Source organism: Manis javanica, chromosome 7 (genome assembly GCF_040802235.1).
Source record: "Manis javanica isolate MJ-LG chromosome 7, MJ_LKY, whole genome shotgun sequence".
NCBI classification, from domain to species: Eukaryota; Metazoa; Chordata; class Mammalia; order Pholidota; family Manidae; genus Manis; species Manis javanica.
In genome coordinates this window covers 75093475-75165563 of record NC_133162.1, presented here as the reverse complement: position 1 = coordinate 75165563, position 72089 = coordinate 75093475, and the positions used below count along the sequence as shown (strand labels likewise).

Below are 72089 nucleotides of genomic sequence, written 5' to 3'. Positions count from 1 at the left end.
CCGCACACAGTCCCCTCCAATTACAATGGGCATCATCACCTCCAGGAGGACAGGAAACTTGGTCTTCCTCACTGACCTACCCCAAGCGCCCAACAGAGTGCCTGGCACACAGTAGGTGTTCTCAATATGTGTCGACGAATGGCTGCTATAGAGTTACCTGACTGGCTCAGATCTGAACTGGCCCAGCTGGGGGTCCACACCACTCACTGGACCATTTCTACTGGATAATTGCTCAGCTGCAGGAATCCATGCAGCCTCCCTGCACAGATACAGACTTGGCCCTTCATCAAGGCATGGTGCTCCCTCTGCCTTTGATTGGAACCAGATGGAGGCCCGCTCCATCTGTCAGTCTCAGTCACCAGCACAACCTTAAAATGAGCACTAGTCCATCAAACCACTCTGTGTGACAAAAAGGGAGAGACGAGCAGGAGGAAACCTGCCTGCTCAGGATGAGCCAGAATTTCTAATGTGCAGAGGAGGGAACAACTCTCGAGTCTTCTCCTTACGGTATAGCAGCTCTGAGTCTAAGAGCCATACCTACGCAGGAATAAGTGACACAGCCACCTGCCCAGCCATGATTAACATGACTGAGCATTGATTTCAGCAAAGTGAGTGAATTACCAAAATGTAACCATCACAATCTATCTTCATCTTGGTGACACATTTGGCGAGCTGTTCTAAACCAGAACTTGAAAAGTAAATGAGAATTTATAGGTCTCTCAGCTCTGCCTACAGGACCCAGATCTGGCAGAATTGTTGTCTGTGTTGAGCTATTACCGCTGCATGATGAGCATTCTGACCACAGACTTTCTCTGAACACAGGTAGCCCAGCTGTAGGAGCTGCCTGACAATTCATCCTAGGACCTCAGATTGGGTGAGGCCATCTAAACAAATTCAATTGGCTTAAACCAATGGCAGTAAATCACAGCCACCACTCTTCTGCACGTGCAAATGCCCCGAGAGAGAGCTCACCCCAGTCCAACAACAGCGCCATGCGCAAGATGCATTATCTACTCCCCAAAGCTGAGTAAGCCTTAAAAAGACTGAGAGTTGAGCAACTCAGCTCAGGCAGGACAAGTAAGTGGCAGAACCAATAGCTGAACCCACATTTCCAGCTCCAAACTATTGCTCTAAGCCATCATGCTCACTGCTGCCTGAATCCTGGAGCAGATTAGCAATAGAAATGTAGACAACTGATGAGTCCAAGGCCCTGAACTCACCCCATCTCACTGATCAATCTTAACACCATAAAAAGTGACCTGGACAGACATTATTGTTATTGCTTCCCAATATGATACCATAGGAAATGCATAACATTCATATAAAGTATTCTTGCCAAAAAAACAAACAACAACAAAAAAAAAACACCAGTTTGTAGGAAGCCTGGAAAATAAAAAATGTGCTCAATGAGAGGACAATCAGCTAAATCCAGAACTATACTCTATAGGATATTGATCCATGACCCAGTTTCTTCAACACATAGATGCATGAAAAGGCAGGGGGATCTATTACAGATTAAGAGAAACCTAAGAGACAGCTCACCAAGTGCCATATGGGAACCTTGTCTGGATCCTGAATCCAGTAAAGCACTAAAAAAGGGTAGTTTGATGGACATTTTTATGTGAATACTTCTTAAAATATTAATGATTAGTGTAATAGGTTTGAAAATAATACAGTGATTGTGTTTTTTAAAAAACATTTTCTGCCAGCAATACCTGCTGAAGTATTTATTGTGAAATATGATGTTATCTAGAATTTTCTTCAAAGGAAAAAAGAGTAAGGTATAGATGAAATAAGAATGGCTGAGAATTACCAATTATTGAAGCTGGGAGATGAATAAATGGAGTTTCTTTATACTATTCTACTTCTGTGCATGTTTAACATTTTCCAAAATAACATAAAATTTGAAAAGAAGTCATGATGTTAGGGAATAGAATTTTTCACCCAAAAGCAACACCAAGCTTGATGTGGAAATGGTCAAGATTTTCCTTTGAAAAGTCTTCCCATTACTGGAGATAAAGTTACCAACAGAAATATCAAACAGTTTCCAACACAGAAAGGGCCCCCCAGGAAAATGCCACAGAAACCAAAAGGGAAATGACTAAGAGATAAAAACATACAAAATTTCAGAAAATGTGTGTCTACAATTCTTAGTAATATTAAGTACTTGTATGTGATGAACAGGGGATGTATCTGTAAATTGCTTGTCAGAAAAAGCACAGCATTACCATTAAATTAAAAATTTCTTATAAATCTATAAGAAAAAATAATACTCCATCCAAATTGGCAAGAGATGAGCAGAAAGTTTGAGGGAAAAAAGGTCTATCAATGATCATCTGTAGAAGAGCAAAACAAAGAGACCAGGTTCACTTATGATAAAATCAGTAAGTATTTAAAAGCACACCAAGGTCTACACATTACTGACAAAATTAGCATATTAAAGCACACCCCACTATCCCGCTTAGACAGTGGCACAGGGAGCTTGCCTCTCTCCTTCATTGCTTGGTGGGCCTAGAAATTGGTTCACACATCCTGTTTATATGGAGCAGAAGCTGTGTTAATGCTGCCTGCCCCCATCCCAGCAATTTCTCTTGCAGGTATTTATTCACTGAAAGTAAAAATCAGAAAGAGGTTGTGTTGTCAACAGTGTTGAGGCCCAGGCACTTTTCTCAGGCCCCTATGACAATTAGTAGTGCATGACCCAGAACTTCAAGCAATGGCCAAGGCTTGAATTCTGGTGCTGGCCCTACTCGTATGGCTTGGTTTTCTCTTTATCCTACAAGCTAAAAGCTTGCACTTCATTCCATAGCTACTGAAATACTGGAATGGATCTAGTAGACTAAGTGTTTATTTTCTACTAGCATATATGTCACCTATTATGAACCTGCATTGTCACTGGATACCCCCATTTGGTGCCTAAGACTAAGAAAATAATAAAAATAGTTTTCTTCACTTACCACACCTCTTGAGTCTCAGAATCTTAATCTGTCTGGTGAACACACTGGGAGAGTTTTAGAAAATACACCACTGGTCAATCTTCGAGTTCTAATCCGCAGTGGAAAATGTCCCCTTGTATGATGCAGGACTAAGGATAGAACCATATCTCCAAGATGTATTTTTGGCTTTTCCAGATTTTCTCAGGCCTTTAGGTTGATACAGGATTGACTGCATGGGTTAACAGCCAGAAGAGGGCAATTTACTGAGGGTTGAGAACCCATGAGCTGAGAGGTGCACTGCCAGTCTGCTTCACCTGCATGTCCCATGGGGAGAGTGAGCGTATACGGGAGGAATTGCCCCAGCCTCCCGTTCTAGAGCAACAGGGCTGTTTTGAGCTCAGCAAGGGCAGCTACAGCGGAGACCCACAGCTCCTGGCAAACCACAGTCTGAGGACCTGGAGCTCCAGGCCCCTGGAGAAGCAGATCCACAGACGGAGACACAGCCTGGGTGGCCTGTCTGATGAGCCCAAGGCCCATGCAAAATAGACAGAAGAAGAGAAGGGTAAACAGAATGGGTGAGTCTGCGAGCTGACCCCCACGATGAATTTGGAGGAAACACTTTGCCTTATCCTGATTCACATCTGAATGGAATGCTGCAGTGTCTCCAGAAACATGAGGCACTGATCTGTCACCAGGGGAGGAAGGACTGATGTTGGCTTTCACGATGAGAACAGAGCTTCCTGCCCCCGCTCCTCCCACCCCCTTAGAATGACACTTAGGAAATCTGACATTAAAAAGGCAAACAAAAGAAGAAATGGAAGGTGACAGAAAGAATACTTTGTCGATAAACTCTTCATACAGCCCTGAGCCCTAGTCCTCAGGACACCATCCCAAACTGGCACAGAGAGTAATATCAAGGATGTATTAACAGATCAATGAATATTGGGGAAGGGTGGCACTTGGTCCAAACAGCTGGTTCTCAACCTGGGCTGCTCACTGGAACCCATGAAGAGCTCTAACAAACACCTAACCTGACCCCATCCCCAGAAATTCTGATTTATTTGGCCTGGTGGGCAGCTTGGGAGTTGGGATTTTTAAATTTCCAGGTGGTTCAGATGGGCAATCTGGGCTGAGGCTCACCCGTCCAATGTGATAGACAAATGGCTGAGATCAGAGGCTGCACAGTTGGGTATTACATTACCCAGTTTCTCACTGGTGTGAGGGTATTGACAAGCAGCGGCTCAGGTAACCTTCACCAAGGTGAAAGGGATTAGCTACATGAAGGCACTCTGAAAATCCCAAAGCACTACTCAAGTGGTTATGATGTGGGAATAATTCTCAGTCCATGTCTACTGAGTAAGTTGCTTAACCAGGCAGCAGCCAGAATATAGTAAGAGGAAGAAGGCCAAAACTGAAGGTCTAAACACATGTTACTTTATGAAATTTATAATTAGGGAAAAAATCATATAAAATGTCTGCTGAAAATCACATAAAATGTCCTCGAAAGTTTGTGGAGTTTTTCCAAAAACATGGAAGTGAGGTGCATTGCCTAATAGATGTCCTGGGTCATGGATGCATCCATTGAGAAGCTGCTCAGATGGGAAGCTGTGGACAGGGTCAGAGGAGAAGAGGATGGAGGAGGGGACGGAAGGGGTGGCAAGGGACCGGAATGGGAGTCTTGGTTACCTTGTTTACCTAGATTCTCCCCCTTCAGGTTAAAAAATACTTAATACAATGTTGAAGTTTTCTTTCATTTTCAATTCAGAGACCCATTTTTTAAATATATGCTTACTATTGGCTAATGCGCACAACTGATTTTATTCATATGTCTGGATCTATGTCAAAGAGCTAAAAGTGTGCACATAAGCTCATAACTACTAAAGAACAGGCATATATATGACAGAAATTGTTTTTCAAATATTGGAATATTTCATGTTTGAAATCCTGTATGTTCACTGAGAACCATTTTGTGTAAAAAAGCTAAGAAAATAACCATCAGTTAACAGTAGAATAAAATCAAACATATCCAATGACTGGAGCAATATCAGAACCTATTTTCCAGAAACTAACAATGTTGCTGAAAAGACTCTGGGTGGTGGAGAGGTGGGGAGTATAAATAAATAAATGTGTATAATGATATTTATATATATATATATATATATATATATATATATATAATGTGTAATGTGTATATATGCATATATATAAATAGTATATGTATGTGTATATATGTATGTATATTACATATATATGCATATTAAAAAACTATACATTCTTTCCAGAGAAACTTCTCAGAAATGTGGTCCTCGTCACTTGAGCACAGTGCTGTGTGCACTGCCTAATTTGACTCCTGACTCTCCCCCATCACATTGGTGCCCTGGGGTTCTGCTCTCATTGTTCAGAGAAGTCCTTATTTATTAAATGTGTTCAAAATAAAACACAAGCAGCAAATTTTCATTCTTTTCCTCCCAACTAATGGCCATGTTTCTCACTCTATCAAAGTTGTTTTAACAAAAACCTTCAAAATCATCTGCAAAAAATGAGAATGCTGATTTCTTCAAAAAATTTTTTCCAACCTCCCTGATTTTTTCTCTGAAATTTAAAATCATTACTGTCACATTACAGATATATAGTGCCTTTCTCCAGAAAGCTCTAGTGACCAAGTAGAGCTGTTTCTCTTCAGATCCAGGAAATGGTATTTTATAATTAAATTATTTTGAGCAACATGGCTAGGTGTGTTTTATATTGCAGAGCTGTGATTTTCTAGCAGATGGCTTTGACATTCTCATACTGAGGCAAATTTTCATTTTCCACCCTCAGTTAAAATCTTTAAAATGTTTGCTTTGGAAGGAGGGAAGAACCATATGCAATACCTAATCATTTAGGGAAAATACTCCATAAAGAAACTGTATTTCCTTAAGGCCTGTTTTGTGTAACCAGGCTGCAGCTTCAGTTGCTACACACATCGTTAGGATATTGCAAGTGTCTGCTTTGTGTAACCCTCACTGCTTGGGGCCCAGCCCCCTGCATCTATGTGCATACATGCTGTGATTCATTACAATAACAGGAATTTGCTGCTGTTATGATTGAGATAAATCGGCTCTGAGGTCTGGGCAGCCGTTTTGATAACCATGGCTCCGCCTCAAATTTGCTGCCTCGTCTTAAGTCATCCACAATGCAGTCCGACTGAAGAAGAAGCCAAAACATTCTCTATTTTCTTAGAATACTTTTTACAAGTGATTATTGTGGGCCAGGAATTTAAGCATGCCTTTCCCTATATTAATTCACTTAATCCTCACAACATCCTTAGGGGATTACCTCCTCTTATCTGCCCTAAATAGATCAAGGGACCACTATCCTCAGTTCGATAACGTGCCTCCAGCCATGTCAACAGCTCTGGAGGGCAGCTAACACCACACTTGCTCCTCCTTTCCACTCCAGACCAATTTGCACTGCACGTCTGCACCACAGTTGCCCTGTGACTCCTTGCATACCTATGTTATCTCCCCAGCCAGACTGAGTGCACACAGACCAGAGACCACTTCCCATTCCCCCTAGCAGTGTGGAACCAGCATCCAGAAAACACTACCTCCATAGCAGTAGGACGTGACTGACAGGTGCTCTCACATTCAGGTGCTCCCTAGAGTCCCTCCTAGGCCAGGCTGATGAATCAGGCCATGGGGGTGGGGTCCTCAGGCAGACACCACACAGACATGTGTGCAGATGAAGCACTGGTGCTTTGTAAAGCCTTGTCACCTAAGGTAACACACAGAGTCCCAGAATTTGACATGGGACCGTAATGATCAGAGAAAAGCAATGTAGTTATTTGTGTACCATTATCTACATTGCTTTTCTCTGATTATTTATTAAAGATTATTATTATTAAAAATCAGATCCAAAAAAATTGACATTTTGAGAAGTATCAAAAATATCTGAGTGCCTACTTTGTGCTCTGCCAGTCACTAAAACTACAGGTGGATCAGACAGGACCCTGACTTTGGAGAGTCGGTGGTCCTCTCCCTCTCCCTGCTCTACTGTGATGTTCTTGACAGGGACAAAGATTCACCACCTTGGATGCCTGGAGCCTCGGAGATAGCCTTAGTCAGGGATGTTCTGCTTGCTTTGGGTTCCTCTAAGAAAGAACTAGAAGAAAGGGAGAAAGACTTGGAGAAAAAGAAATCACCAGAATACTGTCAGCAAGACGCTTTCAACAGCTGATACTGTGCCGGGCAAGAAAACGCTACCCAGCAACCTCTCTCCTCCGCTGGCTCGACTTCGTGCCCTTCTCTGCTCCCCTTCTGTCATCTGGCATCTATGCAGCAAGGTCCCACCACTTACAGACCACAGCCATCTGATGGAAGACTCCACAGGAGCAGAAGACAGGCTGGAACCTCTCCCTCTGGGAGATGGAGATGTGGCCCAGGCTGATCTGTGGTTGCATTCCATGCCGGTGACACACACATTTGGAAGGACATGTTCTTTTTGGCAGAGTAAAATCAAATCTCATCTCTTAGGGGGGGGAAGAAGAAGGGGGGTATTAAGATTAGCATGCATGGGGGGGAGGGAGAAAGGGGAGGGTGGGCTGCACAAACCAGAGAGGACAAGTAGTGACTCTACAACATTTTGCTAAGCTGATGGACAGTAACCGTAATGTGGTTGTTAGGGGGGACCTGATATAGGGGAGAGCATAGTAAACATAGTATTCTTCATGTAAGTGTAGATTAAAAATTAAAAAAAAAAAAAAAAGAAAGAAAGAAAGAAAGAAAAGGGGGATTACTCCTAGACAGGATAAAACTATTGGAAAATCAAAGATCAACACATGCTTTAAATATCCTTAATGTTGATCACTTAAAGGGTGTCAGATGATCAGCTATGGAGGTACTCTTTTCTGATAATATTCCTTTCTCTTAATTTAAAAAAAAAAAAAAAAGCAGTTACTGTGTGCTGACCTCCAATGAGTTCTGCACAGTGGTATAGAGGGCATGTCAAAGTGTGGGCAAAGGGTCTGTTTGTTTCTATGCAGAAGATCAAGGCCTAGCTTGGATACCCAGAAAATGAACTAAGATACGATATGAGGAGGAGCTTCGGGCATCAGCACTCTCTGGAGGACTTGTGCCAGGGGATGATCATCAAAAAGCCTCCACAAGTATCCGGACGATGCTGCGGTTGTGGCTGCATCCAGCCCACCATCTCCTGGACTTGCCATAGGAATGAGGAGGGAGATGTCTAGGCTGGCATGTGCATACAGTGAGACAACAAATTTGACCAGATCTGTACTGTTGGAACTCAACCAGGAGTTGGGAGGGGCGCAAGTTGTAGCACTCCAAAATCTCATGACTATAGACTATCTACAGTTAAAAGAACATATGGGATGTGAACAGATCCCAGAAATGGGCTGCGTTAATTTGTCTGATGGTTCAAGTACAGTTGGACAATATCCATCATATCATAGATAAATTTTCACAAATGCCTAGGGTGCCTAAATGGTTTTCTTGGCTTCACTGGAGATGGATGGTAATTATAGATTTGCTTTGTTTATGTCACCGTATTCCTATTATGTTATTATGTGTGTGCAAATTAGTTAGTAGTTTAAAACCTATACATACTTAAGGTACTCTACAAGAAGATATGTCAAAGAAATAATCAATCCTCCCATGTTTCCTTCATATGCTACATCTATAGCTTTTCTTCTTCCTTCCTAATTACAACCCTTAAATAGAATTCATGCCTCATATCGAATTTACCGAGTATCATAATTCCTCCAGGTGGTAAAGATACCTCAAGACAAGTGCTGGGCATAGAAGCCACAGGGCATAAATCTGCAAAGAAGTAAAAAGCTAACCTTTTCAAACAATATGGCTTCTCTCTCACTTACCAACTTTACATTTCCCTGTATGGCCCCGGAAGATGACTGGTTAGCCAGAGACGGGTAAGATTCCTCAAGGGAGGAACAACCTAAGACAGGCACAGTCGCAGGGGGGCCATCAGGTGAGAATTTGGGGATCAACAGAGGTGAGGCTCAGAACCTCACCCCCCCTGCTTTGAGAGAAATCTTCTGCATCCGTGGATGTCTTGCTGCCCTTGTCTAGCCTGGATTAATACTTAGTCCATAGGCACACACCTGATCATCTGATCATCTACATTTGCCCTCTTACAGCACTAAACTGTTTTCTACCTTTATCTTGCATCTACCTACCACTTCAGCATTTTATTAAAAATAAAAATAATAATAATAATAGGAGAAATGTGGGATCAACATATAAATCAAGTACAAAAATCAAACAAATATTCATATTTGACCTGATTGTTTATAGGTCATAATGCATGATCAAAACTGAAAGTTTCTGTGATGAATGCCCTTGTACTGTTCACCATGTAAGAATTTATTCACTATGTAAGAATTCGTTCACCATGTAAGAACTTGTTCGTTATGCTTCAGAAGATTGGAGACTGACGAGAATTAGGCTTGAGATGGATTAATGATTGTACATTGAGCGTTGACCCCCCTATACTGAATTTTATTGTTGTTAACAACCATTTGATCAATAAATATGAGAGATGCCCTCTCAAAAAAAAAAAAAAAATCTCATCTCTGCATCTGGAGCTAAGTAAGCAATTACCTTAATTAAACATGGTAGAATCCAGAGTTATTGCTCACCACATGGGTCTCATAGGACCAAATCTGATATTCCAGAAAAGCCATTTTCCACTGACACTTATACACTTGTCTACATGGAACCAAGCAGGAGAAATGTGTTCCTCATTTTTCAATAGGGTAAAGAGACCTACAGTGTAATAGTAAAAACACAAAGCCAGTACAACAGGTGGAAAGTGAACAGAGTCAGGTACCTATTTAGGCCTCACATTCCTCTAGCCAGTGGGGGGACTATTTGTCCATCTCTGTCTGCTGGAATCATAGTTTCTTGGACTTATGCTTTGGTCTCCTGTAGGTTGTTTTTAGTTCCCAGTAGTAAAAACTATTAGCTGTGGGGAAAAGAGAAGAGAAATAAAGTAGTAGATCAACGGTATGTAAAACTGAAGTCCTGCGATGGATTGTTTCCCCAAGCGAACAGGTCTGATCCGGGAGGCGGGGAAGCACAGACGCACAGAGCAGAGTGAATGGCCCAGTTGTACCACAAACCATTCAGAAAGGCAGGCTACCAGGCTTGCCCAGTTAGCAGCTCTCATGCTGGTCAGAATCCCCTCTGAGTCATTTATTTGAAATACTACTACTAATAAAATGCTGGAATTCTCATTGCACATGAAATAAAATACCCGTTATAGAAATACTTCTGAGAAAAACTTCAGGACTGCAGTGGATCCTCCCTGCACTGGCCTTGACCATGATTTTCCTGGGCTTGCTTCCTCTGTTTTGGCCTCAGCAATCTCACCAGTCCCCACTGCCACCAGAGCCATCTCAAGACAATAAGCCAGCTCCTGCCTCCCCTGCCAGGCCATGAAGCCCCACTTCCAGTGCTTACCTGGGCACTCCCACTTGCCCACTGAACACCCTCAGTGGGTCCCACAGGCACCTCAAATCCCAGGTGCCCCAACCCAGGTCAGTACCTTTTCCTAAGTGCACCCGGCCCCTTCTCGTCCTAGAGAGAACAGAGAACTGGGCGGTGGCCCTCATGCTGAGCTAAATTCTCCCCCTTCCCCACTGTGCTGCACTAGCCCCTCCCCAGCCTGGCTCCCCATGGATCCTGAAGCCCCTTAGCCAGCACCTGCCCCAGGCACTCCAACTGCTGACCAGCCCAACCCCCTCTGGCCCTCAGTCCTCCCCTAGCCTAAACCCCACTCTGAGATCGGGGTCCCATTGTTCTGCTGTTGTGCTAAGACCCCTGACAATTCCAGGGACATTAAATAAGTACTCTTAAAATTAATACCAATACATAACAAATACCACAATTCTTTAGGTGCCCAAAAGCTTCCAGAATACCTTACTAAAATATATTTTAAGTAAAGACAAATTGAACAAAACTACATGATCCAAACAGAAGAGTTCAGGACAACTTTGAAAATGTTGCATCATAGAGAAATAAAACTAAGGATATAAGAATTTTTTAAATTCCTTCAACAAATACTTACTTAATTCCTGTATGTCAGGTCCTGCTAGACACTTGGGGCAGAGCTGAGAATGAAGAGCTCAGTGTGCCTCTCTACCAACTTGCATTGGAAAGACTCCAGGATGTGGCTCATAAAGATATGCACATGACAACATGTATGCATGTATGTAAGTGTGTGGGTTACTACAGCCCAACAGATCACGTATATTCCATTGTCTATACTGGAACACACGAACAAGAACTGATCATATTCTAAGCCAAAAAAAAAAGTCTCACTACATTTTTTTTTAATTGAAATTTTTCAACTACGTTGCTGAGCCACAATGCAATAAAGCCAGAAATTAACAGTAAAAAAAGAGCTCAGAACTCTATCCTCCTGGATATTCCAATACATCTGGAGCTACACATGGAATCAAAATGAAAATGGAACTGCAGTCAGGATACCCCATACACAAACCCACAGAGTTTGGACAAGGTAGTACTTATAAGAAAACTTACAGAAATAACTGCTTTTTAGAAGTAAAAAATAATGAAATAAATAAAGCCTTTGATAAAAGGATGTAGCAAAGTCATAATAAACCAAAGTAAGTGGGGAAAAAAATGGTAAACCCAGAAATTAAAGAAATAAAAAGGAAAATAATGAAGAAGTAAAGTGAAAGGCTAGTTATTTTTTAAAATAAAGACGAAACAGACAGACCTCTTTAAGTCAGGTCAAGAAAAAGAGACAGAACACAAACAACATTAGACATAAGAAAGGGAAATGACCGCACCTGAGTATTGATTCTTATTGCTCCAGTGGAAAGAATTTTACAGTAATAACTTTAAATATATGTGTACATATTTATGTATGTAAATATTGTACTACAATGAAGGGCCACAAAATTATTTTATGACTTTGAAGGAAAAAAGAACATTTTTTTTCACAAATAATCAATTAAATATCAATATCACCGATAAATTTGGAAAATGTTTAATTAATGTATATTCACAGCAAATGCACAGGCTTTATGAGACATTTAGCTAACACTTCTTAGGTTGTAGAAAATAAATGGCATTTTTCTACAAAGTGGTAGGGAACCTGTAGTCCTAAAAATCTTTTTCATTGGAGAAATTATTAAAGATGCATAATGGTGGGTATCTGATAATTATATTTATATAAAATATTTTTCTAAATATAACTTTCAGAATAAATTTAGGTTCTTTTCATTACTATGTGATCACAGTTTGCTTTTCAAATAACCCCTAGTTTTTCCCTGAGTAGAAAGGAAATACGGGCTCACCACACAAAACTTAAATTATCTAGGAATGTATTTGAAGACATGTTTAAAGAACAGTAATTTAACCACCCAAGGGGGAGAAAAGTACATATATGTCGCAATTTTTTATATCTAGATTTTTATAAAATTTGTATATCCTTGCATCCTTGATTTTTATTAAATTTGGTAAGTATCATTCAGTAAAATATATCCCTTTATAAATATAGGAAAAAAGAGAGATACAAAAGAGTACATAAATACAGACACTTTGGAGACTAAATAATTCTAAGAGCACTGTGCTCAATGCTACACAATAAATGTGATTATGTATATGAACTGGACAATTTTTTTAAAAAGCACTTAAGCCAAAACGAGGGAGCTTGAATATAGACCAGAGGGACACTGGGGCTCCGATGTGCCCCCAGTCAGTCTGCCCCACCGGGAACTGCTGTCCCTGCAGCCTCAGGCCACCATGCAGCCCTCCACTGGCGCCTCCCTCTGGACGCTGGGCAGCTCAGCCTCAGACAAGTGCATCTGGCTCTGGAAGCCAAGCCCTGTGGCCGCTCACTAGCTCAAAGGAGCCCTGGTTCTTCTTTGTGGGAGGTGCACTCCACTCCTAAAGGCACAGAGCCATGCTGTGTCTAGCCCCAGAACTGGGGTTCAGGGACCCCATGGGCAGGAAGGAGGCCCTGAGAAGTCCTGCTGGAAAGTAAAGTGGATTTTAATTAGCATTTCAGTAACCCCACATGAATGCCCATAAAGTTGCAAAATACTCCTCTACTCTCTCAAGTTCAGTACTACCCAGGGAGGGTCTCCTTCCAAATTTAAATCTCACCCTTATTTCATTCAACACTTATTTACTGGTTCCTGACATGAGCAGGGTGTGGTTCCAGTGGCTTATTTATACACCTCCACCCAAATGCCTCTCCGCAGCACCTCAAAGTCAGCATGCCGCAAACCTGACCATTAACCTCATTTACTCTTCTATAGAATAAGGATGATCAAAGGACCCACCTAATAAAGAGATCATAAGGTTTGAATGGAGCAAGGGCAGCAACACTGTGCCTGGAACATATTTAGGGATAAATAAACTTCAGTAACCTTTGTTACTATCCTTCCTTGCCTCCAGCCTGAGCCTCCGAGGACTGCCTCATCATGATAAACCCACCTCACTGAAGTGCAATTTTTGTCCCACAAGACCCAACTCACGTGCAGCCTGCCCTCCGAGGAGCCCCTCGGAGGCTGGCCCTCCCCGCCTCTCCTCTCATGCTTCCTGATCCCCGTCACAGAGCTCCGGCCATGCAGCCCTTGCTCTTGTTCCCTGAACACTCAAGGCCACTCACACCTCAGGGCCCTTGTTATTAAGTCTTCTCTGCCTAGAATCCTTACCTGGCTGGACCCTTGCCATCCTACAGGTATCAGCACATCTCTCCTGTGCTCTGAGAGAATTTCTCTAATCACTCCACCTGAAATGCAGCTCCCCTCCTGCCCCACCCCGCACTCCATTTCCCCATCATATTTTCTTTGTATCATGGCCGCAGTGATTCTTCTCTGTTAATCTGACTATGGCCTATCTCTCCCATATAAGAATGTAAACTCAGTGATCTAAGCGATCTTAGTCCCAGGATATCAGTAAATAATGTGTGGATGGATAGATGGGTAGATGGATGGGTGGGTATATGTGTGGATGGATGGATGGGTGGATGGATTCATGTATCAATAGGCTCTTCTGTTATGCTGTTATAACACTTAAAATCTGAATGACTACCTGCTTAATGTCTGTGTTGTTAGAACGTGAGTAGGCAGACACTGGGTATCTGTATAATTAATGCCTAAAACTATGCCACAAGCCTTCTGCTGACTTAATTTAACTCATTTCTATGCTGTCCTATTCTCTCACTGGAATGACTCTCATATTCCATTATTCAGTATAATCACCGCTCCCCCCACTCTCTCCCCTTTCCCTGTGGTGCATCAAAGATGGCTACAATACCTTTAACCTGCTTCCATTAAGAAGTGGTCTCTGATTACCCTCCCCTCAAATCTGGCCTGGTCTTGGTGATTTGCCGGATCGGCAGGGTGGGACAGGGATCCCAAGGCTGGGTCACAGAGCCCTAGAGCTTCTGTGCGGGTCTCTTGGAGCGCTCTTCATGGGAAGCCAGCCGCCATGACGTGAGGCACGGAAGCCTCTGGAGGAGTCTGCCTTTAAGGGCTCCAGCCAGCAATCCCAGCGCCAGCGTTCAGCCAGGCCAGTGAGCCGTCCTGGACACACAGCCCCACTGAGCCTTCAGATGAATACAGCCCCAGCCAACAGGGGACTGAATCACCCAACCACAGGACCCTGAGATAATCAGTTATTGTCTTAAATCACTAAGTTTTGGATAATATACTAGGCAGCAGTGGCTAACAGGAATACCAAATACCAAAGTAAATCTAATCAAAACCAAAGTAAAACAGTTAATGAAGGATAGAACAGTGTACATAGTGGATCAGAAAGAGCACTGGGAACTGTGTTCTGTAAGCTCGGCCACCAGTTAGTTCTGTGGGCTCAAGTGACTCATGGAACCACTCTGGGTCTTATTTTGGGAAATATTTAGTTTAAGTGATCACACCAGTTAATTTGCAAATCTAAGTCATCTTTCATTTTGTGTCCACATTTTTATTTGCTTTTATTGAACATTCTTTTATAACTAAATAATGTTATTTAATTTATATTGCCTTGTAGGGAGCCTGAAGGAGTAAAAGATAAGTGTCATCAATACCACTGTTTAGCCTTGGGTCAGTCCAGCCTAAGGCATGAAGCAAAAGTGGGACACGAGAGTCCCATTCTGGAAGGAATCTAATGGTTCCTTCAGGACTCAGGCTTGCTGTAGAGACAGAATCAAGAAGCTGAGCTGCCAGTAATTAAGATGATGTCTGTTAGAAATAGGATGTTGACCCCGGTCAAGCAATAGGAAGGATTTGGGAGTTATATTGTTTTGCTTTGTTTGGTTTGGTTTTTGCTTTTAAATAAAGAGTTTGATGATGTTGGCACAGTGCTCATGACACAAGGAAAGGGCAAGGATTCAGGGAAGGCTGATACCCCTTCCAACTCTGATACCCTAATTCCAGGATTGGGACCCCTCCCTCTGTCTCTAAAACAGAAATCTGATCATGTGACTCCCCCACTGGAAATCTGTCAGGCTCCTATTACCTACAGCAAAAGGAACAATTCAAACTCCTTATGCAGTAAGCCAAGCTCTCCAGGGGGCCCTGCTCCTGCCTCAACCACCACCACCTCTCACCATCTAAGCCCCCTCTGGTGCTGTGTTTCTTTTCCCCCAAGGGTGTTGGTCTCCTAAATGGCAGGGTCTGAGCAAAGATGTGCTGTGCAGGCTGCATTTGCTGGCTTCTCTACTGTTCCTGCTATTGAACTTGCTTGAACTGTACTGCCCCTGATTTTGGAAATGCTTTGAAACCAGCTTGCTTTAAGATTGCCTTCTCTCAGGGTGACAACCTGGCTTTGCCTGGACCGTTCGCCATGCGTGTTAGTTTGGGACTTACTGATTCTCGGTGTACCTTCCTCAGACTTAGCGACCCCCTCATACCTCAGCTGACAGTAAGAAATTCTTCACAGCTTTCCTCCTCCTCTGCATCCCGGCTGGGTGCTCCGCATTCACGCCCGCAGACAGAACAACCGCCACCACACCACCCTGTAATGCCCTGCCGCCTGCCCAGATGCCCCACTCCTCCTCCGCCGCTGGCCTCCCAGACGCTTCTGCCCCTTCTCAGGTCTCCCTTCAAATGCTTCTTGTCCTGGAAATGAGCACTGAGCACGAGGCCAGCCTTCAATAAGCCGTAGCTGGATTTTACATCGTTTCCTTGTCCGCTTTTAAAATTACATAAATAATCTTTGGATAAACAGTATATACATGACACAAAATCAAAAAGGTATTTTTGGTCAGGAGGCACAACATTTAAAGATTCTGACCTTACGTATTTATTTTATCAGCTTCCAAGTGTTTGATGTGCACAGCACTCAGTCCCAGGTGGTTTAAAAAATACCCCCGAAAACTTTAGTTTCTCTCTAGTTTGCTCAATAAATTCAGCAGGCCTCTTTTTGGCACTGCACATGCATCCTTCCCAACATGTATAGGAATATAAAACAGTCATAGTGTCTAAATGCTGGGGAAGCTCATTACGTTTTTATAACAAAATAAATGTATAAAAAATTTTCTATTGAAAGGTCCTATCCTGTGTCTTCCCCTGACCACACAACCACCTACCTAATTTTTTGGATATTAAATTATCCTCCTGAAGAGTAGCTCATTCTCTCCTTTTGTCACTCTAGTGCCAAATACCTATTTAATTTGGGGGTGCTAATTAAGATACTGCAATTACTGTCTTCCACATCAGTCGCCCCCACTTGACTACCAGCATCCTGAAAGTGGGGTGTGGGTCTCCTTTATCCTCAGCTCATTAGCATGTACTGGGTGGGCAGCACTAACGTCTCAGGAACTGTATCTGGGACTGAGCTGATGAGGCAGCTCCTGCACAGAACTTATAAGTAAGGAAATAAATAAACTGCATCCTTGCAACTATGTGGAGAGGCAGGGAATCAGAATCCACCATATCTACTTCTCTTTTCTTCCCATTTCCAGAGCAGCAACCAAAACCCATAGGGCACCGTCTCTTCAGCTCCAGACACATCACACATCCTTCCCTGCGGAGGCGTGTCTCCCAGTCAGAGGCCGTTTCTTGTCTGGGCAGGAAGTGCCTGATGGAGAAGCACAGAGGTCAGAACACTGTGGCCTGAGGGTCAGGTTCACAAGCCAGGTTGCTGGGATCCCAGGGTCCCTCTCAGTGCCCTGAGATGTGGCCTTTCCAACAGCACAGAGTTCCCTTATCTGACCTCCACCCTTCCCTGTGATTCTCTGACTTCTCAGGTCACACCTGCCTCTGCCCACGTGGTAACCGGCCTGATTTGTCCATCCCTCTGCTGGTTGTTTTACACCATAATCCTTTCTAGTGTTTGGTCTCCTCACTGTCACTTGTCCTGATTTCCAAAGTAATAATGATAGCCAATATTTAAGATGAGGAAAACCGAGCGAAAGAAAGTATAAGTGACCTGCCCTGGGTGACAAGCCAGAAGGCAGAGTTAGGCTTCGGAGCAGACCTCCCAGCAGAGCCTTGCACTCTGCAGCTCTGGGGACTGAGCACGCCGTGTCCTGCCCTACTCCGTGAAGGACCACGCACACTGGCCAGGTGGAGAGTGGAGAGCAGACCCAGGTGTGCAGAAATGGTGGTGTGAGTTAGGTTCTAATGGACGCCCCCTGCTTCCAGTCACTGCCCCCCCCGCCCGGCCCCTGCCGTAGCTCAGAGGTGCGTATGCTCGGTGGGGAACCAGCAATACTAACTTGGTGGCTGTGTTTTACGTCCCGCACCCTGATGCAGACCTCCGGCTGGTGCTTGACAGGAAGGCACACATGGAAATCTGGGGGCCTCCCTGCACCCTTGCCGCCCCAGCCCAGTCCCAGGACAACCAAACCTCCCCCAGCACAGAGGAAGAAGAAAGACTTTGGGCAGTCAGGCCTGATCCAAGGCTATTGGCCCTGGTTCTGGGGATCACATCTGTTATGGGAGCAGAGGATTTGAGAGACCGAGATGGAGAGAATGCAGGGCACTGCCTGGCCCTCCTGTCCCACCTCAGGAGGCAGGAAGCAGGAGGGTTTCAGCACATGAACAGGCAAGTGAGCAGCAGGACATGCTGTCCACGCCCGAAGACATGGTCCACTGGCAGGTCTGGCTCCAGTGCGGCCCCAAGGTGAACTTTGAGACTATTTCTTCCTTCTCTGGGAAGTGTTGGTGAGGAGATGGGGCACCAGGGAAAGAATCTGTCAAGAGAAGCTTCTGGAAAGTTTGATGATTGGCATTTTTAACTTGCCTTTCTGTTCTCTCAGAACATTAGGAACGATGCACATAAAATAAATCAGGACCTGTAAACTGAAACCTCAGTTCAGCATATGCCTGCTTTTTTGCTCCAGAGTGTCAGCCTCCCTCAGGGGAATAACGCAGCCTTTCTAGGATACCTTTTAACCTCTCTCACTCCCACCTCCTCCCAGATGGTCTGTGAGTGTCTGTGGGGTGGAGCCATACGATCTTAGGGCAGGGAGGGAAGGAAATGAGCTCCAAAAGCTGTACCCAGATGCCAAGCAACAGCTCTAGTGTGTGAGACAGTTGTTGGCCCAGAACAGGAACCAGTTGCCTGTGCAGCAGTTTGAGAGGAAGGCAATCTTTTCTGAGCCTAGCATCCCCTCTATTGAGCCAGCAGACCACAGGACACCCCACCCTCTGACTCCCCTGAGCCAGGAGATGGAGCCCCAGCCTCCGATGTGCAGTATCTGCTTTCTCACCATGATGAGCCCAATGGCAGGCCCGCTGGCTCTCAGCCCAGTGTCCCCCCGAAGCAGGAGCCCAAGGATGGACGAGGAATCCAGAGCGAGCCTTCTCTGGTGACACGGCCCTGCATGGCAGTTGCCTCCCAGAGCCCCAGGCAGGGAGCAGGGCAAAAGCAGGCCTGTAAGCCCTCTCACATACCCGGGGGACCCCTCTGCATGTGCACGTCTGCCCGTCCACTCTCTCCCTGCCCCTCTGTCTACAGTCTCCTGCCAACAGGAGATGCACATCTCCCCGGTTGGCTGTCTTCCCTGGTGCCCACCCAGGCACACGGCCAATCCGTGGTGATGGCAGATTTCTTCTCAGCACTCTGACAGGATCTCTGCCCAGCAGATGCCTGCCTGAGGGAGAAAGTTGTGTGGAACACTTAGAGAATGGCACATTTTCCTTTTAAAAAAGGACCCTCCCTGATGCCATCTAGGGACTGCAGAAGGAGCACCTTGTCCAGGCAGAAGACAGCTCCCCGCTCCCCAGGAGCTGCTGGAGCCAGAGTCCCACCCAGCGCAGCCCCTCCAGGGTGGGTGCCAGTGGAGAGCACTGGCTTCCAGGTGGAAAGCAAGGCTGAGTGCATCTGAGACCATCGGGACACTGGAAGCCCTGTGGACAGGCACACAGCTGTGCCATTCTCCCCTTGGGTGGCGCCTGGCCTGGAGGAAGCAAACTAAACTGTTAATTTTAAGTACCACAGTGACGAGTCACACGCTGCTCAAACAGGGTGAAGTGCAGGCCTGAACACCCCACCTGCCCTGCCCAGGGCTTGGGGTATCCGTGCTCAGCCCACCTGTGGATCGCCAGCAGCCTTGGGCCCTCAAGCTGACCCGCCACTGCTGTAGAAACACAAAGCCCTGGGAGCTTCTGCTTCCAAAATAAAATAACAAGAGTATCTCCTGGGCTGCAGGTTCTCTACCAGGAAATAACCACAGTGCCTTGCCTGCCGATCCCCTTTAAAGATGAATGGAAAAAACAACCCCAAACCTAAAACAAAGACTCAACCACTAAAAAAAAAAAAAAGAATTATTTCAAGGAGGGCTGTGGAGAGGTCAAGGAAGGTAAGAATTAAGGGCAGCCATGTTATAAATCAGCACCCCTTTTATGATCCTGCCTACATTCCAGGTGATTACAGGAGAGGTCATGGGGGTGGGAGGCACAGTCATCATGGGTAAAAATGCCCAGCCCTGAACTGGCACTGTGGCAGGAGAAAATGCCTGTAGATTCTCTCAAACAACCTGGGCCCACAGCCTTGTTAAGATTTAGCTAAAATATTCAGAGACCCTTGGGCTCCAAGGAGAAGAGCTGGTAGGTGGATGGTCAGCATGAGGAAGCCACATTCGGTATTGAGTTGGGGTGACTGCAGCTCAGATATACCCTCATTCCTCTCTCCAGGAAGGCGATAACCCAACAGAGGTGTTACCAAGCCAAACAAAGCAGGGCCCACTCACCCAACATGCAGTGAAGCAGACCCTGCCACCACGACATAGTGAAACAAGGTGGGCGTTTATTGCAGGTGCCAAGCAAGGGTGCCTAATGCTCAAAGTCCGAATTTGCCATTGGCTCACAAGCAAGGATTTTTAAGGGCAAAATTATGGGAAAAGGTTCCTAGGTGTGTCATCAGCTTGTGCGCACTCTCCTGATTGGTCAGTGGTGAGGTGACAGGGTTATTTTAGGAATCTTAGTCATCAGTCTTCTGGCTCCATCCAGTCTGGAGTCTACATGCTTGTGGTCAGCAGGTGGCTCATCTGGTGGGAATCTAAGTTCCTGTGAAACATCTTAAGGATGCATGAGTCAAGACTTTATCAACAGCCATGCAGGGAACTCAGAGTCTGGGGCCCATTGGGTTTGCTGTCCGTGGTCTGCAAACAACCCTTGTCTATCATCTCTAACCTCTCAGTCTAATCCCCACACTCTGGGCAATGACTGGAGGACTGGGGTTCCCTTTGTTTTGCTAATGGGAAGTCTGAGGGGCTTCTCCAAAAGGGGGCTCCCTGTGCTGTTAAAATAGTTGTGATACTTTATTGACTCATCCCAGCCCTTCTTTTTTCTGTGGGTAGATCAGGCAGGCAGGTGGGTGAACTCAGGGTGGATCTGAGGAAGGATGTTCTGCCCGCCAAGAGTACGTCTTGGGTTGGCGGCCACGTTCAGGGCCCACAACAGTTGTGTTTACTCAACTCCAAGGAGAGAGCCCCACTTCCTGGCCAAGAACACCCCAAAGTCCTTGTCTGGACAGTTCTCACTCACAATGCCCACTGTTTTCTTTTACTTCCATGCGGTGACTTTGGGTAGCCATTCCTGAGTGTGGATATGCATGCAGTATAATTATAACTTGTGACTATTCGCTTCCCTCCAGCAATCTGGTAATCTCTCATGCAGACTTTGCCATCTTGAACCATCTCGCTCTATGTGTGCGAGGCTTCTGTGTGTGTGGGTGTGGGTGTGCTGTATGTGGGGAGGGTGTGTGTTGGGGAGGCTGGGGTTATGTGGTGTGGGGTGGGGGTGACCCCTCCACCAGTTCTTTATTGGTAGAAATCTTGTATTTATCCCCCAAGCTCAGCATGGTAGATGCTCCATAACATTGACCTGTTGAATTATATTGAGCCTAGTAATTTATCATCTCCAATTCTGGAAATGGAAGTGTGGGCACCAGAACACTAAAATAAGTATGTTGAGAGAGACCCAACTTGGTCAAGTCTTGAGTGATGTTCTGGTTTCTCCATGAGGGTCCACAGTGTGTGCAAAGGTGGCTACAAATACAACAGTGGGCATTCCTGTCCTTCCTCTCACCTGGGAACTGCCCTGTCATTTTCCAACCACCTCCACAAATGCTGGGCCTTCAGGGGTGCAACACAGGGGCTGCAGCAGTGTCTGCTCAGGTCTGGGGGTGAGGCCATTTGGACAGCTGCAGGGGTCAGCTTTGGGGATACCTACTGCTCCTGTTGGGGGCTATGCTGAAGGTCAGGGCACAGTAGGAAGATTCATGCCCTTCAGGACCCAAGAATTTTAGGGACCCAGGGAGACTACTAGCAGTTCAGCATTTCTCTTTTTGTAGCTATTCAATATTTATTTGTGGGGTACAGTTCTAGGATCGCTGGGTCTCTCCCACCTTATAACCACATATAACCACCCAGGCTACTTAAGAGACATCCATCTATTTTATCTTTGAAAATAGTTAACATAAAGCCATGAGCTTCTTTGATAATTTTTATATCTATGTAGCTGTTGGGAGTTCTGAAAATTTGAAACAAATTATTAACTATCAAATAAAAGAGCCAACAGGATTGTTTCTGGCATCTCGTGGCCATCACGATTGTTAGCACCACAGATTCTGTGTATGTCATCTCACTGTATTCTCTCAACAGCACCCGGGGTAGTTATTATTATTCATTTCTCTGTATGTAGAAACTGAAGACCAGTGTCCACAGGATCAGAAATCTTCTGGCTGCTGATTGCATCCTTTCCCGCTGTGTGAACAATTAGCTTAGTGTCACTAAATATAAACTCCTTGCTACACAGCAGGCAACGAGTTCCATGGCAGTTCATGTGCCCAAGAAACAGGGCTGGAAGTGGGGAAAGGCTGATTATTACATGGGCTCAGGAATAATCTCTAAATGAAGGCAATTTGATGGCTTAAAAGGACATTGGATGTCCCCAACCTCATCTACCAACCAATGCTTCTGCCTCACCCTGAACACCGCCCATGAATGCATGACTTTACAGAGAAAATTTATGTCTGTTCTAATAAACGGGTGTTTCTTCCTTCTCCCTGCTGGTCTCTGTTTGGGGAAGATGCAGTTAATCTCTTCCATGTGCCACAGACATTCCTTTCCAAACCTGGCTGGGACCCAACATATTTCCCATTTCTGTCAGTTTTGTATCAACCCCACATGAAGAGAGAAGCCATCAACTGTCTCATTAAAACACCTATGAGCAATTTCCCTCCCATGTGATATCAAGCTTCAGATAATTTCATTTATGCAGGTGTACAGAAACCTCTCTTCATGCTTTCATTCAGCAAGTGGTAGCATAAAACACATGCTCGGTGTTGGTCACCATGAAGGTGAATGACACAGTTAGCTAAAGCAGTGAACAGAAACAACAAGGGTCCTTGTTGATGTCTTGAAACCATAACAACCAAACAAATGACAAACTCCTTTATTTAAGACATAACCCAGTCATATGGTCATATGAAACCACAGAAGCAACTGATGATTATAGCTTCATCTTGTTGTGGCTTACCAACTATCATTTCTAAACATTCGTTATGAAACATTTCCTGAGATAATTGTCACTCACTGCTCTGCTGTTTGAAGAAGACATATTATTAGGTTTTGTTTTGCTGTGTTTGGGTTAGTTTGGGACTTCTTATCTGTCTCGTTTATGCCAAAACATATCACTTTCTTAAGCCACTGTGGTAACTCCTGATGCTAATGAAAAGTGACCATCTCAGAAAAGTTGGGGACTATTTCTTAGCAAAATAAGTGTTGAGCGCATGAGCCACAGGACAGTAAGGGCTTATGGGCAGGTGTGGTAATGTGGAGGGGAATTTATAGACAAAAAGAACAGCAAATGCAAAATAGAGTAAGAGACTGTGGTATAATGCAAGAGTAACTCCCCCAAATCCAAGAGTGTTTTTAGGCAAACATAGGTCCAATCAGAGAAAAGCTGTTATAAGTAAGACCAACACTCAAAAAAATAAATATTCACAATGGACAACCAACTAGAAAACACATTTTAAGAAAGAGAACTGCATTTATAATAACAAAGACTGTATGAAATCTGTTGAAAAATCCAGTAGAAGATATACAAAATCTTTATGGAGAGATCGTTTAAGCCCTTTGGGAAGACATATAAGAAGACCTAAGAAACTGGATTGGACACTGTTGTCATGGTTGTAAAAGTTACTATCCTATAAATATTATATTCCCTTGAATAACTCACATGTGCAAACAACGTTTCACAAAACTTGTTGGAGTGATCTCAAAGGTTATTTTGAAAGAGCAAAGATACAAAATACCCAAGATAACTTTGAAGTCAAAGAATAAAATGAATAAGATCCCCAAAAATGACATACCATACCAAATATCAAGACTTAAGGAAAAGCTCTGGTGATTAAAGCAGTGTGGTATTGACCAAGGGACTAATTTAACAAAAATGAGAGCCCAGAAATAGACCTTCACATTTATGGCAATTTGAAATATGGGAGAAGTGGCATTATAAATCAGTTGAGAAAGGGTGAGCTACTTAATAAATGCTGCCATGAAAAGTGACTATCCACATGGAGAAAGACAAAACTATCCCACACTCTATCAATTAGTTTCACAAAGACTAAAGAGTCCATCACGTACTGGAATTGGGATCTTTAGCAAGTTGTTTAATCTCCCCATTTCCCAGCTTTCTTATCTATAGAATGGGAATAATAATAGTGTGTACCTCCTAGGGTTGTCATGGAGATTAAATGAGGTAATTTTTTTAAAGCAGTTAAAATAGCATCTGACACGTTGACGAGTTTGCTAAATAAATAAATCAAAGTCAAAGGGTAAAGGCAAAACTGAAAACTTCTGGAAGGAAATACATGCACGTATCTTCATGACATCAGGAAAAGTGAGAATTTTTTCAGCTAGATGCAAAAATCATGAACATACTGAAAAAGATGAAGAAATTTGACTACATTAAAGTTTACAAATCTTTAAAACTAAAGATTGCATAACTTACATTTAAAATCAACCCAAGACTGAGAGAAAACAATTGCATCAGATAAAAGTAATATACAGAGTATATAAAGGGCTCCTACAAGTAAGAAAAAGACAAACAATCCATAGAAGATATGGGCAAAGGACATGAACAGGCAGTTCAAAGGAGAGGACATCTAAAAGGTCAATAAATGTATGAACTGGCTTCAAACTCACTGATAACTAGGGAGACATGACTTGACACAACTACACAATACCCCAGTAGACCCATTAGTCTAGCAATCCTTGCAAAGGAAGTAGAGAAATGGGAATGCTCATATACTGCTGCTGGAATCATAATTTGCACAATCATATTGGAGAGAAATTTGGAACTATCCAGTCTATCTAAAGCTTAGCATACCCTAATTTCAGTATAACCCCCCTACCATCAGACCCTGCTACTCACACAGGCTCCCATTTCCATAAATGGTAACTCCATTTTTCCAGTTGCTTATATGGATAATCTTGGAGCCACCCTTGACTTTGCTTTCTCTCACTACATCTGACCCTTCAGAAAGCATATTGTCTTTATGTCAAAATATATCCAGAATCCTACCATGTCTCACCACCTCCATGAATGACTCAGGTCCAAGGCCCCACCATCTCTTTCCTGGATCAACACAGTAGCCTCTTACAGGTCTGTCTCCTTCTACTCTTACTGCCTTTTAATGTATTTCCAGCTTTTATCAGCCAGAGTGCTCCTGTTAAAACTCAAGTCAGCTCAAGTTACTCCTCAGCTCAAAATCCTTCCCTGGTTCTCCATTGCATTCAGAATAAAACCCAGTGATGTCAAATGGCCATAAGACCCTCCACGATCTCGTTCCATTTCTTCTCTAACCTCATGTCCTGCTACCTTCCCATCCCTTGCTCCCTCTGCTCTCACACATAGACCTCAGCACTGCTCTTCAAATTTGGGGTATGCTTCCACAGGTCCTTTGCACTTGCAGTTTCCTGTGGTTGGGATGCTTTTCTCTCATAAACCCATACCTCCTTGACAACCTTACACAAATGGCACTTTCCCAATGAAAACTTTCCTGAACTGCTTCACATAAATTCCAACACCACCCTACATGACCCCAGTCTCAAATAAATGTATACTCACATTATCCAAAACCTTCTTCCCCACCTTATCCTTTAATCTGTTATTTTTTCATCCTTTCCTCCTTTTGTGGGAGCGTTGGGTTGTCTTTCTCATCCCTTTCAAATGTAAGATTTTGGAGGACACAAATCTTTGTCCCTTCAGTTCATTATGATATCCCTCAGAACCGTGCCCAGTACATAGTAGATACTCAATAAATATTGGTCAAATAAATAAATGGCTAGATGAATTGTCCAGCTACAGTCCTTCCAGGTGTCCAGGACTGAAAATAGAGGTGAGTAAAGGAAAGAAGACAAAGAGGCCTCATCCTCAGGGAATGAACAGTCTTCTGTAGAGAAAAAAAAAAGAACTAATACATAAACATATGGATAGATAATTTAAAATAATTAAGGAAGTTATTAACAAGTCTGTTGTTTCCACCCCACCAGCCTGGGGTTTTTGTTTTGTATGCTGTGTGTCATACTAACTGTGAAAGTATGTCATCCACCTCCCAAGGGCCCATCACTCCTTGGTATTCTTCCCTGTTCTTCCTTATGGGCCAAATTCCGAGAAGTCAGAAATGCATGTTACTGTCCTTTGTTCCAGCATCAAAGGGGATCTCACTCAAATTTGCCATTGATGCCATAAACCTGAGTGACACATTGGGGAACTCCTTCTCTTTTGGCAGACACAATTCAGCCTCACAGATTGGTCATGCACTCAAAAAGAGAAAGCGAACAGCTATCCACCTGGCGGAGCAGATTCTGTGGGAAGACGGACTTCATCTCTCCTTTCACTGGTGGAATTTCATAATATTTTTAGGACTAACAAGGATTCCAGAAGCCCACACTGCAATAGTGAGATGCAGAAGGCCTATAGAAGATGGAACTCCAAATCGCCAACTTCCCATCATTTTTTCCAGCCCAGCCCTAAATCCACACTCAGGTGCATTTAAAAAGTAGGTGAAAGATCTTGGGAAAGAAGCCATAGACTGCTTGAAGATTCCACTAGAGGAGATGAACTATCTTTATTGAACCCAGATATAAAGCAAGGCACTCGCTCAGAAGGAATTCCACCACAGGGCCAGAGCATGTTGTCCTGAGTGGCACCCCCTGAACACGCTGCCTGTGTAGCGTGAAGGTTGTGTCCTTTCACCTCATTTAGCAGGCATGGATCTGTTTTTCATTGTCTTTAACACATATTCTCTCCATAGTGTATGTTGCCATTGTTGACTTACAGAGCAACAAAAAGAAACAAAACAAATCTCCAACAGCCGAATTTGGCCAGAGCCAAAAGCAGCTCACAGAATTGGAGCTGACCTTACTCAAAGCTGGGCAAAAAGATAGACGCTTACAAAAATGCCTTTTATTTGAACCAAAGACTGAAGCCAAGGCATCTGTGTCCAGAAGTTCTTGTGCACGGATGAACCTGTGATCCCAGGATCCCAGCCCGCACACGCCAGCTGGACGAGGGGCTGGCTCCTGGCCGCTGTCCCCGGAGAAGTGAAGCGCGACCTGCCTTGCTTTGGCGCTGGAGCGTTTCTAGCCCCGTGGAGCGTGGAGAGTTTGAAGATTCCCTCATCCAGGGCAACAGATCTATGTCCGAGTTGAAAAGTGTGCTCCCATACCAGGCGCACTACATCCATTAACTCAGTGACACATTCTGTTCTGCTAATTTCATCAGCCTGAAACTCAATTGCCCAAGGATGCCACGTTTGTCAGTAAGACATCAATTTTAAAGAATCTAGGCCTTTCTGGGTCTCACACCCTGGTAACCAGCACCCAGCTCAAGAAACGGAATGACTGGTGCCTCAGAAGCCTCCTGCCTGCCCTCCTAGACCCTGCAGTGCCCAGAGCAGCCGCTGTGCTCACATCTAACCACATGGACGAATCCGGGTGAACAATTCTGATGATGATTACCTTGTTACTATATGTGTGGTCAGCAAGCTACTAACATTACACTTCTTCGTCTGTATCCTGCTCCCTTCATTTATCCATTTACAGGTGGCAGAGCTGAGAGACACTAATCCAGCTGCCAGGCTGGATTCCCGGCTCCACCGTGACATACCCTCATGACGCCTGTTTCTTCCTCTTCAAAGTAAGGGCAACACAGTAGGATTACCGTGAGGAGGGAAGGAGACACTATGGGTAACGTACAGACCTGACTCCTGCACACAGGAAACGACCTGAATCCCTTCCTTCCCTCGCTCTCTCCTGCCTCCCTCCATTCATTCCTTCCATTCTTTTGTCTTTCATTCACTCATCCTTTCTGTCCATTCTCTTCACCAGTGTCTCCTCGGAGCAGGGCTGGCATCTCCCGCCTTGGCAGCCTTGTGTACAGCCATTAGGCCCCAAGGCAGGTCCCTGGCACCTGGGAGCTCTTGCCCTGACCTCACACCCTATCCAGAACACAGATCAGGGGCCAGGCCCACCGTCCAGGCCTGCAGCTCCCACCTGTGCATCCCTCCCTCAGCCTGTGGTCCAGGAGGCAGCCCTCAGACTCCAGGCTCTTTCCTGGCAAACCCCTACCCCGCGCCTCCTCATGCTCCCTCCGACCCAGAGGGCCTGGGCATCACCCTGCATTTCACGGGCCCTCCCTCCCTCAGGTAGCCCCTCAGTCAGCATCCAGAGCTTTTCATTAGACTTCTTAAACCCTCCCCTTTCTCAATGCCCATTCCACTGCCGTAATTCATTCCAACATTTCTCTCCTTGGATTATGACACCTTCATAATGGATCCTGCCCCACAAGGTGTCTTCACTGTGGGGTTCCAAGGTGCAGAACAGAGTGATCAAGGCCCTCTAAGGTGCATCTCCCCGTGCCCCCAAGCCTACCCAGCCTCGCTTCCTTGGGGTCCTTGGTGCCTCGGCCCACATCTGAGATGCTTGGCCTGAAACTCTCAGTCCTCTTCACCCTCGGGGCTTGGCCCACATCTCCCCGCCCCCAGGTCTCTGCCTAAGCAGTAGGTCCTCCTGCCGCACCCCCTGTGTCCTGTAGTGGGGGTGCAGCCACGCAGTCTGTTTCACCGCCTTTGCTTCTGGAAACCCCGTGTTCTGCACATAAGAGAGCAGGTCTCCAGGAGTCTCCTGTCTCTTCCGCACATATCGAACTATATGCCAGGCAGGGGTGGGGACACAGTGACATGGGAAAGTGTGAGGAATGGTCTTGAATCTGGAGTTTGTGGCTCAGCATCCTGGTCTCACTAGACAAGGCTGGAGTGAGGGCTTCAGGGCCGCCCATGGACACTGCTTTCTCCATCATCCGAAGCATCCCTCACCAGGATGGAACCAGCCACAGAAGCATCTGTTAGAGAGCTTTTTGTGTTCTGGACATTTCAGCAGGCATCAGACAGAAACACTTTTCCTGATGGGCTAGATCACTGGGGCTTTGACTAGACTCGTCGGAAGTTTATGGTGGGCCCGTGAGGTGTGTTCCCAGCAGCCTCTGTGCAGATCACCCAGCAGCCTGCTGCCCCCTCCACTCCAACCAGCCCATGACCAGCTTCACACTGCAGCCCCTCAGTCCCAAATGTCTCCTCTCGTGCAATGGAAAAGAGATTGTGGGCCTTCCAAGTTCTCAGGAGAAGAAAGAAAAATCCAAGAAAATATAGGCCATTCAGCAAAACATAGAAAACACAAATAACTATTCAAAGAAACACAAAACAGAGAATGACAGGATGAAAGAGCAAGCGTATTGTTACAATAATATATGTAAGTGAGATACGTTCAATTAGTGTCAAAGTTACTGTATGTTTCATAAACAAGGAGATCCTCAGCCAAGCAGTTCAGAAAGGCTGTATGAGAGGGCAGAGGCGTGCCAGGCAGGTGCTGGCAAGAAGGAAAAGAAAGCAGGGTCTTCCATATTAATATCATAAAACTAACTGAATTTCAAGTTTAAAAAGTCATTAAAATTACATGAAAACCACATTAGAGTAATGAAGGCTATAATTCAGAAAAATATTTGACTGTCATAATCCTTTGTGTCAAATAATATATCATTAAATATCAGGCAAAATTTGTTATAAATGGAATAGGACTTGTCCTGATAGATACCCTCATTCTCAAAAATAGTTCCCCCTCCTGCACACAAAGGGGACGTCAATAAAATGAAAAAGCTGAATGGGAGAAAATATTTGCAAATCATTTATCTGACAAGGGGTTTATATCTAAAATATAAGAAGAACTCATAAAGTTCAATAACCAAAAAAACAAACAGTCTGATTTAAAAGTGGGCAGAGGATCTGGACAGACGTTTTTCCAAAGAAGAAATACAGATGGCCAACCAGCACATGAAAAGATGCTCTGCATCACTAATCAGCAGGGAATGTGAATGAAAACCACAATGAGATTCACCTCACACCAGTTAGAATGAACACTATCCAAAATACAAGAAGTAATAATTGTTGGTGAGGATGTGGAAAAAGGGAACCCTCGCACACTGTTGGTGGGAATGTAAATTGACACAACCACTGTGGCAAGCAGTATGGAGGTTCCTCAAAAAACTAAAAATAGAAATACCCTATGACCCAGTAATTCCACCTCTGGGTATTTATCTGAAGAAAACTAAAACACAAATTCACAAAGATATCTGCACCTCCATGCCCATTGCAGCATTACTTACAATAGCCAAGATTGGAAGCAACCTAAGTGTCCATCAGTGAACAGATAAAGAAGATGTGATAAATATACACAATGGAATATTATTCAGCCATAAAAAGAATGAAAGCTTGCCATTTGTGACAACATGGATGCACCTTGAGGTACTCTGCTAAGTTAAATAAGTCAGAAAACAATAATACTGTGGAATCTAAAAAAAATAATAGTAATAATAAATCCAGCTCAAAGATACAGAGAACAGATTAGTGGTTGCCCAAGACAGAGGAAAGGGGAATGGATGAAGGGGTGAAGGGGATGAAAAGGTACAAACTTCCAGTTTTAAAATAAATAAGTCCTGGGGATGCAATGTACAAGATGGTGACTATAGTTAATAATACTGTACTGCATAGTTGAAAGCTGCTAAGAGAATAAGCCTTCAAAGTTCTCATCACAGCAAAAAAATTTCTTGTAACCATGTATGGTGACAGATGTTAACTGACTTACAATGATCATTTTGCAATATACACAAATACCAAATCACTATGCTGTCCATCTGTAACTAATATAATGTTATATGTCAGTTATATCTCAATTTAAGAAAATAGCTTCTCCATATCATTCTCTATGCTCTTACCCTGTTTAGGTTTTTTAATGCTTATCAGGACATGAAATTTTATTGTTTATATTTACCTGGTAATTGTCTATCTCCCTGCACTAGACAAAAAGTTCCACATGATTCCAAGCATCTACAATAATACCTTAATGCTAAGCATTGAATACATATTAAGTGAATGAATAAATTAATCAATAATGAAATGAGAATATTCCCCAAATTGGAAATGAGAAAAGAGATTTTTTTTTCAAACACAAAGGACACTAAAGCAATTGCAAGAGGACACTTTTTCAACTTCCTGGTAGTAAATGAGAGAACTTAGATAAAATCAAAAAGTTTTCCTAGGAAAAATTAAGTCACCAGTATTAACAGAAATAAAGATTTTTTTAAAAAAGATGATTTGACTAGCCAGATAGATAGATAGATAGATAGACAGACATATAGCCAACCAAATATATACACACACATGTACAGAAGTCTTTAAATATTTCATATTACTAATTTTTAAAATATGATTAGAAAATTAACAACAAGTAATTCTATGAGGTGTATACCCAAGAGACTAATTACCAGATGATTTGGTAATTACATCTTCGGCTTTAATAGATTATGCCAAATTTTTTTCAAAATGATCATATCATACCCTCACCAGCAATGCCTAAGAGTTCCTATTGTACCGACAGCTGGTATGGTTTGCCAAGTTAGGGGACTTAAATTTTCATGTTGTGGTTTTAATTTGCATTTCCCTGATAACTAATGAGGTACAGCATTTTCCACATGCCCTGTGGGTTTTGATATTTCTTTTTATAAAATATATCTTTAGTTTTCCTATTGGGTTCTTTGTCTTCTTGGTTTATAGGTTTGTTTATGAGTACTAAACACTAATCCTCTGTGATTGTATCTATTGGGAATATGTTTTCTCTGCTTGTGGCTTGTCTATTGACTTTCTACATGGGACTTTTTGATGAATATAAGTTCTTAATTTGTGGTTAAATTTATTAATCTATTTCTGGCATTTGCATTTTATGTCTTGTTTGAGAAATTTTTCCAAATACTGCAAGTCATAAAGATAGTCCCCTGTGTTTTCTTCTAAAAGCTTTTAAATCTTGCCTTTCACATTAATATTGCATACCAATTCCTATGATCCAAGTACTATTCTAAGCACTTTGTGTATATTAACTTGTTTACTCCTCTAACAAGAGATCAGGTAAGTATAATTATTATCCTATTATCCCATTTCATAGATAAAGAGACTGGGACCCTGAGAGGTTAAATAACTTGATGAAGGTTACATAACTAGAAATGATGAAAAGTTCATGCTATTAACCACTCTGCTGGTAAATTTCAAATTTATTATTTTAATAATAACTTCTAATGCCATTTTTGGTGTACAGAAATACAAATAACTTTTGTGTATGAATTTTATGTCCAGTTATCTTGCTAGGCCCTCATAATTCTCATAATTTCACTGTATATTCTGTGATATTTAACATACATACAACAGTATACCTACAAAAAATCGTGTTTATAATTCTTCCATTCCAGTTGCTATACCTCTGAATTAGTTTTCTACTTTTATTGTGAGCCTCCCAAAATTTGTACGGAGGATAAGAATTTTCAATTCCTTCAGCATGTGGTCAAGCTGCTTATAAAATGAACTGGGCCTGGTTATTTCCTTAAGGACAGACTTTTTTAAACTAAGAATTCATGTCTTTCATGAACATAGATTGATTCAGCTTTCCTATTTCTTCTTGAGTCAGTTTTGATCACTTAAATTTTCTGTAAGTATTTCCACTTCACCTGATTTCAGACACATTATTGTACCATTGTTCATTAGATTCTATTTGAGTATCTTTTAAATCTGAATTTTATTGTGATTGTGTTTTTTTTCATTCCTGGTATTGACTATTTTTTTTAATGCCTTCCCTCTTTTATTATTCTATCTTAGCAAAGCTTTGGCAGTTTCTGAGACTTTCCAAAAGAACAAATAACATTATTTTATCTATTATATCTTCATTTTTCACCTCATTAATTTCTACTCTTATCCTTAGCATTTATTTTATTCTATTTGGCTAAGAAGTCTCTATATTTACCCTTTTGTTTTCATTTTAACATCAACATTTAAAGCTACAAATTTCCCCTTAAATACTAGTTTAACTGTAACATGCAAGTTTTGATATGTAGTATCTTATTTATTTTTCATTCCTGAAGAATTTCCATTGTATTTTCTTTGTCCCATAAGTTACTTAGAAGTATGTTTTTAAACTACCAAACAGGTGATGATTTTATTAAATGTCTTTTGGGTTTTAATTTTTTATTTAATCACACTGTGGACTCAGAATATGGTATGTGTAATAGTAATTTATTAGTGAAGCCAGGTTTAAAACATGTCTCCCTGGAAGTGCAGTATTTTATCAATAGCCATCCTCTTTTTCTCTAGTAATGCACTTTTCCTTAAATTCTTTCTTCTGATACTTCTGTTACTATATGAGCTCTCTTTTAGTCAATAAAGCCTTCATGTATTTTTCTATCCTCGTTTTTCAAACTTTCAGTGTCCTTATGTTTCAGATAAATCTGTTAGAAACATTTTATGGCTACATGTTGTTTTATCCAGTTTTACATGCCTTTGTTTTAAGAAAAAACACCATTTACATTTATTGTGATTGTAGATATATTAACTTATTTTTACCATAGTATTTTTGTACTTCTTATTAGTCTTTCTTTTACTGTTTTTTTTTTTTAATTTTCCTTCTTTTGGATTAGTGGTGATTTTCCATGTATCTATGAGCTGGATCTATTATTTTTTTTCTTTTTTAGATTCCACAGTGTAAGGTTGAAGGCACTGGGGGGAGGGGAGAGCATGTCGGACACTGATGATGTGCCAAAGTCCCCAGCTGCTGCCCCTCTCAACCTGAAAAATGTGCCTTAGGCTAGCCAATCCTCACGCTGCTATAAATCTAAGCTCCGCCTCCCTCTACCTTCTTTAAAAACTCGCTGCCTGCCCTGCTGAGTGTGACTTCCCCAGCCTGTGATAGCCAGACGGGGGAATGTCACCCAGAAATGGTGCTCAAATAAACTGCCTGGCCCTTTGTTGCCTCTCGTTGACTGCTCATTTCGGCTAGAATTTATCCTACACACAGTATTATCCATCTTCATCTGATATTTCACTTAGCATAATGTCCTCAAGCTCCAACCATGCCATTGTCACAAATGGCAATATTTCATTCTTTTTTATGGCTGAATAATATCCCATTGTGTATACATACCACATTTTCTCTATCTGTTCACTTATGGACACTTAGGTTGCTTCCAATCTTGGTATTGTAAGTAATGCTGCAATGGGCATGGAGGTGCAGATATCTTTGTGAGTTTGTGTTTTAGTTTTCTTTGGATAAATACCCAGAAATGTAATTACTGGGTCATACAGTATTTCTGTTTTTAGGTTTTTGAGGAATTTCCATACTGCTTTCCACAGTGGTTGTACCAATTTACATTCCCACCAACAGTGTAGGAGGGTTCCCATTTCTCTACATTCTTGCCAAGATTTGTTATCTCTTGTCTTTTGGTTAGTGGCCATTCTGACTGGTGTGAGACAGATCAGTGGCTGCCAAAGACAGGAAGGAAGGGGGTGGCTGGAATGATTGAAGGGGGACAAAAGGTACAAACTTCCAGTTTTAAAATAAATAATTCCTGGGGGTGTAATGTACAGCATGGTGACTAAAGTTAATAATACTGTATTGCTTATTTGAAAGTTTTTAGAAGACTAAATCTTAAAATTTCTCATCACAACAAAAATATTTCTCATAACCATGTGTGGTGACAGATGTTAACAGATTTGCAATGATCATTTTGCAATATATACAAACACTGGGTGAAGTTTGCCCACCTTTCCAGCTTTGAACCTCATCATCATTTCTGGTTTCTAAGGATGCTCCTTTTTTCACATGTGTTTAACCATGCATTTTTAAAGATTTTTAACATTTTATCCACAATTTCAGATATTTGGTGCTGATACAGGTTTTCCCAGATGTCTAATCACACTGCCAAAAATGGAAATCTCATCTCTGGGTTTTGCCACAGAGCTTCTTTCTTCCTTCTTTTCTTTTCCTTCACTTGTTTCCCTCTCTTTCCTTCCTTCCTCCCTCCCTCCCTCCCTCCCTTCCTTTCTCTCTCTCTCTCTCTCTCTCTCTCTCTCTCTCTCTCTCTCTCTCTCTTTTATTTCCTTCCTTCTTTCCTCCCTTACTTCAGTGTTTGGAAAGTACAGAAAAACAACACTGGCTTTTCCCAGTGGGGCCAAGGTTGGGATGTGGCTAAGCTTCCAGTGACTGGACAAATAGCAAGAGTTGAGAGAAGATAATGGAGTATTGAAGTGTCTAGAAGAGAAGAGAAGAGGTCTGTGATGAGTTAATAGCTGATCTCACACCTGGGAGAGTCTTGTGGACCCAAGCAAGAAGAACCTGTTTTCCTTCTTTGATTTGGAAATGTTGTGAAGGGTGATAGTTGTATGAAGATACGTGAAAAAACCAACACTTTACTTAAACTCTAGAGTGTTAAGGTTTATTGTGGTTTGTGTTAACCAAAACTCTTTATAATTGATTTTAGTGAAGAACTACTGCTCAACAGGGTATTACAATGGTGAGGGAGGGAGAATATGCTAGATAAATTGTATGCTTTTTACAAAAGCTATTATTTTTTGAGTATCTACCCCAGCTTGGGCAAAGCATGTAACTCTTTCTGTGCCTCCATTTGCTCATCTGACATACACGGATATTAAGGCCTACTTAGCTGTCAGGAAATCAAATGAAGTGAACTGGAACCTGGAGGAGAACACCCGTGCTTGATTAGGTCAGCCAAGCCCTGGTAAGGAGGCGCGCACCAGAGGTAGCCAGAACCAGGGGTCTGTGCGTTGACCACCTCCCTTGAGCTCAGTGGGAAGAGTGAAGAAACACGGGAGCAGATTTAGGGGGAAAGTGCTCCTGTTCCCCAGACTGGTTTCCAAAGCCTTCCGCTGCATTCAGATGACCGCCTGGACTCCCTCAGAGAACAAATGCTTCTAGCACCGGGGAGTAGGGAGGGCTGATGGAGCAGGGCATTATGGTGCAGGCTCTGTGCCATTTCTCCTGAATTTCTGCTCCCTAGGCCCCAGAATTTTGTTTCCTTTTTGCTTTTTTCATGTTCTGTTCTGTTGCTTTGATTTTTGTTTTTTACCAAGATCAAGGTATTCCTTTCACTCCTCACAAAGTAGGTGAGTTCCCAACAGCAGCCTATAGCTATTCAGTGAGAAAACAACAGGGAAACTCCTTTCATGGGGCCTGCATGGATCATCCACAAATACTACCGAGAGGAAGCTTCTCCATGGGGAGAATCGCAGTGGCAGGTGGAGAGTGTTGCTGGTTCCTGGTTACCCAGGAAGCCTTCCACTAGAAACAGCCAGGCCCCTTCAAAGGGGCTGGAAAGGGCTCTGGGCAGTTGCTAATCAGCACAACATTGTTGAAGGAGAAGAAGCGAAATCTAGAAGTTCAAAGGCATCTAAAACAGCTTGGGCTCCAATTCCAGCCTTCCCTCTACCAGCTCATTCAGGATGTACCTGCCTCTACCTACTGTTTTCAGGCGCTCCCCCTCAGCCCTCTCCTCCGAGAGGTTCCTTTTACGCCAGGTTAGGGCCTTTGTGACTTTTACAACTCAGAATCTGGAATAATAAATTAACACTCAGGGGTGAAAGGGACATTTTGGAGGAGTCTGGATGGGGTGGAGTTACAGAGGGGTTGCAAACATCTACCAACAGACCCAGCTTGAGAGCAAAAGGGGATGTAAAGCAACATGTCCATCTGGTCCCTGCTCCTCCATCTCTTCTTCCTGCTCCTCCTCCTTCTTCTTTGAGAAATACAAAGAACTGGATTTTTTGGAAGGAACTGTTGGTAGCTGGACTGTGTTCATTTGACCACAACACTGCTCTGGGACTGAACCACAAGGGTCTCAGCTTTTTTATAAGTGTTAAATAATAAGGATACCATGAGATGTGAAATCAGCTTCAAAACAACTTTCTTCCCATAACCTCCTGGACAACATCCCAAGCAAGGTCCAGGCTGGCTCAGGGCCCCACCATCCCCTGGAGCTGCCTCTCTCTAAGCTGGCAGGATGAGAAGCATGTTGCCCAATAGTTTAAGACTATTCCTATTTATGTAGAAAAGCCAACCACAGGAAGAAGTACAAGGGGATTGCTTCTGGCAGGTAGAAAACCACCAAAAGAAAACCAAAGCAAATTAAAATGTTTCTTTTGAAGCAAATGAACCAGAACAGATTGATGAAAAACATATCCCATGACATTTGGAAGAAAACTTTCAGGATAGTGCTTGTTTGAGAGGAGTTGTTGTTTCTGTTGCCCTTTAGAGTTGTTAATGGGTAGGATGTGAATCAAAAGACGTGTCCACACACTTCCAAACACATGGGTCAAGAAATTTAATTCAATTGCAAAAATTATATACATAATGTCAATTGTCTAGATATCTAGATTCACATATCTATTTGAATTTTTTCATTGAAAACAGGTAAACAGACAAATTTTATAATGAAGTGGATATTCATTCAGTCTTACATGTTAACCTTAATTCTGCTATATTCAGATCAGAGTATATCCTGAGTGATATTAGAAAAAGGAATTTTAAATAAAAGCATAGAAAAATGCTCTGTGCTTGACAGTTACTCTAAGCAGTTCCAAATGTACAAGGTACTTTAATGGTGTGTTAAAACATCTTTGTCATGGAAGACAGAGTTAGCAAATAAAATTACAAAAAGAACACAACTATAATATAATGCCAATATATTTGTGATAGAATCCAACTCTGTGACTCTTTCCTTATAACATCATAAAATACAGTACATTTCTCAGAAAATGTCTCAACTTGTATATATGGCAAAAACACACCAAAAGAAGCATTCTGAGAACACCAATTACAATATTGTTAAACATTCTGAGATTATACATTTAATATTTTCTATTAAAGCCTCTTAGCTGCCCTAATTTTTCCCAAATAGCATTATGAAGTCATGTCAGGGTAATCAGATGGAAATAGAACTAGTGAAAATACCCTAAAAAAGAAGCAAAAACATGCCAAAACTCAACCAAGGACTTAATAATCATATTATTTATGATGGAAAATAATGTTTTTGCCAGAAATGGTACTCTCTTTTTACTAGTTAGGCACTTTTTTATGTTTAATTTTATATACAAGAATTTTGTCTGGATTTATTATTAAGTTATTTCCTCTCAACCTCCCCTAAGTTTTGTTCTTCTGCTTTTGGCCATATCAGATCACTGAATTCTGCAACAGCAGCAATGAAGGTAAAAGCTAACTTCTATATCACACTGACTGGGTCAGTTCTCATCATTGAAATAACCCTAGGAGCTAGATACTGCTTTGTCACTTTACAGAGGAAAGAGCTGAAGCCCAGAGAAGTTACGTAATTGCCCAATGTCACATAGTTGCTAAGCAGCAGAACTGAGATTCGAACCTCAGGTAGGCTGGTTCCAGAGCCCATGCTTTCATCACCTGTGGTCCCACTCCAGGACTACCCTCACACATTAACTCATCATGCTGTCCCTGAGGCACACGTAAAACTGCCATCAGGTAGAACACCTTCAGCTCCTCCTGTTTTACTTACAGGGGAAAGTCCAGCCTCCTCAGGCCAAAGCTGAAATCCTAAATCACCTACTATAGCCCCAGAGTCAGCTCCTACCATGTCTCCAGCACAGAAGCAGCCCCTGGCTCCTTGCTCAGGCCATCATCTCCTCTCCCCTTCCTTCTCAGCTTTTAGAGTCTTATGCATTCTCCACATCCAACCCTGTGCCACCTCCTTCATGAAGGCTCCCCCACCTCCAACTCCTTTAGTCAAAAGTAAGAGATTCCTCCTTTCTGTGCCCCTGGACCTTTGAACCTGCCTCTTTTGGGGCATTTACAGCAATTTTGTCAGCCTTCTAGAGTGCAAGAAATCCTTCCATTGTCTACATTTCCTTCTAAACTACAACCCCTGAAGGGCAAGAACCTGCTTTACGCACCTCGTCCCTCGGGATTTATCCCAGTGTTGACTGGACTGGGGGAGCCTCTGTCCTGGACAGAGTACTCTGCCAGCTCCCAGCCTGTGGGCTGCACCATGGGGGCAGTGCTGCCCCAGCTGAAGTCCAGTCTCAGGAAAGCCCCTGAATTCCACCTCTGTGCACACAGAGGGGAACCACAACACGCTGGGACACCTGTCTGCAGGGAGTGGGCCAGTGGGACCCCCTGAAGGTGAAGTCTGGGCTCTGCAGACACACTGCTCCTCCCTTCCAGAGCATGCCAGGTCAGTGTCCCCTGAAACACACCAACCCCACATGCTCATCTGGAGCTGTCCCCATATTTGTTAGTCTCTCTATGCTCACTACCTGGGAGTGAAGGAGCATGTCTCCGAAGCCCAGAGTTCAAACAAGTTTCAGAGGTGACCCAGGCAGAGACCGGGAATGAACAGATGAGGGAGCCCTAGCAAGGAAGGCTGGGCTGGGCTGGGCTGCTCCCCACCCCCTGCTGCACCTGCCCCCTATCCTTATCTAATCTCTTATTATCCATCCCTCCCAGTGAGCTCATGCTAGTGTGCACAGGACAGATCAAACACAACTCTGGTCCTTTAAAATGCTCCCCACTTAGGTAAGATGAGACATAAATTAACATGAAAATACCACATGGTGAGCAGTGTTACTACAGTTTATTACAAAGCCCCAAGGGACCTGTCCCTGCCTGGGAAATTCTAGAAAACTGCCTGCAGATGGTGGCCCTCTAATTGAAGGACAAGATCAAGATATGACCTTCTGCTCATCCCCAAACTGCTGGCTAGAACTAACTTTGCCTCATTCCGTAAGTGCACACTCATCCTGTACCCAGCCCACAGCATGGAAAGATCTCACAAAGACCAATGGGACACAGCCCAGTGCAGGCACGCATGGGTCAGTGGGAAGAGGGCAGCCCAGCATGCAACTGCAACAGAAGTGAGCCTTAGGATTCATTCCCTTAACAAATAATGTGTAGGCACCACCTGTCAGGCAGAGGGATGGATGTTAAGGGCTATGCCACCACTCCACGCTCAGGGGCGGATGACAGGGATAGCATGACCTCAGAAACGTGTCTCCTGCCCCAGTGCCTGGAAAAAAAGATCTCACAAAGACCAATGGGACATGGCCCAGCACGGGCCACGCATGGGTCAGTGGGAAGAGGGCAGCCCAGCATGCAACTGCAACAGAAGTGAGCCTAAGGATTCATTCCCTTAATAAATAGTGAGTATGCACTGCCTGCTTGGCAGGGGCCTTGATGTTAAGGCTGGCTGGTGAGCAGAGCCAAGAGCATACAGCTGCTCCATGCTCAGGGGCAGACGACAGGGATAGCATGACCTCAGATACGCGTCACCTGCCCCCAGTGCCTGGAAAAACATGCAGATACAGAAGAGTGGGGCCTGGCATGGGCTGCAAGTTGCTGGGAGGTTTCCCTGCAGAAATGACCTCTGCACAGGAAGAGGACAGGAGGTTGGAGAGCTCAGTCCCTGCAGAACCAGCCTCAGTAGGGGAGGGGAAGGGAGGGGAGAGGAAGGTCCTGAGGACTGGAAAGGAAGTCTAGGCGGCTTTCTAAGCTGTGAAGAATTGTGGCCATGCAGAAAAGAAGTGTTTCTCTTCTCTCCCCAGTTGAAGAGGGCGGGGTCAGTTACTGGGCTTGGGGACTGAAGCAGAAAAAGGTGGAGAAAAGGGGCATCAAAAAGGTAAAATGGGTAGACTCAGGGGGAGCAGGGAGGGTGAGAGGGGACTCCAGGGAGACCCTGAGCCCATCTTTCACAGACAGTTTTGTTCCCAGAGGGAGCAGCCCAAGGGCGAGCATGCCCAGAGAACCAGGTGGAAGGCTTTTATAAACTGGCCTGGAATGTGACACAGCTCCCCTCTGCCGAATGCTATTGGTGGAAAAGGTGAAACCCCACCCAGATCAAGGTCAGGGCTCAAGGACTCCACCTTTTGGTGGGAGAAATTTCACAGAATTGGGGCCATATTTGAAAACTGCCACAGGAGGGCGCTGGTCCAATGTTAGCATTGCTTCTCACAGAGACTGTGTGGTGGGCGCCATACCCCACCTCACTCCACCCTGGCGGGTCCTGCTTCCAAGCTGGTCTGAGACCAGGCCTGGCCCCTCCCCAGACCCAGGCCCCTAGAAGCTGGGGCCCTTCACTCTTTCATCAACGGGGCATGGAGGTAGGGGCAGGAGGAGGAAAGGCTGGCTACACCCCTCCAGGCCCACTCAGAGTTAGAAGAGGACATGGTGCCCCTGGCCTCTGCTCTGCACTGCAGTGACCTTTACTGATAGAAGGCTGCAAAAGGGATGCTGGCATTAACCTTATTCCTGAAAGCTTTAGAAACCCCATTCTCCTCCAGAGCTCTCTCCCTTTCTCTTCTTGCTTACAGCCCTTTACTTGACAGATCTACACACCTCAAAATGCCATCCCCCCTCCCACAGGATTCTGACCCACAATCCCCAGTGTGCTAGCTTTTCTTTGTTTTCTTAAGAAAATACCCCAGTGAAAAAAATTATCCTCCAGTATTCAGAAGTGGAAGAGGGGTTTTCTCACTCTCTGCTTTTTTCTACCACCTTTTGGTTTCAAAGAAAGCAGTCTCCTAGGATGTTTGGGTGGTTTCACTATGTAATTGTAAAACTCTAAATGATAGGATAAGGAAGTGGAAAAACCTTCGAAAGCTGAATTCTTAGCCAGCATAAGTGAGAAAAATAATTTCCCCTTGTATGCCAATAATAATCTCAAGACTTGCCACAAAGTCAGTAACTTCTTTACAGCAGAGAAATCAGGATTCATGGTGAGTTGATGCTGCAGAAAAGGGCAGAGCTGGACTTAGTGGGGTCACTTCACCCCTTGGTCCAGCTCAGTAATCTTTGAGATGGCCTGGTACAGCGGTGATGAGGGACGTTCCCAGCATTGGCATGGATGCGACCACAGGTGGTGCTGGTGTCCCCTGGGGTGGGGGGACTGGAAAGTGGGGATATAAGCGGCCCTGAGGGGTCCTCGTGACACACTGTTTTTCTCAGAAAGTGTTCCTCTTGGCCTAGCTGAAATTAACACCATCTCATGGTCTGACTCAAGTCCAGCTTTGTCCAAGCAATTGTCCCTGACCCAGACCAGGGGACCCCAGACCAGAGGAGGGGGTGGGTTGCCTGTCTCCACTCAGACTGCACTCACAGAGCATACGGGTAAGCACCTAGCTGTTGGCATTTCCACAGATGTCATTTGTCTTCTCCTCGTTTCTTCACGTAGGTGATGAGATTTGCTTTGGGTTTTTTTTGTTTTATTCCTTTGTATTCATGAAGCATCTTTTTATTCTACTTCACTCTTAGGTCAGTGAATCCCACCCACCAAGTAAAGAAAGCAAAGGAAAGCTTAAGGCATATTCTCCCTTACCTAAGGGCCCAAGGTGATTCAGTTCTGCAAACTATCGGATTCACAAGGGACATCACAGGTCATTAAAGGCTTGATGGCCTGGACTTCAGCCACAGCCCACAGTCATTCTTTAATGAAATCAGTTTCATAAACAGCAAGACTTAAACTGGATAAAACCAAGTATGGATACAATTTGTACAACTTAGGCAAGGCTTACTTACCTAAATATGGGTGTTCCAGATGGTGAGATTGTTTAAATCAAGGGCTGAGTCCAGTATCATCCAGAGCTTCCTGCTGCAAAGTGATGAAATTTTATTAAAAACTGAGGAGCAGTACCACGCTGTGCATTTGACCGTCGGAGCAGCTGGCTGAGTGAGGGCCTGTGGAGGTGACGCAGCTCCCAAGAACAAATGCTCCTTCCTTGGCTTGCCTGGGGTCCCCACTTTTTCGTGATGAATGAGATGCTTTCAGAGTGTCCCATCTATGTGACGCATGACCCTGGCCATCAAGCTTTCTTTATGTGAAGCCTCATCAAGACTGAAACAAAAATTCTTCCTTTCAGCTCATTCCAGAGTGTTTTCCAGAGTCAAGGTTTTAGGGAGGTGGAGAGCATTAGAGAGTCCACTAACCCCTTGTTATAGAATGTCACCAATGGAAAAAAACAAATGACTGCCTCTGAAAGTTCCACGATGAAGCACAGAGCCCCTCTTACATTTTACAGGCCACGGTGCTCCAAATAACTCCAGGTTCAGAGGAAAAGCTCACAGGCAGCTATGTTGACAGAAAAGGCCAGCTGTCATTTTTTAAAGAAAGAACACTAATTTCCAGAAAGCTAAACCTAAGATATTTGATAATGGAATCATTCATTTACTCTTTGATGACTTCTCCAGAGCACTTTCCCTGCCTATAAATTACCTGTAAGCTCTGTGAAATTGTTTTTAACATTGATGTGACTCTTGCAAATGGCCTTCCCTTCGAATTCCATGGACACCAGTGGAGGAAGCTGTTTCCTCAGTGACCCTCTCCACAGTGCCTCTGGCCACACCCTCCTTCTGGGTCCCTGAAACTATGGCCACCTTCAGGGTGGCCAGCTCCAGAGAGGAGAGACAAGCAGAGCTGCTGGACACACAGTTCCCACTTAGGCCTGAGTCCACAATAGCCTTGGGCACGCCGTGGCCACAGACTCTAGGCCCGGAGGTGCCCCACCCCATGGCACTTGGTGGCCTGAGCAGCAGGGCCTTCCGATCCTGCTCTTTGAGTCCAACTTTCCCCAGCTCTCCATCAGAGAGCCACCTCCATCATCACAGACCCACACCACCAGACACGTGTTTCTTATAGGAATAATGTTTGGAAGAGGGAGAACCACATGATTTTGATACTTAATAACCTGCCCAAGGGGCCACTGTCAGCTTAGGCCACAGCATCAGAGGACATTGGTTGAGGCTTGGCTGTGCCTATCACTCATTGTGACCATGCCTGTCCCTTACAGCTCAGCCTCCATTTCCATGTTGTCTCTTGGGGAGCATTTAACTCCTAACCCAGCTGCATCATGTGGAGCATGTGATAGAAGAATCTAGAAGCCCATGTAAGGAGTAACTTGCTAGAGTCAAGTAAGTCATTCCATTCTTAAAGTCATGGTGTCACATTCAGAGGTGCTGGAAGGTCACACTCGTTCAATAAGGTGAGGGCTCAAACCATGGATGACTTTGAATGCTAAGTTGAGTCACAAGACTTAGATGAAAGAAATCCATGAGAGGTAAAGGAACTTGTATTTATCAAGCACTTGCTATGTGCCAGCCACATGATTCATGAAGCTGGTGCTACATATTGACATTTCACTGACAAGAGAAAACAGAGGCTCTGCAAAGGTGTTTTAAATACTGACACACGCCTGGTGAGCAGAGACACTTCACCTGAACACCAGGTCTCTGTGCCTTCAAAGGGAGTGACTTTGCCTAAGGAAGGAGCAGGAACATCCCCATGGCTCCTGAACCAAACTCCCCTGGCAGTACAAACTTCTTACAGGTGTTTGAGCCTAACTGAGCCTGGAACCCACTGTTTTCCAGTCCCTGGCCTCCCTGCCTTCTCTATTCTGCCCTGGACCATTTTCCCCTCACTGGATTTATCCTCATCATTTGAGTCCTTCCCGGTCTCCTTCCCCTAAACTCCCACAAAAGTAGCCTGTTCCTACTACGACATTCTTCCACTGCAGGGAGATGCATCTGCTTTGTGCATTCTTTCAGGAAAAAAAATCACCCCTGGAACCAACAACTAATTATTCCACATCTGCTTTGTTTCAAAAGTGAGCATGGACAAGGCCAAGGTATTATCTCCAGACTAGTCTAAAAAGCTCTCAGCCCTCTTAAAACTCACAAAGGATATATGAGCAATCATTGAATTAATAGAGTACAACCCATTTCTGTATGACTCCCACAGAGAGCCTTTCAGCCAGGATCATGGAAAGATCTAGTGAGAAGAAATTAACTCTCAACTTGGTCAAACCAAAGGCCAAGGAAATAATTAAACTTCTTATGCCAAAGAGGGTTGAAACAAAAATAATATTTGGTTACAGAAAAGCAAAAGAAAATCACTTAAAAATACATGTCCCGAAGAGGTTGAAGCAAAAGAATGCAAAGGTTGAGCAAGTTTCTTCGGCATTATGGCAAAGTGACCCCTGGAATTGTCCCCAGCTTCCCCCTGCCACCGCCACTTCCGTCTTACCTTCTCTGGAAAGGTAAATCTCACCCATGTTAATTAACCTAAATCTCTTTTTTTTTTTTAAATCAAAAGTGATCTCTGGCATGCAGTTTCCTTGCATCTGGGTTTCAAATTGCCTGTTATCAAAATTTAAAGGCATAATGGGATCGAATTCAAATTTTCATTAAACTTAAGAACTCATAACCAGGCCAGCTTTGCAAATTGCTTTGCAAATTGATTTCTCAGAGAAATATTCCATACTATTTGTTTGCCAAACACTGATGATTCACATATCAGATTCATTGTTAGGTTTTCATCTAATCCTCTTTTATTTATTGAAAGATAAGACAAGTTTGTGTTAGAAAAAAAATCCAAATACTACATAAAGATTAAAGAATTAAAACCAGATCTCCCTTACAAACCAGAACCACCACCACCCCAAACTCCCTAAAAGATGTTACCATCATTTATATTTTCCCTGTAAGGCCAGAAGTTCCTGCGTGTTCAAGCCCCCATGTTCACCCGCATGTGCTGTTGTATCTTTTCAGTGCCAAACGAGAGCATCTGGGAACCACATTTTTACACCTGAATTTTCTTTAGTGTAACAATACATTTCAGTACATAGGGGCCAACTCATTCTTTTTCAAGACTCTGTTGTGTTTTATTTTGTGGAATTATAATAATGCATTTTACCAAATCCCTACAGATTGTCATTTAAGTGTTTTCCATCCTTTGCCTTCTCGGGTAATACCACACCCTTGTTTATGCACCACTCTGCACACCAGGAGCGTGCCTATGGGATAAATTCTTAGAGGGGAAATGGTTAAGGTCCAAGAATCTGCCCTTTGTTCACGTGGTAGAAGCTTTGAAATTGCTCTCCAGAGGCAGCGCACAAATGCACACTCCTGCCAAAGTACAAGAGGCCCTTTCCCCTCGTCTTGTCAAATGGGCTCTCCTAAGTCAAGATAGTCCTTGCCGGGCTGATGGGTGAGCAGCTGACCAGAAAAGTTCTGGTCTTTTCTCTGTGTATGGATTGCCTGTATGTGTTTTGTCCATTTTCTCATTGAAGTTTGGTAACTTGGGGATGGGTTTGTCATCCCTGGCTTTATATTAGTGACATGTTCTTTTTCTGATGTGTGTGGCAAATGCTTTTCCAGTCTGACAGTGTCTTTTAACTTAACTTCTGTCATTTTTTTCCTTGGTGAACTTTATTTTTATTTATATGTACTCACATCCATTAGCCTTTTCCTTTGTAGTTTTGGGGTCTTGTTTTGCTTTGCTTAGAAAGGCGACACTCACTCTCTTGAGAGACGTAAAAGGAGACAGAAGTAAATGGAGAGACATGTTTTTGTCTGCGAGAGGAACTCTGAGGGTATGTCATGTAGTAGTAAATAATTTAATACAATCATGATAAAAATCCAAACCCTTTCCTCTTTAGAAACTTGGTTTAAAAAATTTTTTAAATATCAATACTAAATATACAAGAAAAACCAGGAAAAAGAGAAAAATAAATAGTTGGGGGTTGGGAGGCAGGTTAGTGAGGTTGCCTGCCAGATGTTAAAAGCTAGAAAATGATTTAAATCCAGTGGCTCAGATGCAGAAACAAAGAAATAAAACAAGATAAAATCAAGAAATGCAACCAAGAATAAATGAAAGCATTAAATTTTATGGATGTGACATTTCAGTAAGAGAGGTGGAAATAAAGTTATTGAGTAAGCAGTGTCATGAAAACCAGCTAGCTTGGGAGGCAGGGGGCAGGGAGCATAGTCTCCTACCTAAATACTCATACCAATCTTCTTTGCAGTTGTGGCAAATATTTTAATATAAATGAAATTATAAATATACCAGAAGAGAATATATAATATTGGGATATATATATATATAACCTTTTGAACATGCAGAGAATTAATAATGAAAGAATAAAGATAAATTGACTATGTAAAATATAAGCAGTGCTACAAAATCATAATCAAAATGAAGAGACACTGTAGAAACCTGGGGGAAAAGATCTACAATACACATAACAAAGAGTAAGTATCCACAACACAAATAATTTTTTCAAACAATTATTTTCAAATTATCCTTTTCAAAGAATTAAGAAAGTAAGGAGATAATAATGACAGAAATTAATATATCAGAAATTATTTTGATAATTTGTATTTGATCATTGATATATATTAGAAGTTATCAATTGTTAAATTATCAGTTTGATAATTGATATATTGATAATGTATATGTCATAAAATTATACATTTATATATAAATGGTAGAAATTAATACATTAGAAAAGAAAACAGATACAAAAACTGAGAGCTCAGAATTAGCAAAGATGTGAGAAAGAATGTGGCCGCAACCAGGTACCATTAATGGGAGTATTACTGGTCAATAGGCTGAATCACATGATATTGCCAGTATTTGACCAGTTTTAAACTATAACATATTCATTTTTCAATCTAAGTTGAAAATTTACATATCCTTTAACTCAATAATACTACTTTTAAAGATTAAAGAAATTAACATGTACAGCACATGTTTATATGCATTTCATTGCTCATTGGATTGACTAAAACAAATTTTTTTAAGTCTGAAAACACCAGCAGCAGGCAGGGTGTGGAGCTCTTATACACTGCTGGTGGGGGCGGCAAGAGGTACAATCAGTTGCCATGGAGCAACGTCCAACAAAGTTGAAGATGTACATATATTATATCCCAGCAACTGCTTTCCTAGGGGTGGGATGTGTGTGCTACATACATACCTAGAAGTGCAATTAATTGCTTTGGCATAAGAAATGAACACCTTCAGCTTGTATAAATTACTCTCTGTACATATCTGCAATCTGTACACTCTGGGATATACATATACATATGAATGTATGTATATTTATATATGTACACATACGTAGGTGCATGTGCACATGTACATGTTCTGTGGGTGTTTATGTATACATGTGTGTGCATTATGCATGTGAAAATATGCATTCATGCACATATATGCATGTATGTCATATAGGCAGTCTCTTGTGCACACACTTATACACACACACACATAGTCACATGTACCTAGGAATTAATTTGTGCAATTGTTCATAACAAAAGAAAAATGTACACAATTAGCTGTCACTTAGTAGGAAAATATGTGTATTCCTTCTCCTTAAATGCTCTGAAAGAGATTGTAGACAGTGACATCATTTCTTCCTTAAATGTTTGACAGAATTCACCAGTGAACCTGGTGCTTTCTGTTAGGGAAATTAAATTTTAATTCATTTTCCTTTTTAGATATGGGCCTATTTTATTCTTGGGTTAGTTTTGGCAAGTTGTGTTTTTAAGGGATTGGTCCATTTCATTCAGGTTGTCAGATTTGTTATATATCAGAACATAACAGTTATTTATAGTATTCCTTCATGGTCCTTTCAACTCCCATGTCCAGTTCCATTTTTGACATCAAGTCTAATAAGTTCATCAGTCCTGAAATGCTATAATTGTTCCTCTTCTCTGTTTATTAGTTCTCCTTCCACTTCATTCTTTAATTTCTAGGTTACAGAGCTTTTGAGCATAAGTATTTTTTTTGTATCATTAATCTACAATTACATGAGGAACATTATGTTTACTAGACTCCCCCGTTCACCAAGTCCCCCCCACATACCCCATTAGGCACTGTCCATCAGCGTAGTGAGATGCTGTAAAATCACTACTTGTCTTCTCTGTGTTGCACAGCCCTCCCCGTGCCCTCACAGACACACACATTATACATGCTAATCGTAAGGCCCCTATCTCCTTCCCCTCCCTTCTCCCTCCATTCCCACCCATTCTCCCCAGTCCCTTTCCTTTTGGTAACTATTAGTCCTTTCTTGGGTTCTGTGATTCTGCAGCTGTTTTGTTCCTTCAGTTTTTCCTTTGTTCTTATACTCCACATATGAGTGAAATCATTTGGTATTTGTTTTTCTCCGCTAGGCTTATTTCACTGAGCATAATACCCTCTAGCTCCATCCATGTAGTCGCAAATGGTAGGATTTGTTTTCTTCTTATGGCTGAACAATATTCCATTATGTATATGTACCACATCTTTCTTTATCCATTCATCCACTGATGGACACTTAGGTTGCTTCCATTTCTTGGCTATTGTAAATAGTGCTGCAATAAACATAGGAGTGCATCTGTCTTTTTCAAACTGGGCTGCTGCATTCTTAGGGTAAATTCCTAGAAGTAGAATTCCTGGGTCAAATGGTATTTCTATTTTGAGCTTTTTGAGGAACCTCCATACTGCTTTCCACAATGGTTGAACTAATTTACATTCTCACCAGCAGTGTAGGAGGGTTCCCCTTTCTCCACAACCTTGCCAACATTTGTTGTTGTTTGTCTTTTGGATGGTGGTGACCCTTACTAGTATGAGGGGATATCTCATTGTGGTTTTAATTTGCATTTCTCTGATGACTAGCAATGTGGAGCATCTTCTCATGTGTCTGTAGGCCATCTGAATTTCTTCTTTGGAGAACTGTCTGTTCAGCTCCTCTGCCCATTTTCTAATTGGATTATTCACTTTCTGTTTGTTGAGGTGTGTGAGCTGTTTGTATATTTTGGATGTCAACCCTTTATCAGATCTATCATTTATGAATATATTCTCCCATACTATAGGATGCCTTTTTGTTCTATCGATGGTGCTCTTTGCTGTACAGAAACTGTTCAGCTTGATATAGTCCCACTTGTTCATTTTTGCTTTTGTTTCCCTTTCCCAGGGAGATATGTTCATGAAGAAGTCGCTCATGTTTATGTCCAAGAGATTTTTGCCTATGTTTTTTTTAAGAGTTTTATGGTTTCATGGCTTACATTCAGGTCTTTGATCCATTTTGAATTTACTTGTGTGTATGGGGTTAGACAATGATCCAGCTTCATTCTCTTACATGTAGCTGTCCAGTTTTGCCAACACCAGCTGTTGAAGAAGCTGTCATTTCCCCATTGTATGTCCATAGCTCCTTTATTGTGTATTAATTGACCATATATATTTGGTTTAATGTTTGGAGACTCTATTCTGTTCCACTGGTCCATGGCTCTGTTCTTGTGCCACTACCAAATTGTCTTGATTACCGTGGCTTTGTAGTAGAGCTTGAAGTTGGGGCACAATATCCCCCCCATTGTATTCTTCCTTATCAGGATTGCTTTGGCTATTTGGGGTCTTTGGTGGTTCCATATGAATTTAAGAACTATTTGTTCCAGTTCGTTGAAGAATGCTGTTGGTAATTCGATAGGGATTACATTAAATCTGTAGATTGCTTTGGGCAGGTTGGCCATTTTGACTATATTAATTCTTCCTAGCCAAGAGCATGGGATGAGTTTCCATTCATTGGTGTCCTCTTTAATTTCTCTTAAGAATGTCTTGTAGGTTTCAGGGTATAGGTCTTTCCTTTTGGTTAGGTTTATTCCTAGGTATTTTATTCTTTTTGATGCTATTGTGAATGCAATTGTCCTGGTTTCTCTTTCTATTGGTTCATTGTTAGTGCAGAGGAAAGCAACAGACTTCTGTGTATTAATTTTGTATCTGGCAACCTTACTGTATTCCGATATCAGTTCTAATAGTTTTGGAGTGGATTCTTTAGGCTTTTTTATGTACAATATCATGTCATCTGCAAATAGTGATAGTTTGACTTCTTCTTTACCAATTTGGATTCATTGTATTTCTTTGTTTTGTCTAATTGCTGTGGCTAGGACCTCCAGTACTATGTTGAATAACAGTGGGGAGAGTGGTCATCCCTGTCTTGTTACCGGTCTTAGAGGAAATGCTTTCAGCTTCTTGCTGTTCAGTATGATGTTGGCTGTGGGTTTGTCATATATGGCCTTTATTATGTTGAAGTACTTGCCCTCTATACACATTTTGCTGAGAGTTTTTATCATGAATAGATGTTGAATTTTGTCAAATGCTTTTTCAGCATCTATGGAGATGATCATGTGGTTTTTGTCCTTCTTTTTGTTGATGTGGTGGATGATGTTGATGGATTTTCGAATGTTGTACCATCCCAGCATTCCTGAGATGAATCCCACTTGATCATGGTGTATGATCTTCTTGATGCATTTTTGAATTTGGTTTGCTAATATTTTGTTGAGTATTTTTGCACCTATGTTTATCAGGGATATTGGTCTGTAATTTTATTTTTGTTGGGGTCTTTGCCTGGTTTTGGTATTAGGGTGATGCTGGCTTCATAGAGTGAGTCTGGAAGTAGTCCCTCTTCTTCTATTTTTTGGAAATCTTTAACGAGGATGGGTATTATGTCTTCTCTGTATGTCTGATAAAACTCCGTGGTAAATCCATCTGGCCCAGGGGTTTTGCTCTTGGGTAGTTTTTTGATTACCCATTCAATTTCTCTGCTGGTAATTGGTCTGTTTAGATTTTCTGTTCCTTCCTTGGTTAGTCTTGGAAGGTTGTATTTTTTGAGGAAGTTGTCCATTTCTTCTAGGTGTTCCAGCTTGTTAGCATATAGTTTTTTGTAGCATTCTCTAATAAATCTTTGTATTTCTGTGGGGTCCATCATGATTTTTCTGTTCTCATTTCTGATTCTATTGTTGGGTATAGATTCTCTTTATCTTTTTATAAGTCTGGCTAGCAGCTTATCTATTTTGTTTATTTTCTCAAGAACCAGCTTTTGGTTTCATTGATTTTTTTCTATTGTTTTATTCTTCTCAATTTTATTTATTTCTTCTCTGATCTTTATTATGTCCCTCATTCTGCCGACTTTGGTCCTCATTTGTTCTTTTTCCAGTTTCAATAATTGTGACTTTAGACTATTCATTTGGGATTGTTCTTTCTTCTTTAAACAGACCTGGATTGCTATATACTTTACTCTTAGAACTGCCTTTGCTGTGCCCGCAGAGGTTTGGGCATTGTGCTGCTGTTGTCATTTGTTTCCATATATTGCTTGATCTGTTTTAATTTGGTCATTGATCCAATGATTATTTAGGAGCATGTTATTAAGCCTCCATGTGTTTGTAAGCCTTTTTATCTTCTTTGTACAATTCATTTCTAGTTTTATACCCTTGTGGTCTGAGAAGTTGGTTGGTGGAATTTCAATCTTTTTGAATGTACTGAGGCTCTTTTTGTGGCCTAATCTGTGTTCTATTCTGGAAAATGTTCCATGTGCACTTGAGAAGAATGTGTATACTGCTGCTTTTGGGTGTAGAGTTCTGTAGATGTCTGTTAGGTCCATCTGTTCTAGTGTGTTGTTCAGTCCTCTGGGTCCTTACTTATTTTCTGTCTGTTGTATCTATCCTTTGGAGTGAGTGGTATGTTGAAGTCTCCTAGAATGAATGCATTGCATTCCATTTCCTCCTTTAATTCTGTTAGCATTTGTTTCACATATATCAGTATTCATGTGTTGGGTGTATATATATTTATAATGGTTATATCCTCTTGTTGGACTGCCCCCTTTATCATTATATAATGTCCTTCTTTATCTCTTGTGACTTTCTTTGTGTGGAAAGTCTGTTTTGTCTGATACAAGTACTGCAACACCTGCTTTTTTCTCCTTGTTGTTTACGTGAAATATCGTTTTCCATCCCGTGACTTTTAGTCTGTGCATGTCTTTGGGTTTGAGGTGAGTCTCTTGTAAGCAGCATATAGATGGGCCTTGCTTTTTTATCCATTCAGTGACTCTTTGTCTTTTGATTGGTGCATTCAGTCCTTTTACATTTAGGGTGATTGTTGAAAGATATGTACTTATTGCCATTGCAGGCTTTAGGTTCATGGTTACCAAAGGTTCAAGATTAGCTTCTTTACTATCTTACTGTATCACTTAATTCACTTATTGAGCTATTATAAACACACTCTGATCATTCTTTATTTCTCTCCCTTCTTATTCCTCCTCCTCCATTCTTTGTATGTTAGGTGTTTTTTGTGTGTGTGTGTGCTTTTTGTGTTTCCTTTGACTGCTTTTCTGGGTAGTTGATTTTATTTTTTGCTTTTAGTTAGTATTTGATTGTTCCACTTTCTTTGCTGTGGTTTTATTTTCTCTGGTGACATCTGTTTAGCCTTAGGGGTGCTTCCATCTAGAGCAGTCCCTCTAAAATATCCTGTAGAGGTGGCTTGTCGGAGGCAAATTCCCTCAACTTTTGCTTGTCTGGGAATTGTTTAATTCCTCCTTCATATTTAAATGATAATCATGCTGGATACAGTATCCTTGGTTCAAGGCCCTACCACTTCATTGCATTAAATATATCATGCCATTCTCTTCTGGCCTGTAAGGTTTCTGTTGAGAAGTCTAATGATAGCCTGGTGGGTTTTCCTTTGTAGGTGACCTTTTTTCTCTCTGTGGCTGCCTTTAAAACACTGTCCTTGTCTTTATCTTTGCGATTTTAATTATTATGTGTCTTGGTGTTGTCCTCCTTGGGTCCCTTGTGTTGGGAGTTCTATGTGCTTCTGTGGTCCGAGAGGCTATTTCCTACCCCAGTTTGGGGAAGTTTTCAGCAATTATTTCTTCAAAGAGACTTTCTATCCCTTTTTCTCTCTTCTTCTTCTTCTGTTACCCCTATAATGCAGATACTGTTCCATTTCAATTGGTCACACAGTTCTCTTAATATTTTTTCATTCCTGGAGATCCTTTTATCTCTCTCTGCATCAGCTTCTCTGTGTTCCTGTTCTCTAATTTCTATTTTATCAATGGCCTCTTGAATCTTGTACATTCTGATTTAAGTCCTTCCAGAGACTGTTTTTTGCCATGAGGGTCCTCAGAGCTGCACTACCACCTGGGGGATTAGGGCACCCAGAGTTCCCCAGGATTCCCAGCTGCTGGGCTGAGTGTGCCAGGACGCTGCAGTCCCACTGTGGGTCTCCTGTCCCTTTAAGACTTTCAGAAAGCACTCACTTTTCTTTTGTCCCAGGGGCGCCAGCTGCAGGGACCTGCTCGCAGGTTTTACTCTTCCGTTTCCCTAGTAACCAGCACACCACGCACTGTGTGTCTGCGCTCCCAGTGCAGATGGCTAGGGCTGGGTATTTAGCAGTCTTTGGCTCCCTCTCCCTCCCTTCTCTGACTCCTCTCCTCCCACTGGGGTGCTGGGGTGGGGGGTGCTTGGGTCCCACCAGGCCACAGCTTGTATCTTACCCCCTTCATGAGGCACTGAGTTCTCACAGGTGAAGATGTAGTCTGGCTGTTGTCCTGTATCTTCTGGTCTCTCTTCTTCTAGGAATAGTTGGATTTGTTGTATTTTCAATAATATATATGTTTTTGGGAGGAGATTTCCGCTGTCCTACTCATGCCACCATCTTGTCTTCTCTCTCATAAGTATTTATTTTTAAAATCATCTTGTTTACATAACATATTTTGGTATCTTACTTAAAAGTGTTCATTCAGAAGGATTTTTATCATTATTCAGCAAGTTGTATACTTAGCTTTCTAGGAGGGGAGGTATAGAATGCTTCCATTTTGTTTGTTTGCTTAATTTTCTTTCAGCATTCATTTCAGGTCTGTTATTTGGCCCTAAAGGGTTTAAATAAACTATACTCAACTTTCTTTGCTGTTTATTTGAGGTATTTGAAATTCCATTTTAAGTCACCTCTTGGCTTTTTAGCAATATTTTGTTACATTACATTTTTAATGATTGCCCTAGAAATCGCAATACACTCCCTTAACTTTCACAGTCTACTTAGCGTTAATATTGTACCACTTAACATAAGATGCAGAAACCTTGCAGCCATATATGACTGGGACAAGATTTAAATCCTTACTTTAGCACATGACCTTTAATCTTGAAGTATATGGCTTTTTGCTTTTCTTTTTGCTTTGGTTTGGTTATTTCTTTTTTTCCATTTTCCAGCAGTGTGAAGAAGAAAGAAAAAGTAAATCTTTTGCCTTGGGTATTTCTTAAACTCAAAAGGGAACAATCCATTCCCTTTCATTTCTTGTCCTTCCTTCCCACTCATGGACACATACATATAAGCATGAATAGTCACACACACATTCTACCATACACCAGTATCAGTGAAAATTTTCTTGCTGCAACTTCATGCTTTCAAAGACTGCTATCATTTGGAAATTGATAAGAAAAGATTTTAACTTCACAGACTTAGTCTTGTGATAAAGAGCTTGTCAACAAGAGCCAAGTGAAATGGAAGATGTGCTGTGGTATCATGTATCATACTGTGGACCCCAGTTTTATGACCACTGAGTTTCCTCAAATCCAAGGATATGCTGGCTCTAGCAAGTGCTGTGCTTACGTGTATGAAATATCACATGAGATGTTTGATTTGGCCTCAGGAATCCACAATAACCAGTGATCTGAACTTTCATACAGATACTCAACCAGCAGCTTTGCCTGGCAGAAAATACCTGAGTGTGGGTGGTCCCGTGCTGGAGCACCCAGCAGCACTGAGGCAGGCAGGACACCAGCACTACACCCAGCTGATCTGCAAGCACAGAGGTGGTTTCTGGGATACGTGAGGTCAACATCAGGCACACATGATGCTGTTGGCCATCAGGAACCTGAAGAGGTACTGAGCCGCCACGACAACATCATGTTTTATTTTTAGGCAGTTTTTCAGTGGAGAATGAGTAACAGGCAAAACTATTTCTCTTGTGGTGACTGCTTAGCTTCTAACATTTTCAGAGCCTGTCAATATTTTCACAGGTGTCCTGTTTCCTCTTAAAAATGAGGTCGTCAACATCCCATTTGTTCACTTTTCATTTCAATAGATCTCACATTCTTCCATCTTTCCCTCTCCTGCTCCTTTTAACTAATCTTTATACAATTTTTGTAAAATCAGTACATGCTCAAAGTAAAAAATTCAAGCAGAATAGAAAAATATAGCACAAAAGGAAAAGATCCTTTGCCCTCTGCCCCTACACTCCCAGAGGCAGCCACCACAAACACTGGTTTCTTTCTAGAACTTCCTCTGCATAGACAGTCAGAGAAACAGATCAATAGATTAATTAATTTTTTAAAAAGATGGCTGGATAATGATGCATTTAATGCTCTGTTGCTTGCTTTTCCATACTTACTATATGTTAGACATGTTTTCTTAGCAATTCACAAACAAGTCTAGCACCCTTGTCAACATTTGCATTTTGTTCTACCAAAGTGTACTATCATTTATTTAACCAATATTCTGCAAGTCACTGTTTAGATTATTTCAAAGGCTTTAATATTAAATGTTCCAATGAATATTCTTATGCATATATCTTTGAAAAAAATGGGCCAGTGTATCAAAAGGAAACTTTTTCATAGGTCTTTTTAAATTTAAATTTTTTTAATGATATAAAAATTAACCATCACCCAGTATAAAGTTTTTAGTTTTGCTCTTTTAAAGTTTATTTGCATTCTCAAATGACACTCTTTCTTATTTTGGTCTTCCATAAACCTGCCCTAAGCTGTGACAAATTAATCTTTTTAAAAAAGTTATGTTGATCCATGGAATCCATAAATTCATCTTTATAGGTCATTTAAATAACTATGTTTCATGGGCAAAGCTCAAGGCCAGGGCATAACAGCAGCCTCCCTGCCCCTTTGAACTGGGTATTCTGGAGATTTCACCCCTCAGCCTGACTGGCTGACCTTTGTTGATTTTACTTGAAGCTATTATTCTAATTGACTCGTTCCTGGCTGACATCTGGATGTGTTTTATAACAGACTGTTTTCATAATTCCACCAAAAAAGTTTTCAGGATTAAAATTGTTTATTTTCATCTTCCATTGGACCTTACATAAATTGGCGGCCAGTTGTAGCAGAACTTCTTACTGGAAGCCGTTTTCTGTAAATGAAAGGGATGGTAAATCCATCAAACCTTGGGTTTTCTGTTGCTTTAAAACCCCTTGCCAATTCAGCATTATTCTGGAATGACTATAAAGTCAACCAATAACAAAATACTTAGGAACATTTACAGATTTGCTGGGGTAGAAGCAGCCAGATGTATGAACGGGATATGCGGTTACCTTCCCATATGAGTAGAAGAAAGAAGGCAGCAGGAAGAGGCAGGCGTACATATGCATGTGTGTGTGGAAAGCCCAGCACACAGGTGGCAAGATATTTTATTGGGATATTATATGTTTTCTATCTCTGTTGTAGGTATTTTTTCCTCCATATGAAAATTTTTCCTTTGCTTTTGAGATTACACAATTAAAGAACATTCAAGACACCTATATTTGAGATTCAGGCTGTTAATCCAGGGTTTTGGTTTTGAAGACTTAAGATCATTGAAGGAATTTAGATCTTCCCCAAAGAAAAGTGTATATATATCGTAAAGAATTGGCTCAAATGATTGTAGAAGCTGGCAAGTCCCAAGATCTGCATTTGGCAAGCTGGAGACCCAGGAGAGCCACCAGTGTGGTTCCAGTCTAAATCAGGAAGACTGATATCCCAGCTCAAGGAAGTCAGGCAGGAGTCCCCCCTACTCTGTCTTGCTCTATTCAGGCCGTCAACTGATTGGATGAGGCCCACCCACGTTAGGGAGGCCCATTTGCTTTACTCAGTCTATAGAGTCAAATGTTAATCTCAGCCAGAAGCCCTCTCACAGACACACCAGAATAATGTTTGACCAATTATCTTGGTGCCACATGGCCCAGTCAGGTTGACACAAGAAACTGATTATCACAATAGGTATGCCCAAAAATGTTAAGTGGAACATTGCAATGCATGTTCATTTATAGGACCCTACGTACATAAATAAATCCATAACAAAATGAAGGAGTATCATGAGGCCGTGCAAAGCAATCAGGAAGACAAGACAGTGGGGGTGTGCTCTTCCACATCGCAGACCACCCTCAGAGTCCAGCATCCCATCTCAGAAACATGTCAAAACTTTGCAACGAAGGCCCTGTCCTACACAGGGAGGGTGAGCCTCCCATTCCTAATCCTTTAAATTCAGCCAATCCCTGGATGAAATGTACAAGCAAGCCACAAAAATACCGGTTCTGAGATCTTTGCTTCTTCCTACTTATCTCAACCCACCTGCTTGTACCTTATCCCTAAATTCTCCTCCACGTAGTCAGGGTACATACTAGCACTTTAGCCTCTCAACTCAATGCATTCACAGACTCAGTTTTGGAGCATCATAAACTTCAGATTCCCTTAGGATACTAAACTATTGTGGCACATCCTCTGTTCCCTGTAAGAGCCTCTTTACTCCAACCCAAGCCACAGACCCACCCAGGCTGTGCAGAGGGTGGAGATTTGGGTCTAAGTAAGCAGGTAGGCATGCCTTGCAGATGGACCAAGCATCCTACCAAACAGTCTTAGACAGAGAGTCTGCTTCTAGGGAAAAAGAAGAAGAAGGAAACTGAATAATAGCCTCTTGGTTCTATTTCTCTGAAGAACCTTGACTAATACACCGTCTATCCATTTGTTCAATTAACTCTTAGGATAAATTTGTGGAGAGAAAGAGCTAGACAAAAGCATATGTACCTTCTTAATTTTGACACATACCACTGAGTTTCCACTCAGAAAGGTTGTGCTCATTTCATTCCCAAACAGCACCGTTTCTCAGTCTTGTTACCTTTAGGTCAATTCTATTGAATTTTCCCATAAGGTTTCTGATTCTAGGGTCTAGAAGTCTCTCCCCCCTCAAGATTACAAAATTCTCCTGGAATTCCTTCTGATACTTCTATGGTTTTTATTTTATATTTAAGTCATCTGATAAGGACCTAAATTCATTACTGTTGTTGTAATCTTTGTTATTAGTATTTTGCCAACTATGTAACTAGTTGTGCTAATATATATTACTGACTAATAAACCCCACTACACTGATTTAAATACCAAGTTTTACTATTTCAGACATCTTCCTGCATATATACATCTGCTTCTGGATGTATGTTTCCGCTCCTTCCCTCCCCATTGATCTGTCTCCTCTGGGAGTCAAGGTTATCCTGACCATCGTGATATGCTTTAATAGCTAAACAGCAATTACCAGACAATTGACCTCTTTTTCTCCAGAATTTTCTTGGCTTTTCTTGCATGTTTCACTTCCAGATAAACTTTAGAATCTTTGGGGTAAGTTCTGGGGGGGTGGGGGGAACTGTGTTGGGATAGTGATGAGGATTATACTAAGTTTGCACGTTAATGGAAAGAACTGACATCTATTTTTATTATGTTATGTTATCACGCTATGCCATGAGCAAATAATGCCATGTCCAAAAGGGATTTAGAAAGTTTATCTCTTTTTGCAGAAGTTTCTGGAACAGTTTCAGAAAAATAATTATCTGTTCCATAAGTTTCAGACACATACCGAAGTTATTATTCTCTAAACAGCCTGTAGTTGCAGTTCTGATTTTCTCTGTGATAGAGTTGTTTTTAAAAGTATTTTTTTGAGCTTCCAACATGTGCCTGCTTAACCTTCCGTCATTTATTTCTAGTTTTGTTTTATTTGCAAATATTTTTTAAATTTCCACGTGACCCATGTCCACAGTTCTGCAAACTTTGTGTTTGCACTGCACACCACAGAAGCTCTCCTGCTAGTGTCCCCATCACATGTACATGGACGTCCATGGACTATAGATCTAACCTCGGCTTCTCTTCATACCTCTACAATTTTCCTTTCCCTGTGGGAGGATTTTTATGTTATGTTTTAATAGCTGTACAACAATTATCAACCCATTATTTGCTCATGCAAGTTTCTATAACACCTAATCTGTTGATCATTGCTTCTATGCCATTTTCATTTTTGATAACTATGTTTTTCATCTTAAATCCACCAATTTCTTGCCACAGATTGTCCTCCATAAATTCACAGTACTCTTACTTTCTTTTGAGATTCCACATCTAGATCTTCAAATGATTTCTCTTTTTCTCTTAGAGTCAATCTGCTGCTCTGGCTCCAAATGAAGGCAGGTGTGTGGTGGTTTTCCCTGCCAGCGTCTCCTTACAGAGGGAGGGCCACACAGCCTCAGGAGGGGTCTGATGCGGAGACGATGACTGGCTTCCTCTTAGAATCTCCCAAGCTAAGATCAAAGAACAGAGAAGCTGGGATTTCTATGCACTCCCTTTCTCCAGGTGAGTGTCCAGTGGTGTGTGGGAGTAGGGATGGATTTAGAATTGGAGATGGAGGTAACAGCAGGTGTCAGTTCAGTGCTAAGCGGCTCCTTTTCTGTATTTCTTGGGAGCGCAGACAAGACCGCTTTGTTAGGAGCAGGGCCATGCCTGCCCCCATGTTGACTTCACCTGGACGTCTCTCTCCACCACGGCAAATATAAGTGGATGGACAAAACCCTGAACTCTCTCCCTTGACATTTGGGTCTACCCCCACCCCCACACCCATAACCCTGTTTCTTCTCATTCCATAAATTTCAGGTCTTCTTGTCTCTCTTCTGAGGATACCAAACAGATGTTCTCTAAAACATTCTTCTCTTTCCTGTAAATGATTTTAGAGACCGCTCTTTCCCTAAGTTCTCCAGATAATATGCTATTTTCTTTGAGCTCCACAGTAATTCCATGGTTCTTTCTGATGTTTGTTCATACAAAGAAAAACCCCATCTCAGCCTGGCATCTGCCCACTGACCCAAAATGTGAATTGCCCTGGGTCATGGCCACATCCTTCCCCTTGAGGAGCTCAACAACCCACCCAGGACTGTCTGGAGAGCTGATAAACAGGGCCCTCAGCCTGGTTTTCACTTTAGAGCCGTCCCAGGGTAGCAGTGGTGGCGACTGCCAGGTCCTACAGTCAGGGAGTCAGATGCAGTCTAGTGACCTTTTTGGGCTCTGTGGTGAAGAGAATCCACCCATCACATCCTCCCACTCCCATATAACCCCCTCTAGCTTTCTCTCTTTCTCTTTTTGCACATAAAAGATAATGTTACAGGTCATTTTGCTACATACAAAGCACGGTGCAGGGACTTTGCTCACCTTACTCCACTTAACCCTCATGGCGGCTCTAGAGAGGTGACTGCTATGACCGCCACCCCCATTCGATAGGGGGGGACTGAGCTGAAGGACTTGAGTGGCTTGGCCAGGCCACCCAGCTGGTGCCTGGTAAGCAAGGATTCAATCCTGATTACCACAGATCAGTCCTTTCTGGAGGGGCTCCAGAATAAGAGGCCCACAGAGCCCCTCGCATCGCCCTTTGTCCCACTGAGGCACAGGCTGGGTGGCGTCATCTCAGGATTAACAAAAGCAGAGTGGGGGTGAGGGTCCAGCTCGCCTCTGCTCCTGTTACATCGCCATGAGGTTTAGGGGTGGCTCCTGGATTTTTGGATCGAGGTGGTTCCACCAGGGGTACAGAGCAGCCACTGGGGCAAGCAAAGAGCAGTCCTGTTTCTATGTGGCTGTCTTCGGTGGCCTGGCTTGGGGGGCATAGCCTGAATGTTTCAGGATGGATTTCTCAGCCTCTTTCTCTCTGTAACACAGACTTAGGTTCTCATCACTGGTTTCCAGGGATTCCGTGTACCTTCAGGGCATTTGAACAGAGGTGGGAAGTCAGCCCGCCCTCCAGTCTGCCACATTGACCAGGCACTCTCTGAAGCAATTGATTTACCTTTGTGCTCAGTCTTGGCCTGCCACCTGGCATCAGGGCTGGACGTCTGCTGCTCTTTTCCCACGTTCTGTCATTTTCCTTCAGGCTGTGTCTGGTTCACCTTCAGCTCTGCAGCGATGGTCAGGCCATCATTTCATACACCATCCTGCAGGTTTTGCTAACGGATCAAACTCAACCCTCTCCAATCTGAGTTCACTTTTCCCTCCACAGTCCCACTCCCTGTATGTCTGTACACGCCCTGCAGTGACTACACTCCTCCCAGGTCCACAGGCCAGAACCAAGCTTTCTTCTCTCTCAGCCTCAGCCAGTTGAGGGCTGGATCATGTGGCTCCACCTCACATTTCCACACCTCCTCCTGTCTTCTTCCAACTCACCTGCCATCAGCCAGGATTAGCCTCCTGAACGATTTTCTTGGGTCCAGCCTCTTAAAGCTTGAAAGGAGCCTTCCTCCACCACTATGGGACATCCAGCAACATGCTCCACATCGCACTAGCCAAGTGTATCCCCACCAGGCGGTGCAGATATGTGCCTGGCATCCACAGCTAATGTTCAAGCCTCTCCCTGACCTCTGCTTTCATCTCCCACCCCACTTACACCTAATTCCTACAGCCCAGTAGGGCCTGGCCTCACACCCACCACCTCCCCAACACCCTTCACCCCTCTGTGGAAGGGTCACCTCACCAAGAACGTGCCTCCCCAAACTGCATCTGCTCATCAACATTCAGAGCCTAGGTGGAATGCTACCTCTCAGTGGATCCCACCCCTACCTGTCACCTATAACCTAATACCTGTAAGTTTCAACTAAACGATCCCAGCTTGCGATATGGAGCTCCACTTAGCTGTCTATTCGTTCTGCTTTGAGGACTACCCTCTAGTACATCTTTGTGCATCTGAGCTGGGATAGGCCATAACCCAGTGGACATGCAGCACTTGGAGTGGACATGCTCACAGCCGGTGCAGGGTCCTCGCCCTGCTGATTCTCTCAGGAGCAGTCTTAAAAGTAGGAGCATGTATTGAACTAACTGGCCATGAAAAGGATATAAGATAAAACATCGTATATAAGGAATAATCACACAATACAATCATTAACAATAGTGGCAACTGATTTAATGGAAAAGATTGACTTCTGATTATTAGTAACATTAATATTAATAACTTAGCATAAGAAACATTGCTGGGGAGGAGGTTGGTTTATCTCCAGAGCTGACTGCCCCAGAGCGGGTATAGAAAATGGGAAACAGAGAAATGTGATTATCTGGGCAAAAGATGAGAGAGGAGGCCATGAAGGGCCAGCGGCCAAGGGGTGCAATCTGTCACCCTCCACTCTCCTAGCAGCTCGACCCCCTCACCACTGTCCTAGCTAAACCACAGCCGGCAGCAACCACCGTGATGACTAGCACTGGAGGTAAGTGAGCCTGGTACGTGTAGCGCTTCCTCACATCCAGCGTCTCTCTCTGTCCCACAACCACCCCAGGGGTACTGGGGCCAGGGAAACTGAATCCCAGAGATCTAGACTGAAAACTGAGACCTCGTCCTGTCTGACCCCAATCGGTACACTCACCTCCCCTTCCTGGCCACTTGAAGGGAAGCCCTGCTGGTAGCTAATAGGAATGAGGCTGCTAGTGGGCCCTGGAAACCACAGAGGAGGGCAGCAAGGACAGTGCGACTCCACTGCCCAGCGTCATGCCTCTGGCAGAGAGCAGGTGGGTATGCAGAGCCCGGGCCCCACTCTTCTCCCTCGAGGCCCCATTGGCACGGAAGGACCTGGCCATGAGGTTGGGAAAGATGGGTGATATCTCAATGGTTAAAACAGACTGGAATGGCCTGTGTGAGAAGCCAAGCTGCCTCTCAGAGTCAAAACAGTCAAGAATCATCTTCTTTACAACCTTCATTCTCAAAAGCCCATATATACTCAAGAGAGCGCATCAGCCATTCTCTTGAAAAACATATTTGTTGGCAGCTATCTGGTCACACACAGCAAAATCCTGGTCATTCCAAAACTGAATCCATAAGTGTTCTGAGCTGCTGAGCTCCTTGAGAGGCCACCATGGGGTTCATGTGCGAGCGACTGAGGAGTCGGTGAACATGCTCGAAGCGCCCTGTGTGGCTGAGAAGGTGGGGGGAAGGGTGCTGCTGGGGAGTGTGGGAGAAGTCCATCCTTCAGGCAACCTCAGGTTCCTGCTTCAGACTTCGGGTGTGAATGCTCGCCTCCAACACTAGAACCTAATTTGGCAAGTTATACGACTTACCTCTGGGTTTTTCTCTCAGAAATGAGAGGACCAGAGATGGAGGGCTGGGGTGACTATGAACACTCCCACCCTCTCTGCATAGTTAGGTTCCAGGCACCTCAGTATGAGAAAACCCCTGCAGACCTCCTCTAACTCACCTCAAATCCCAGCAATTAATTTATTGTTGCTTCCTTTTACTTTTGCTAGACCTGGTCTTCCTCTTACTGATGGGGGTGTGGGTTACTCTTTTCCCAGGAAGTTTTTCTTTGAGGGAAAGAGAAAGGAAGAAACAAGAAACAGCTCTTTGGACATAATGAACATCTCGCAACCATTCTCAATGAACAAGCAGTGCCGCTCCTCAGACCAGCGAGGCCTGCAAGAACGACTGCAGCTACTCCAAAGAAGACTGTGGTTCGAGGGCAGCCACAGTGCCTCTAGCAGACCAGGGAGGACCTAAGAGATTGCCATCTTTCACCCGAGAGAAGGGCTTCTAAGAACCACCTTATGGTTTCAGCTTTTCTTTCCATTTCTTTTTTCTGCACTGACAAGCTAACTTGAGTTAGACTCACCTTAGAGAACTGGCTGTTAGTAAGGGCTGGCACTGATTTTGCAAAGGAAAACAACTAACAAAGTATGAATTACATCTTGGTGAAATCCCTGACGAATCCTGGGCAGAACTAACGTGATTCTGTCCTCCTCTGGTGTGGAGGTCAGTGCTGTGCCAGGGGTCAGGCTGTCTATAGATGGCCAGAAGGCAGTACACAATTATTTAGAATTCTCCAACTTCTTTTGCATTGTCTGGGGGAGCCAGACTGTACATCTCTAGGGTCTATTTTGCTCTTAATGTTGTAAATATAAATTATAAGGAAAATTAATTTTCACCTGCTGCTACTGCTAAAATTAATCCTGTCTTGCTGGCCAGCACCTCATTCCCCAAGCCCTTGATGTTGCAGTTCCTCAGATTAAGTCTTAGAGTCTCTTCTTGCTTGGTTCCCTACCTCTGGGCAGGCTCTTCCTATCCTGTATGTGTCCACAACCTCCATAATGATGCATCCAGAGGCACAAATATATGCACCAAGATGCTTTCCCTATGTCTCCATTTGGATTTCTCATAGTCATCCCCAAATGGCCCCTAGTGATGGCCTCTCCCGCCCTCAGGCTGATCCTCCTGCAAAGTCAGCAATCTTATAAGCCAGTAGCTCATGCTGAAGACCAGGAAGTTATCCTGGACACCTTCTTCATTCTCATCCAGCCCAGTCCTTCCATCTAATAATTCTGATCTCTTCCACCTCTAAAAGGGCTCAAACCTATTCCCCCCTTTCCTCCTCCACCAACACCCTAGGTTGAACCATGAATTTCCTGGACACCTGTAATCAACCATCCCCCTGCTCGTCTTTGTGCTCCTGCTCTTATCTGTCCTCAAGAGAAGCTGGAATGATATATTACAGAACCAACTGGGTCACACCACTTGTTTAAACTCTGTGGTATTCGCTTCAATTTAGGATAGAATCCAAAGCCCCACCAGACCACTCTCACCTGCCCATCACATCTCCTGTCACCCTCATCCTTGCTCACAGGATCCAGCCTCACAGTCCTTTTAGTGCTTGAAACGTGGGTGCCTTCTCCTGCCCCAGCGCTTTCCCCATCATGTTCTCTCTGCCTGCCATGCTCTTCCTCCCCATCTTTGCCTGACCTGTGCTTGGCTCCTCCTCAGCCATCCATCCAGGGGTCATCTCCTCAGGGAGCCTTTCCCTGCCACTCATTCTACTCTAGGATGCCTTTAGTCAGCACCTTTTATTTCCTCACATCATTTAGCACAAAGTTTAATTACATTTATTTTCACTATGAGTCACTTGCCTTCACTACTAAGCTGTGACCTCTGTGAGGGCAAGCATGCCTGCTATGCTCATCACCCTGTCCATCGTTTTTCCCCAAAACTGGCACATAATCAAGAACTACCTGTGCACTAAATGAACAACTCTGATTACCTGACTCTTGGAATATTGCAACAAAGATGACTTCAAAGATCATTCAACATGTTACCAAAAGAAAATGCAAAATGGCACGGGCACAAAGCTATTACAACATCACACATAGTAGAAAAAGACTGAAATGCCCTCAAAGCCCATGAGCTGGGGACGAGTTAAATAAACTTTGGTACATCTGCACAATGAATGACTATACAGCTCTAAAGAGGATGAGGGAGATCTTTAGACATTGTTACATTAAAAAACAACAGGCAAGGTGCTGAACAGTATGCTACCTTTTATCTGGGAAAGGAGGCAGCATGAATATGTGCATACCTGTTTTATTTAATAAATGAAATGAAGAAAGCAAAACTTAACTTTTTAAAAATGTTTACCTAAGAGAAAGAAAAAATGGGAAACGGGGGCAGACCCAGAAGCTAGAATTCTTGGATATATCTGTTTCACAGTTTTGACTTTGGAATCTTGTTGACATGTTACACAGTTACAAAATAACATTAAATCAAGGGAAAAATCCCTATAAACCCAAACAAAATGAAGAAATTGAAGAAAATTACATATCAAATTATTGTTTTACCACACAGAGGAGAACTCTTTTAAGTAGATTCAAAACACAGTAATGGACCAGTTCATCTTTGCTGGATGTATCTTAAGGACAAAAAGAAATTTTTTAAAGAATTCAGAATACAAAGAAATTTTTTAAAGGATTCAGTAGTCTTATTTTTATTGGTAATAAATGGTGCTGTTGAAATTGTGATATTCAGACTATACAAACACACACACAGGAGTACACATAGATGCCCTCAGTGTTACTAAGAATCAAGAACTTTTAATGTCAGAGTAAAGAAAATTAACATTAAACCAGATAAGTTAAATTAAATCCTTATAACCATAAATTTGATTTAGAATACAAGTATAAACTCATAAAGTATTTTCCTTTTCAAATAAAAAGAAATATGTATTTTCTAAATCCATGGAAATATTTTCACTAAAAGTACCTAGAAGCAATGAGAACTAAATAAGAAGAATTATCCTTAGCATGCAGACTTTAGTATTTCACATCTCAGCAGAAAATACATGAGCTGATTCTGGACTATCTTATCATGCTAGAAAACAAGGAAGCCAACTGGGACTGCCAAGGAAATGTCAAAAGGACCCAAGCAGCCAATTTGTAAGAATTCTTATTGGCCGACAATGGGGCAATTGAAGCATCAAAAACATCAGTGTTTGTAATGAGTTGAACTAAATCAAAGAATTTAAAACCCATGAGTCCATAATGATAGCAAAATAGATGACACTGGTCAAATGGGAGATGGCTAGAACAACAACTCATTACTCTGAATACTAGTAAGTAAATGGAAATAAGCAAGCATTTATCTGGACATTCTTATGCAAACTGTCTTTCAGGGAAACCAACTGATGAACATAAGTTCTAATTTGTAGAATAATTTCAACTCATAAATTCAGAAAAGAATATTGTGTCAGAGCATCACCATTTTGCAACCCTCATAAAATCATGAACTGGCAATGATCATCAATAGCTGCCAAATTCATTGGGAGGAAGTTTGATGAGAAACTTCTTATTGCACAGATCAGGCTGACATCACCTGAGCCCACTGATGAATCTTCACATCCCAAAAGGAAAGGTCCAGCCTTCCATACTCTTGGTGAGATGCAATGGGAAAGGTACAGCACCAACTGGGGAATAGTTTTGCCAAAAACCCAAATCTGATCAAGCCTTTAGGTCTAATTATCAATTTACACAAAATAAGATAGAAGAATAGCACCACAGAGTAAAGTCAGCAAATCCATAATGTGAAAAATTCCAAAGGACAAGTGACTATGTTTCTTCAACAAATACATAACAAGGGGAGAAAAGGAGGAGGGTTTTTGGTTGAGATGTACAGATATAGATATAGATGGATATATAGCTGTAGATGTAAATAGATACAGTTATAAGCGTAGATGTATAGGTGTAGACAGATGTACACATACAGAGATGTGGAGATAGATGAAGATGCAAATATAGATGATATAGATACAGGTGTAGATATGTCTGTGGTTTTTGTATGATTTCCTTTTTTATAACAGTGAAAAGAATCAGGGAAATTTAAGTTTTAACTGGATATTAGATGATATTAAGGAAATATTTTTCATATTTCTAATGTGATAATGGTGAAATAGCTATGTTTTTAATAGCCCATTTCTATTAGAGATAGCTCAGCATTATTAATGAATGACATAATATTTGGATTTTCTTTTAAGCAGTTCATTGCAGGGGGCTTAAAGCAGGGTGGAGGGGACTGGGTACAGGTGAAACAAGGAAAAAATTGTGGGTTAGTGCTTAACCTGTTTCCCTAAATTAATATCTACCCCACCAATATCAATAAATGCATTAATTCTTCAGAGAATAAGAATCACATATGGTTTAGTGACAATAATTTTAGTTTTAAATTTAAGACTATTTAAGGTATTTTCTAAATAGCAAACTCAAAAGCGCACTTCCACCCAAGGTCACCTGGGGAAACAAGTCAGCCGTGGTCTGCATCCCTGTGCTGCCCTCACCCAGGCCGTGGGCTGCAGTGCGCACAGGCTGCTCCTAAAAGGACAAGTCTGGCTCCCCAGCCCCGGGCCACCCAGCTCCAGATTGCAGAGTCTCCTCTGCTGCCAGCTGAATCCCAAGGGCTCCAAGCAGTGTTTCCTGCCCATTCTCTCCTGGCCTGTACCTATCAACTTAGACTGGAGATTCCCTGTAGACACCTTCCCTTGCTCACTCCTGCCAAGCCTCTTTCCCTCTCCTGTTAGAACTCTCAGCCACATCATTTTCTGACAGTCTCCTGCCTTTCCTCATCTCTCATGATGAATTGTTTGGAAAGGTCTTTCTGCCTTCTCTGCAGGGAAAATATAGGCGTCCCTCTCACCTCTAAGAGCAAACTGTCATACAAGTTGGCCAGTAGGAAAACCTTGCATCCAGAGAGCACAGGCTTCTAAAGATCAGAGAAGAGTGAACAGACCAAACCCACACCATCCCTCCAGCATGAAGGGCCTGTGGGGTCTAAAGTCAGCAGGCAGTCAGTGGTTAGGACACTGTCAGCCAGTGGCTTCCTGTTCATGGTGCCCTGTCACCCCGCTGAGTGACAAGGTGGTGTTAAACAGCAGGCCTGAGCTTTGGAATCAGACAGATGGTGGTTTGGAATCCAAATAAACCTCTTACTAGATATTCTGATTTGGACAATAGCTATTTCTCGCTGGGCCTCTGATTCCTCCTTTGTACAAGGACCCCAGTAACTGCTTCAGCAGTTTGCTGTGGAACATCATGCGAAAACCCCCAGCACTGGGGTCACCTGTGGGAGCCCTACCAAGGTCCTCTGTGGGGTCCCAAAGGGTTACTTTGGTAGCAGAAGTGGATTCTGGAACATCACGTCCATGCTCAAAGCAAATAGTTCATTCATCATCTCATCCTGCTCTGGAAACCTTCACTTATCTCTGGGTGTCTGGCCGGGCTCTCCCGCCCCACAAGCTTTTGGCCTCGGGCCCTCTGAGTTCAGGGCTCCTGCCCCGAGTGGATCACATGGCGCTAGCCATCAGCCGGCTGCTGGCTCCGATGAGGTGTCCTGGGAGGGAAAGCTCCAGCGGGGACGCCGACTTCAGCCACGCTTGGGCAGAAGGAGGGAGGACGGCTCTCCACTCATCTGAAAACGATGGGCGATTTCCTGCCACAGCCACAGGAGTTGCTAATTAATGATCTGGTAATGGCACCCGCTGTCTGCTGCCAGGCTCATTTGTCTTCCCTGTGAGGACAAAGGGCTGTAAATTCAGTCTGAGGCTCTTGCTCATTCCGTGAGCTTCCTGTTTTCTGCTGCCTCAAGGCCTGGTGGCTTGAAGTCGATGCCAAGTGGAGGGTGAAGGATGGATGTGCTTTCCCAGAATCCCAGAAAGTCAGGGGCAGCCAGAAGGGGACAAGGTACCATCTGTAAGTGTTGGTCAATGCCAGGAATACACAATTTCTTATTCTGTTAAATACTGAGGCAGCCTCAGGAGGGAGATGAGGTGGGAAGGACCACTCCCATTTGAAGATAAAGAAACTGATTTTCAGAGAGGGTAAGTGATGCGTTCAGAGCCACAAGGCTAGCAAATGTTTTAGAGGCAATATCAGCCCAATCAGTCTGATTCCAAAACCACAGCTTGTAACCTCTGTGCCCACACTCCTAAACAAGTCTGGTGTCAGCAGAATCTAAACAACACATTGTTTGGAGACACAGTTATGGGCATAATATACACAAATTTCACAATTTCATGCGAGGGAGGGATGAGACCTGGGAAGAACACAAACATAGTTTCAAGTTAGGAAGTAAGTTTGTGGATGCTTATTTTTCTGTTGGGCTTCATTATTGACACATGTTACATCTTATATCTATCAAATAATATATTTTAAAAGACCTAATGCCTTTCTCAAAATCTAAACAGATGCTTTCCGTTATTGTTAAAATGGAAATACACAAAATCAATAACTGCAATCATTTTCTTACGAAGAGTTGGTTCATGGAAGAAAAACTTAAATGACTATAGCAGAAACCAACTGTCTGAAATAAAAATTGGTTTCCATAACATTAATAGAGAATACATTCTTGAAAACAGCAATAACTGGATGTGACATTTGGCAGCAATTTAATAGAACAGTTTTTAGCTGAGGCCCACACCTAATGAGGATGAAGGCTTTGTCTCTAGGAAAGTTGGGGTGATACCTGAAACTGCATAAACCAAACTGAAATGTTTCCACAAGTGATGTAAAATTTCATATAGCAAAGGGTTTCTTCCACATGCGCTTCAGTTTCATAGCAAGAGTGGTGCCGAATGCCTAAACACAGAAGGGACACTCATGCAAGGTGGCCAACTCCTTGATGTGGTAATGCATACAACTCAAAATGACCACCCGATCATTGCATCTGGGCTTTCTGCAACCACACAGTGGTGGTTGTGGAAAGCATGGAGCCCAGTATGAATACCTAGAAAGCAGTCACCAGCCTCTATGTGTGTTCTCTTTTTGCAAAGGATCTTCATTGTTCCTAATCAACTCTGCTGCGGATACTGCTCCTTGGCAAAACTGGTCACTGAGCGTAGCGATCTGGTAATCAAGATGTTTAAAATCTTCAATCCTCTGGAGCAAAGGAAGCACCAAGGAATTAGAACTCTGATTTACAAACAGCGTGGTCACCAATTTTCCTGGCTTAAAGATTCCCACAGCTTTCCTGATCGAGTCACTATAAGAATTCTGAGTGAGGTTTGTTTCAAAGCTACCATAAGTGGAATCTTAAAAACCAAATGAACAAAACAGAAATAGACTCATAGACACAGAGAAGAGACCAATGGTTGCCATGAGGTGAGGGGCAGGGGACGTGAAATAGGTGAAGGAGATAGAAGCACAAAATCTCAATCATAATATAAATTAGTCACTGGGATGAAAGTACAGCTTAGAGAATATGGTCAGTAGTTCTGTAACATCTTTCCATGTTGACAGATAGTGACTGCACCACTTGGGGTGAGGATTTAATAATGCAGATAATGGCAGAATCACAATGGTGTGTACTTGAAACCATCATAATATTGTGTTTCAACTACACTTCAATTTTAAAAAGAAGCTACCATAAAAAATTTCTGGTTGTGGAGTGACGTGAATAATCTGATAAATTCCCTCTGATTCCAATCCATGCTTTGAATACTGACAAGGACCGAGCAGTGTGACATCAGTGACAGAGCCTGGCATCAGGCCATGAGCCAGCTCTCATAAGTGATGTCCTTTGCAGTAATGCCAGCTTTTCAGGTAGAATGAGTCTATGACCTTTGGGTCAAGCTCACTCATAAGAAGTTCCAGTTTGATCTGGCTGGTGATCAGCTGACTCTTTGGGAAATCCAGAGAATACAGGTACCAAGAGATACATCCCATACAACATCCTGCTCCATTTGGGAAAATTGCATTAAGAAACTATTGTTTTTTGGAAACTGGTGTGAGCACCCTCCAAAAGGCTTCACGACATTCTTAGGAGAATAAAAGAAGTTTTAAGTGAGTCAGACACGGTGTCACCCGTACCAAGCTTCAACGGGGGAACCAATGCTTTCAGCAAGAGGTGGTACCACACGTCTTCAAAATGAAACTTCTCATGGAGACAAATGTACTACTCTCTGTGAGCACATAACTCCCTGCTTGTCAGTTTTGGTTACACTTATGACTGAGCACTAAACAGTCTTCAAAAGTGTGTCCCGCTGGGATCTTGGGATGGTGCAAAGGTCCCCAGACCATTTGTTTGCCACCAGTTGCTGCCAAGAGAACCAACACCCAGCACCTTGTTGGTCCCTTTGCAAAAATGTGCAGCATCCACCACTGTGAGGCAATGAAACAACCAACCATTGCAGAAAAATCAACTAAATTAAATCTCTTCTCCATTGCCACTGCCTCCACCAAATGTTCCTCTTGTTACTAAAGCTAGGCTCCATGTTTTCTTGGTATAATTTTATAGTAATTTTTTAAAGGATTAACAAATTTTCCCAGTTTTTTTTTTTTTGAGGCCAGAAAGGGCAAAAGTTAAAGGTGAGTCT

General features: G+C 42.8%; 1 long non-coding RNA gene across 1 annotated transcript; it reads left to right on the top strand.

Annotated features, from left to right (window-relative positions):
- Positions 1 to 45749: 45749 nt before the first annotated feature.
- LOC140850592 (uncharacterized) lies at positions 45750 to 66144 on the top strand. Its single transcript, XR_012133532.1, has 3 exons — positions 45750 to 45834; positions 59609 to 59805; positions 63766 to 66144. It is a non-coding gene; the product is annotated as an uncharacterized lncRNA (long non-coding RNA).
- Positions 66145 to 72089: the final 5945 nt, after the last annotated feature.